The sequence below is a fragment of the Malaclemys terrapin genome, chromosome 4, assembly GCF_027887155.1.
Source record: "Malaclemys terrapin pileata isolate rMalTer1 chromosome 4, rMalTer1.hap1, whole genome shotgun sequence".
Classification (NCBI taxonomy): Eukaryota; Metazoa; Chordata; order Testudines; family Emydidae; genus Malaclemys; species Malaclemys terrapin.
The window spans coordinates 144,584,334-144,656,422 of record NC_071508.1 but is presented as its reverse complement, the minus strand read 5'-3'; the positions used below and the strand labels follow the sequence as shown (position 1 = coordinate 144,656,422).

Genomic DNA, 72,089 nt, shown 5'->3' with positions numbered 1-72,089 from the left:
TTCCATAGCATTTCTTTTCAGAAGCTCATTGGAATTACAATCTTACTGCCCAGGAATATCACCCCATCTATCATAGTAAGTTCATGTCTGCAGTTCCAATAGTCTCTTATACTTGGACAGCAACTGCTTATTCCTTCAAGCCACCCTTTAATTATCACTTCTTTAAGGATTCCCAGCAATTCATCTTTCCCTGTTTCCTCTCTTATTTGTTGCAGTTTCCTGTTAGTGATGGAAGCCACTGCAACTCCAAGACTGCAATAGTTCACTGCTACTCTGCAGTTTGGGAGGTAGGGGGAGGATTCCTGCCCCTAGGCCTCAGTGGGATATCTATGAGCAAAGCCCATGTACCCAGTGTATGCACCACGTTGAGGATTTGTCCCATAGGAAATGGGAGATAGGGGGAAAGTTTTTTCATGTTGATTCTCCTTCTGATGTCTTCAAATCCTGTCTGTGTCAATGCACAATCTTGGGAGAATGGGTTCATATGGGAGGATATATTCAAAATCTTCAAATGCCAAGAGGAGAATAAATCATCCAAACCAGAATTCCAGATACAAAGCTCTCAATTTAGGGAACTTCACATTTTTTGGCTTAGGCACTTCTATAACATAGATCTTTGTGCTGGCCTTCTGCATGGGGTGAATTTCACCCTGAATGGCCATCTAAGTACCATCCTCCACTTCAGAGGTGCCTGCCTTTCAGTGGAAATGTAAGTGCAAAGACTAGTTAAAAAGCCCTTTGTAATCTTTGAGATGAAGGATGCCATATAATTGCAAAATTATGAATTATCATTATTGTGCCAATAGTGTGATAGAGGATTCTTGAACAAACCATGAAGACAAGTTGTTGCCCCAAGCATTTTCCATTCTCAATAGATGGATGCATAGAAGAGAGAAAGGGATGGAAAGTGACAAAGGCAGATAGCTGAGCAATGATCAGTGATTTTAAGCATGCATCTTGTTAGTTCCACAATTCTATAACATGTATTTTTAAATTAACTAAACACACAAAATAAAAAAATACATACATTAACGCTCTTTGTGGGGAGGACTAGAGTTCAGAGGCCTAGAGATAAAGGCAGATGCTGTTAACCACACACATAAATCATTAAATATTATAACACAGATTAACTTTTTTTTCCCCCTTAAGTGGACTCCATGGCTCCAATTAATTTGTTTTTAGTTTATAAATCATCCCCAGTAAGTGCATGATTTCTCCCGCCTTCATTATTTTATCCAGCAGTAGGGTCCCGCGCCCATGGCCACACATGGGGCAGGGATTTACATCAGAAGGCCCCAGCACTGAGCTGTGGAAAATAATCTTTCTGCAGCAGGAACAGCATCTGGCTTCTTGGCATGCACCACACACAGTTGTGCTGACAGCTCCGGAGTTGCCTTTTACTTTGTCATATGGTCAGGCTGCCCAGATAGTCCTCCTTCGTGTCATTTTTTTTAATTGGACTCATATTTGGTTCTAATGAATCTGCATGCATTTGTCCCTTCAAACTGACGTCTGTCCCCTTTTAATACTATGCAACAATAGTGGCCTAATGTCTTTATTAGGGGCCCCCTATAAGGGATTTCCTTAATAGGGATCTGGTGCCAACTATAAGCCCAGCCCAACAAGGCAATGGGCTTTTCTCCACACCTTCATCTCACAGTGCCTTACTCTGAGCCAGCCATCACTGCCACCTCATTAACCAGAGGACAGAGGTGCCAAGAAAATAATGCAGCCCACCCCAAAACTCTGGTGTGTCACCACTTCAACATGAGTCAGCTCCACTTCAGGTTATTTCCACTGATTTCTAATGCATACGTTGGGAAATCAGGATACGGACTGGAAGTGTAATTCACAAAGCAAGCTGGGGAAGCTGCATTCATAAAGCCTCTTACTTACTAATTTAAATATTTGAGGACTATTTTCTTATTTCTTGTGATTGAAACTCACCATTATACGATAACACATGACGCTATTATTATTAATCATAGCAGTATTCTAGCACCTAGGAGTCCTGGTCATGAACCCAGACCCCAATACTATACAAACACAGAACAAGACAGTCCCTACCCCAAATAGCTTACAATCAAAGAGTAAGACAAGAAACAAAAGATGGATACAGACAAATGGAGGAACACAAGGAAACAATGAGACAATGTTGGTCAGCATGATAGGCTGTAGTCTCAGCCAGAGCCGGCTTTAGGAAGTGCGGGGCCCGATTCGAATACCCGGCGGCGGTCTGGGTCTTCGGCGGTGGGTCCTTCACTCGCTCCGGGTCTTTCGCGGCACTGAAGGACCCGCCGCTGAAATGACGCCAAACACTCGGAGCGAGTGAAGGACCTGCTGCCGAAGTGCCGCCGAAGACCTGGACCGCCGCCGGGTGAGTAAAAATTTAAAAGTTGGGCACTCTTCTTTAGGGCGCAGACCCCTCTTAGGCGCAGGCGCGGGGCCCGATTCAGGGGAATCGGCCTAAAGCCGGCCCTGGTCTCAGCACACCAGCAGCCTAACCACGGACAATAACTCCTCTGACTTCAATGGACCAATTTCAGCTCAGGCTCTGGCCATCAAGTGCATATGATTTTCTAAAAGGTTTTGTAATGCCAAGGCCTTATGCAAATTACTGCACATGCTCTGTAGGGATTTATATATAAATATCTTGTTCTCAAAAAAAAAAAAGTTACAAAAAGAGATAAGGACACGTTAACCTCCAAATTTTGGGCCATGTCCTCAACTGGTGTAAATGGGTGTAGTTCCACTGAAGTCACTGAAGGTACATTCATTTACACCAGCTGGGGATCAAGCCCATTATTTTAAAATTTGAATTATTTTCATTCCATCTGAAACAAGATCATCGTTTTCAAAAGCCGTCAAGTCAAAACAGCTCAACCGATTCAAACCAGCATCTTATGGGCTCAATGCTGAAAGGTAATGAGCCCGCTGGCTCTGATCCAGCAAAGTGCTCAAGCGTGTGCTTACCTTGAAACGTGTGCATTGTCCCACTGAAGTCAACGTTTCATCCTTAAACACCTGCTCAAGTGTTTGGCTGGATTAAGGCCAATGCCATTTTAAAAGTGTCAACTCCAAAAGCAGGACTTGTTTTGGGAACAGTAACTCAGGGCTAAATCCTCAGGTGCACCTGATCTGCACTCATTTGACAGATGGGAGAGAAGGCGTGCTGCCTTTCTGCTCCTAGCAAACCTGTGGCCAGCCAAGGTCTAGTTTAGCCCTGGGTATAAATCAGAGCAGCCTCACCAGGCTCTGGTGTTGGCTAAAATTCCAGCAACTGAGGATCAGCCAGAGAGCTGTGTACCACTGCCTCATACCCCTGTATGTCAACTCTCTTCAACCCACCCTTTCCTACCTCCAACATGCTGCAACAGGGCGGGAATCCTGAGCAGCAAAAGGGACTTTTCATAGGGCAGGACTGAGGCCCTGGTCTGTATGACAGAACTACTGACACCAACCTCCATGACAGACATTCTGGATGTGTCTCAGAGCCTGGTCCTGCGAGGTTCTGAGCACCCAATGGAAGATGCGGCGTACTCTCCACTCCCACAACTCATGGGAAAGGGGCTTTAATGGTTATTGTTTTACTCTTTGGACTTCCTGGTCAAATAAAGGGACCATTTCCAAACCAGTAACTCCCATTGAGCCTAATGAGAGTCTCGTAGATAAAACCTCACACAATGCTTTGAAAATGTAGCATAAACGTACTTTTAACCTACCCAGCTAAATAATGCTAGAGGAATTTCTAACATCTGACACAAAGTTTTAAATTAACTGTCCCAGTCAAATGCAAGAGTTTTCTGCTGCATTAGCCTGAAACTCCAATAAACTGAAACAAATCAAATAGCCAGGAAGTAGAAATAGAAACCAAAAGGAAGAAAAAGAGATCTGCAAAATTAAATCACTATTTATTTCACATGTGAAATTCAATATAAAATACTTCCCTATAAATAGTTGTCAATAAACACAACTGCTGCAAATGTATTTGGTAAATGTTGAGGTCAAAGGCCTTAACTGTTTATTGCCTTGTAAACTCAAAGGCAAGTAAATTTATTGCTTGAATGAGTTTCAGACTATTGGCCATCATAAAAGTTCTGCATCCCATGTTCAAAATGCCACATCGAGTAACACTACAATTATTCCACACGTAATTCAGAGGCCACCATATGCATCATAACTCAAACAGGTATCAGAAAGTATATTGTTTGCCATGCATATATACCTCCATTGATTAGTGCCGAACTATGTCTGTCATTACGACTAGAACTTACTCTGTGAAACCATAAATTGTTGCTGCTTTTAAAAGCAAATCAACTACTGCAATGTTGTAGCAGAATTCAACTGAGAAATACTGGGATAGTAAGGTGTTTACTTTATCAATTATTATTTGTATTATGGTAGTGTTTGCAAGCCCCCAACTGAGATTGGGGCACTACTGTGCTAGGTGCTGTGGAAACAAATAGTAAGAGACAATCTTTGCCCGAAGGCACCAGGGCCGGCTCCAGGATTTCTGCCGCCCCAAGCAGCGGGGGGGGGTCGGGGAGCCAATCTGCGGCACTTTGGCGGCAGCTCAGTCACCCCGCTCCAGTCTTCGGCGGCGGGTCCTTCACTCCCTCTCTTCCTCTTCGGCGGCACTTCTGCAGCAGCTCAAAGAGGAAGAGAGGGTCTGAGGGACCCACCGCCGAATTCCTGCCGAAGACCCGGACGGGCTGCCCCAACAGCAGACGGAGTGCCGCCCCTTTGTATTGGCCACCCCAAGCACCTGCTTCTTAGCTGGTGCCTGGAGCCGGCCCTGCAAGGCGCATACAATCTAAATAAAAAAGTCACACAAAAGAAGTATTGCCCCATTTTACAGCTGGGAAAATGAATCAAAGAGTGATTTGCCCAAAGTCACAGAGGAAGTCTTGTGACAGACCCTAGGAGCTGAACGCAGGTCTCCTGAGTCTCGCTCCATTGCTGTACCCACAAGACCATCCTTCCTTTTTCCTACAGTAGTAAAAAGTCTAAACACAACTATAGCACACTATCAAATTGCTGCACATTTTTCTTGTCCATAACGTTTTAGTCATAAGTGCCAAATGGTATTGTCAAATCTGCTATCCATTCCTTTAGAAATTTTGCTTTAGTTACAAGGCTCAGGGCTGGTCAACATTAGAAAATTAGATCGACCCAGATACCTCACTCAGAGGTGTGACAAATCCACATCCCTGAATGACATAGTTAAGCCAACCAAAGACCCAGTGTAGACAGCACTAGCACCACAGAGAACCCCTCCCCTCACTGTAGTGAGAGTCGACATGGAAGCTCTACAGTGGTGCCGCTGTGGTGTTTTAAGTGTAGACATAACCTAAAGGGCTGTGGAGAGAAGTCCTCAGAATCCACAGGAAAGTACGTAAGCACATGATTACGTGCTTTTCTGAATAGGGATATACTTAAGTGCATGCTCAGGCCATGCTATGGCTCTGTCCTCCACACAGGTAGATCTCCAGATCTTGTGTTTTCCATGTCTTTGCTAAGTGCTGTTTGAGTACAAGTGGAAATAATTAGTAAAGAACAACATTAATTTATATGCTAATTAGGGCTGTCAAGTGATAAAAAAATCACGATTAATCGCACTGTTAAACAATAATAGAATACCACTTATTTAAATATTTTTGGATGTTTTCTACATTTTCAAATATATTGATTTCAATTACGATACGGAATACAAAGTGTACAGTGATCTCTGTTTTTTTTTTATTAAAAGTATTTGCACTGTAAAAAACAAAAGAAATATTTTTCAGTTCACCTAATACAAGTACTGTAGTACAATCTCTATCATGAAAGCTGAACTTATAAATGTAGAATTATGTAAAAAAAAAACTGCATTCAAAAATAAAACAATGTAAAATTTTAGAGCCTACAAGCCCACTCAGTCCTACTTCTCGTTCAGCCAATCTCTCAGATAAACAAGTTTATTTACATTTGCAGGAGATAATGCTGCCTGCTTCTTGTTTACAATGTCACCTGAAAGTGAGAATAGACGTTCTCATGGCACTGTTGTGGCCAGCGTCACAAGATATTTACGTGCCAGATGCACTAAAGATTCCAGGGGACATGCATCCATGCTGATGACGGGTTCTGCTTGGTAACAATCCAAAGCAGTGTGGACCGATGCATTTTCATTTTCATTATCTGAGTCAGATGCCACCAGCAGAAGGTTGATTTTCTTTTTTGGTGGTTCGGGTTCTGTAGTTTCCGCATTAGAGTATTGCTCTTTTAAGACTTCTGAAAGCATGCTCTATACCTCCTCCCTCTCAGATTTTGGAAGGCACTTCAGATTCTTAAACCTTGGGTCGAGTGCTGTAGCTATCTTTAGAAATCTCACATTGGTACCTGTTTTGCATTTTGTCAGATCTGCAGTGAAAGTGTTCTTAAAATGAACATGTGCTGGGTCATCATCCGAGACTGCCATAACATGAAGTATATGGCTGAATGCAGGTAAAACAGAGCAGGGGACATACAATTCTCCCCCAAGGAGTTCAGTCACAAATTTAATTAACGCATAATTTTTTTAACAAGCATCATCAGCATGGAAGCAGGTCCTCTGGAATGGTGGCCGAAGCATGAAGGGACATACGAATGTTTAGCATGTCTGGCACGTAAATACCTTGCAATGCCGGTTACAAAAGTGCCATACAAATGCCTGTTCTTACTTTCTGGTGACATTGTAAATAAGAAGAGAGCAGCGTTAACTCCTGTAAATGTAAACAAACTTGTTCATCCTAGCGATTTGCTGAACAAGAAGTAGGATCGAGTCGACTTGTGGGCTCTGAAGTTTTACATTGTTTTGTTTTTGAGTGAAGTCATATAACAAAAAAAATTTACATTTATAAGTTGCACTTTTTTCTTTTCTTTATCATTTTTACAGTGCAAATATTTGTAATAAGAAATAATATAATTTTTTATTTAAAATTACAACACAGAATACAGATATATATGAAAATGTAGAAAAACATCCAAAATATTTAATAAATTTCAATTGGTATTCTATTGTTTAACAGTGCGATTAAAACCGCAATTAATTTTTTTAATCGCGATTAATTTGTTTGAGTTAATTGCATGAGTTACCTGCGATTAATCGACAATCCTAATGATAATGTATGAAACAAAAGGTTAAAGAGAAAATACTGCGCTTAAGTTAATGTGGCTCATAGTTCATTTCCTTGGAAACTATGGTATGCCTCTAGGTTGTTTATGTAATTTAGTTTGTAAGCTCTTTGGTGCAGGCATTGTCTCTCTTCTTCATAAGAACATAAGAGTGGCCATACTGGGTCAGACCAAAGGTCCATCTAACCCAGTATCCTGTCTTCCGACATTGGTCAATGCCAGGTGACCCAGAGGGAATGAACAGAACAGGTAATCATAAAGTGATCCATTCCCTGTCGCCCATTCCCAGCTTCTGGCAAACAGTGGCTAGGGATATCATCCCTGCCCATTCTGGCTAATAGCCATTGATGAACCTATCCTCCATGAACTTATCTAGTTCTTTTTTGAACCCTGTTATAGTCTTGGCCTTCAGAACATTCTCTGGCAAAGAGTTCCACAGATTGACTGTGTGTAGTGTGAAGAAATACTTCCTTTTGTTTGTTTTAAACCTGCTGCCTATTAATTTCATTGGGTGACCCCTAGTTCTTGTGTTAGGAGAAGAAGTAAATAACACTTCCTTATTTACTTTCTCCACACCAGTCATGATTTTATAGACCTCAATCATATCCCCCCTTAGTCATCTCTTTTCCAAGCTGAAAAGTCCCAGTCTTATTAATCTCTCCTCATTTGGAAGCCGTTCCATACCCCTAATCATTTTTGTTGCCCTTTTCTGAACCTTTTCCACTTCCAATAGATCTTTTTTGAGATGGGGCGACCACATCTGCACACAGTGCTCAAGATGTGGGCGTACCATGGATTTATATAGAGGCAATATGATATTTTCTGTCTTATTATCTATCCCTTTCCTAATGATGCCCAACATTCTGTTCACTTTTTTGACTGCTGCTGCACATTCAATGGATGTTTTCAGAGAACTATCCACAAGGACTCCAAGATCTCTTTCTTGAGTGGTAACAGCTAATTTAGACCCCATCATTGTATATGTATAGTTAGGATTATGTTTTTCAATGTGCATTACTTTGCATTTATCAACATTGAATTTCATCTGCCATTTTGTTCCCCAGTCACCTAGTTTTGAGAGATCCTTTTGTAGCTCTTTGCAGTCTGCTTGGGACATGTCAAGGCTGGATCCCCACTTTGAACTTTAGGGTACAAATGTAGGGGCCTGCATGAAAACTTCTAAGCTTAACTACCAGCTTAGCTCTGGTTCCGCTGCCACCATTTCAATGAATTCCCTTCCTGGGAAGCCTTGAAAAAACCTTCACCAATTCCCTGGTGAATACAGATCCAAACCCCTTGGATTTACAACAGGGAGAAATTAATCATCCCCCCTCCTTCCTTCCACCAACTCCTGGTGAACACAGATCCAATCCCTTTGGATCTAAAACAAGGAGAAATTAACCATTCCCCTCCTTCCTCCCACCAACTCCTGGTGAACACAGATCCAATCCCCTTGGATCTAAAACAAGGAGAAATTAACCATTCCCCTCCTTCCTCCCACCAACTCCTGGTGAACACAGATCCAATCCCCTTGGATCTAAAACAAGGAGAAATTAACCATTCCCCTCCTTCCTCCCACCAACTCCTGGTGAACACAGATCCAATCCCCTTGGATCTAAAACAAGGAGAAATTAACCATTCCCCTCTTTCCTACCACCAACTCCTGGTGAATCAAGATCCAAACCCCTTGGATCTTAAACAAGGAAAAATCAATCAGGTTCTTAAAAAGAAGGTTTTTAATTAAAGAAAAAAAGTAAAAATCATCTCTGTAAAATCAGTATGGAAATTAACCTTACAGGGTAATCAAACTTAAAGAGCTCAGAGGACTCCCCTCTAGTCTTAGGTTCAAAGTACAGCAAACAAAGATAAACACTCTAGTAAAAGGTACATTTACAAGTTGAGAAAAACAAAGGAAAACTAACACGCCTTGCCTGGCTATTTACTTACAAGTTTGAAATAGGAGAGATTTGTTTAGAAAGATGTGGAGAACCTGGATTGATGTCTGGTCCCTCTCAGTCCCGAGAACAAACACTATCTTGAGTAGTTGTGTATCATCTTCAAATTTGGCCACCTCACTGTTTACCCCTTTTTCCAGATCATTGATGAATATGTTGAATAGGACTGGGCCCAGTACAGACCCCTGGGGACACCACTATTTACCTCTCTCCATTCTGAAAACTGACCATTTATTCCTACCTTTTGTTTCCTATCTTTTAACCAGTTACCAATCCACGAGAGGACCTTCCCTCTTATCCCATGACAGCTTACTCTGCTTAAGGGCCTTTGGTGAGGGACCTTGTCAAAGGCTTTTTGAAAATCTAAGTACACTATATACACTGGATCCCCCTTGTCCACATACTTGTTGACCCATTCAAAGAATTCGAGTAGATAGGTGAGACATGATTTCCCTTCACAAAAACCATGTTGACTCTTCCCCAACGAATTATGTTCATCTGTGTGTCTGGCAATTTTGTTCTTTACTATAGTTTCAACCAGTTTGCCAGGTACTGAAGTCAGGCGTACCGACAGGTAATTGCCAGGATCACCTCTGGAGCCGTTTTTAAAAATTGGCATCACATTAGCTATCCTCCAGTCATTTGGTACAGGAGCTGATTTAAATGATAGGTTACAAATGACAGTTAGTAGTTCTGCAATTTTACATTTGAGTTCCTTCAGAACTCTTGGGTAAATACCATCTGGTCCTGATGACTTATTACTCTTTAGTTTATCAATTTTTTTCAAAACCTCCTCTAATGACACCTCAACCTGGGACAGTTCCTCAGATTTGTTACCTAAAAAGAATGGCTCAGGTTTGGGAATCTCCCTCACATCCTCAACTGTGAAGACCGACACAAAGAATTAATTTCATTTCTCCGCAATGGCCTTATCATCCTTGAGTGCTCCTTTAGCATCTTGATTGTCCAGTGGTCCCACTGGTTGGTTAGCAGGCTTCCTGCTTCTGATGTACTTAAAAAAATGTTGCTATTACTTTGGCTAGCTGTTCTTCAAACTCTTTTTTGGCTTTCCTAATTATATTTTTAGACTTCATTTGCCAGAGTTTATGCTCCTTTCTATTTTCCTCATTCGGATTTAACTTCTACTTTTTAAAGGATGCCTTTTTGCCTCTCACTGCTTCTTTTACTTTGTTGTTTAGCCATAGTGGCACTTCTTTGGTTCTCTTGCTATGTTTTTTTAATTTGGGGTTAACATTTAAGTTGAGCCTCTATTATGGTGTCTTTAAAAAGTTTCCATGCAGCTTACAGGGATTTCACTTTTTGTGCTGTATCTTTTAATTTCTGTTTAACTAACTTCCTAATTTTTGTGTAGTTCCCCTTTGTGAAATTAAATGATAGTGTTGGGCCACTGTGGTGTTTTCCCCACCACAGGGTTCTTAATTTTAATTATATTATGGTCACTATTAACAAGTGGTCCAGCTACATTCACCTCTTGGACCTGATCCTGTGCTCCACTTAGGACTAAATCAAGAATTGTCTCTCCTATTGTAGGTTCCAGGACTAGCTGCTCCAAGATGCAGTCATTTAAGGTGTCAAGAAACTTTATCTCTGCATCCCATCCTAAGGTGACATGTACCCAATCAATATGGGGATAGTTGAAATCCCCATTATTATTGAGTTTTTTATTTTAATACCGTCTCTAATCTCCCTGAGCATTTCACAATCACTATCACCATCCTAGTCAGGTGGTCAGGGGGATGGATAGCTCAGGGGTTTGAGCATTAGCCTACTAAACCCAGGGTTGTGAGTTCAATCCTTGATGGGGCCACTCAGGGATTTGGGGCAAAATCAGTATTTGGTCCTGCTAGTGAAGGCAGGGGGCTGGACTCCATGACCTTTTGGGGTCCCTTCCAGTTCTATGAGATAGGTATATCTCCATATTTTTTTTTATTATATCCCTATTGCTATATTCTTATTATTAGAGCATGGAATTACTATCCATAGAGATTCTGTGGTACAGGTTGGTTCATTTAAGATTTTTACTTCATTTGATTCTATGCTTTTTCACATATAGTACCACTCCCCCACCAGCACAACCTGTTCTGTCCTTCCGATATATTTTGTACCCTGCTATTACTGTGTCCCATTGATTATCCTCATCTCACCAAGTTTCTGTGATGCCTATTATATCAATATCCTCATGTAATACGAGGCACTCTAGTTCACCCATCTTATTATTTAGACTTCCAGCATTGGTATATAAGCACTTTAAAAACTTGTCACTTTTTAGCTGTCTGCCATTACATGATGTAATTGAATGGGAGTTGTTTTCATTTGACTGTTTCTCATCAGATCCGACCTGTATTTTATCATCTTCCATCCTCTCCTCCTTATTAGGACATAGAGATCTCCATTAATAGATCCTCCCCTAAGGGATGTCTCTGTCCGAACTATGTGCTCCTCCACACCTGTCGGCTTTCCCCCAAAGCCTTCTTTGTGCTGTCCAGCATTAAGCATCCTGACAATGCTCAACAAAAAATAATAGCTAGAATAATTTACATTTTTGATCCTTCTCAGTTGTGGAGTCAAGTCCAGCTACATGATATTTTATGGGCTGATTTTAAATGGACCTGCAGCCTGGCCTTCCTTTTTGAGCCTACTGTTGTTTGAGTAAAAATATTTCCATGTGCCTCTTTGCACACAGAGTCATTTGCAAGTGAAACTGTTCTCATTTAGAGAATGAGGTACCTGATTGCTTCTGCAAGTCAGGAACCAAAACATCTAAAGGACATCAGCAGGAACTATAATAAAGGAAGCCAAGCTTTAAAAATCTAGCCATAAAATCAGCCAGGTCAAGTAAATCAAAGATCTAAATGCAAAACCACTCAGGCACACATATGGATTTGTGCTACTTCCTGGAAGATTCTGGCCCCACAAAACATTGAACTGATTCCAGTGAGACACAAATATCACTTTTTTTTAAATTTCGGACAAATCTAATCTTTCTCCTACATTGCTCATATTATGTAAAGGAAAACTGTCTCCATTTTCTTCAAATCAGCACTCTGAATTTTCAAATAAGGAGCACCTCTCCATGAGTGAAAATTCACCCCAATGAATACTGTGTTCTGTGCACTTTAAATCAAGATCATGAACAGCTTGTCAAGTGTATAAAACAAAATTTTAAATTCATGTTAGTATACAAGGTGGTGACAAGGAGACCCTCTATATCCATTTTCTATGTACTTTTGTAGGTTTTATAAGTACATAATTAATGCAAAAAGAACAGGAGTACTTGTGGCACCTTAGAGACTAACAAATTTATTTGAGCATAAGCTTTCGTGGGCTACAGCCCACTTAATCGGATGCAAGAAGTACATAATTAATGCAAAACACAAATAGTATATTGCAATAAAACTATAATATTGCAGTGTAATTATATATAATGCAGAACAGAAAAGGCAAGGCCCTTCGCCACCCGTCTGGAAGGACCCAGACATGGAATGGTGAAGTACATTAAGCTAAGTTCTGCCCATGGTTGTTTACATGGGTTTGAAATAAAGCCTGACAAGATAATTAGTTATTCCCAATCAAGTGTGATCAAAGTCAATGGAAGCATGTGCCCATCCTTCTGCCAGAAACTGAACCTACGCAAGATGGAAGTGGTACTGGTGGAAGAGATAGGCATTTCATAGAGCTCTCTAGCTACATATCACCTAACACTAAGAGAGTCAGTCCACAGATTGCCACAAAGCTACACAGCCTTTGGGTCCTTCTGACTCCTCATCAGCACCAGAAACCCAAATAGCAATGGCCACCTGAAAGGTTATCTTCCACTTGTGACTGGCAGGAAACTGCCCCCAAGTGCACCACACACACATAGCCATGGCAATCCAGAATGTCATGCCCTCCAGGCTCAGTTAGTGTAATGTCTTATACATGGGGATGTGTATGCAAACCTTGGAAAAACTCCTGCTGATCCAGAATGTGGCTGCTCAACTGCTCAGCAACAGCAGGAGGTGAAAGCACATCACTCCAGTGCTGCAGTCCCTACTACATAATTGAATCTCCATTACTCACTTGATCTAGTTCAAGGTTATGGGCCTAATTTCCAAATCCTTCCATGAGTTGAGTGCAAAGCACCTAAAGCAGTGGTGGGCAATCTGCAGGCATGGCCGCCCAGAGCTCCCAGTGGCCGTGGTTCGCCGTTCCCAGCCAATAGGAGCTGCAGAAAGCTGCGCGGGCCGCAGGGACATGCTGACTGCCGCTTCCCACAGCTCCCATTGGCCAGGAACGGCGAACCGCGGCCACTGGGAGCCGTGAGCAGCCGTGCCTGTGGATAGTCAATGTAAACAAACTGTCTCGCAGACCACCAGCAGATTACCCTGACGGGCTGTGTGCGGCCCTCAGCCCACAGGTTGCCCACCCCTGACCTAAAGCATCAACTCTCATTGCATGACCAGGCCTCCCATGACAGCTACAGTTTTCAGGAACAATGGCGCTTTCCACAACCAGACTAAGAAACATGAGAGCAGAAGGCAAAGCTTTCTCAGTGCCAAACTGTGATGAGGTGTTCACCACACACTAGCCTGGAAAGGGTTAATGTGCCCCAGGAGGGGTTAAGTAGGTCACACTTGAGGAAGAGTTATGCTTGATGAGTAAGTACTGATTAAGGATGGAGCCCACCTGAGTGGGAGCAGACGGGCCTAGTATAAAGCTGGGAAGTTTGCAGCAGCAAGGGGCTACAGTGAGGAACTCTCTGGGCTTAGAGAGAGAAAAGCAGAAAACCCAGGGATAGAGTAGGAGCCCTGCGATCCTGGCCATGAGGGAAGGAAGTACCCAGAAAGCTAATGGAAGCCTGATAGAAGTGGAGTAGGAAAAGGCTCAAGACATGGCAGCAAGGTTTGGGATGATGTGGACCTTGACCACTGATTTGAGCGTCTCCCAGCTGGAAACCAGAGTAGTGGATGGACCCGGATTCCCCTACCAGCCAAATGAGTGGGGGAAATGGCAAAGCTTTGATGTAGAGGATTGCCACAAAATGATACCCAGACAGGCAGTCCACTCTCAGTCTGATATCCCGGAAGGGGAACACTATAGTGACCTGGATGGAGGGCCAAGCTACAGAGAAAGAGCATCCTGAGTCACAAAGAGGAAACAATGCAACTCCTGGAGCGTGGATGGGCACTCAGCACAAACAAGAAATAAAAGAGGGCATAAGACCAGGTGGAGCTATTCCCCAGACATAGCCACAATAGGTGCCTCAATGGTGAGTCGAGAACCCCATGACACAAGCCCACAACAACAGCTACTCCTTCCAGAGGAGATTGGAATGTCCTCAGATCTCACACACTCATCGATTTTAAGACCCGAAGAGACCAAACCTAATCTGACTTCCTGTCTAACAAAAGCCAGAGAATTTCACCCAGTAATTCCTGCATCAAGCCCAGCAGCCCGTGGTTGCACTAGAGCATATCTTAAGATATCCAATCTTTAGTTAAAGAATCTACCACACATCCCTTACTGTGGTTCCAGTGGTTAATTAGTTGGACTTAAAAATGTGGGCCTCATTTCCAGTTTGCATTTGTCTAGCTTTAACTTTCTACTGTTGGATCTTGTTAGGCATTTGTCCACTAGATTAAAGAGTGCAAAAGTATCATAAATCTTCATGCAATGCCATATAAAGAGGTAATATAACCGCTCTACCCCTAATTATATTCCCCCTGTTGATACATCCAAGGATTGCATTAATCCTCTTAGTCACAGCATTGCATTTGAAAATCATGTTATCTGCCTTGACTCCTAAATCCTTTTCAGTCACTGCTTTCCAGGATACAGTCCTCCAACCTACATGTGGCCTACATTCTTTATCTAGATGTGTTTTGATACAGCAAATGCAAGGTTGTCTTACATGTGGCTTGCTTATGCCCATTTTACAGTCAAGATTGCTCTTATCATTATTTACCACTGCATCAATTCCAACTCCAAACTTTATCAGTAAAGATTTTTTTTCTAGATCACTGATAACAGTATTGAATACTGTTCAGCCAAGAACTGATCCCTACAGGACCCCACTAGAAACACTCACATTCATTAATTATTACCCATTAACAATTACATTTTGAGATATTGCCTTCAATTACAGGCGCAAGACCTGTCTCTCTGCCTTAGCTTTCTCTCAACAATAGTAAGAAAACAAGACACACCAAAGGAAAACAAAATCGCCTTCTTTACTTGGGTATGGGAGAGAACCTTTTGACAATAAAGGTTATTGTCTCGAAGGGCACTTGTGGTTATTTGTGAAGGACTGATAGAGGAATAATGAGACATCCTATGAAAGTACGCACTTTAATGCACATCCTTGGTAAGTGGTGCCAACTGTAGAATTAGTGTCTGAGCATTATTCCAAATCCAGAAATGGAAATACCAGATCCTCCTCACGTTCCTCACACAAGTAGTTCCATTGAGGTTAATGGGGCTATTCACCTGCATGGGTAAAGCAAGGAAGATTTGCCCCAACAAAATTCCACTTAGTGGAACAGCAAACAATATAATGCACAAACATTAGCCCAAAAGATCTTATTCACTTATTCACTTTTTGTCCTGCAAGTTTGTTAATTAATTATTAATGAACCAACAAATAAATGACATCCCTTTACCCAGACAGCACACTTTTCCTCCAGGAACAATACAGCCACAAACTATTTTGGTATAACATGGGATACACCTGGAATACTGTTGCTTACTTATTCTACTAGATGTTTATAGGATGGAAATAAGATCTTAATACATCTACAGGGGCCACAGCAGGGACACTTTTAAGGTTGCACTCTCAAGTGTGTCACTATCGAGAGCCCAGCAACGTCTGGTTTAATTCATTTTTGGAACTTTTAACTAACTGGAGACTAGGTGTTATTTCCTCTTTGAGATGGGAAATCCCTTTATTAATGCCGGTGCACAACCCTCATGCCGAATGGGCACTCGTGAGGCAATACAGAAGCCAGCTAAGCAGTGCAGGCAGAAAGAAGGCTGAGATTTGTCTGTCTGTCTTGTCTACTTGGTTTATAAACTCTTTGGGGTAGGGACTGTTACATAGTTTGTGTTTGTACAGCACCTAGCATCATGGGACCTTGATCTCAGTCAGGGTTTCTAGTGCTACTGTAATACAAATAAATAATAATAATAATGGGTGGAATATTCAAAAGTACCTAAGTGACTGAAGCATACATCCCTTTGTTTTTCAATGGGCCATGTGCTCCTAAATCACATTGGTGCTTTTGAAATCTCACCCTTAATTTTCAGAATCTATAGAATGGAGTCTTTTGGGCAAGAGAGAAGTCTCATGATCTTGGGAACATAGTTTTCAAAATACTGTTATAAATAATATTGATATCTTTAGTGAACTGGGCCCATTAGCCACTTCTAGGGAAGCAACACCAAAGACTATCCATCCATTACTTCTGCAGAGCTTTTTGAGGAGATGGTAACATTAGGCCATTTCACAGATAACTAGACATTAATAAAATTGCTTGTGAATAATTCTGTGTAAGAAACTACTCTTTTGTTTTCATATTTGGCTTTGTGATCACACAGAACTCAGCGAAAGAATAAAGAGACAGTTTGAGGCTCTTTGAAGAAAATTAAACACTATATAGAAACCTGTATCAACAAACAGGTTTCAAGTGTAGCGGTATTTGGGAGATAAGTTTATCATTCATGCTCACAAACAATCCAAAGTCCACAGATAGGCATATGAACATGACAGAAAAGATCATTTGAAAAACATTATTTATTCATTTCTATTAGAGTAGCACCTTGAGGCTCCCAATTGTGACTATAGTTATACTGCAATCATTTCCTTTTATGTAAGAAATAATTTCTGGAAGGTTGACATAAGCAACAGACTGGCATTTTGTGTGAGTGGTGCTGCCATGTAAACCATTGGCCTTTTTTATCATTGGCAACCCAAATTTAAATATGCCTGAGATTAGTTGAAATTAGTTCCAAACTAAACTCAATCTAGTCCCTAGTGGGCATTTGTCCATATCATGAAAACCACTACTTAATTTAACACAATTACACACACATGCTTAGAAAAGGCCCAAGATTACAACAGCAGAATTGAAACAGGTTAGGATGAAGGTGTACTGGTGGAGATTTGCAGGGAACCCGCGTTTAGTATATTTAGCTCTAGCCAGGGACATCAGTTTCTCTTTCATGAGCACTGCAATCAAAGCCCTTTCCAAACAAACAAAAAACAACTAAATGACCCTTGTGTTTGAACCTACATAGTCCTGTCCCATATTGGAGTCAGACCATATAAGGGAGACGAATCTAAGCAAAATGCATCTATGGAAATTACAGATTTTGGTCATGTTTCTTCACAACGTTTTGAAAATATTTTTGCCTGATGCTTCGGATTCGGCTGGCTTAGGCACTTTGTTAGAGTTCTTCCAACCAGTGCTCCTCCACAGGTATTAACTCCCCCTGGAGAATGCAGGCACAGAGGTAATAAACATATTCGTTTCATTACAACATCTTTAAAAATGTAAAAATTCTAAAAAACCAACTGTAAGCTGACCTCCAGCCAAAGTACACATTAATTATACAGCTTAAGTCAGGCGGATGCTCAAGGAAAAGAGAGATAATGTTACACCCAGCTGGATACTTTGTAGTTAGCACAAATGTAATATAAAGCGTACCAGAGTTTGTCAAGTGTCTGTCTGGATTTTCAGTTTTCATTAGTGCTATAATTAAAACCACATTTTCAGCTATATTACCTATAACAAGAAAGGAATGAGAAATGAGGTTGTCAAGGTCAGTCGCTTTCTGCTCTTTATTCTGAGTATCTGCAGGCCACAAGTTGTTGAATTTGGTGTAAACCAGAGTAATCGGATGGAATGTCATATTACAACCAAACCTTTGTGGTTGAAAAGACAAACTTATGAGGTCACTTCCTTTTAATCACCAAAGGAGCATATTTATCTACAGTATATATATGCAAGTTGGGAAGACAGGCAGGCAGATGACAGACAGACTGACAGACATATAGAATACAGGCACCCTAAACACAGATATACCAGTGCTGATATGTAGTACAGTTCCCTTTTATAAAGCAATGTTTGATGTTAAGCCATAATAATTTTATCCCTCTTTATAATAGCCATTATTGCAAATGCCTTTTTTTATGCCTTGCAGCTTGTCATTCAGGCCACAAACATTAACCTTCCTAAAGCAAAGATAACCTAGTTGGTGCGTAAACTAGGGAAAGGCACTCACTACAAAATTCAGAGCCAGATCTAGATTTTGAACACGCTCAAGTTTGGGGAAGTTGAGGGTTTTGGTTAGGATTCAATTAGACAGAGTCACAAACCCTAGGACACAAACAGTAGGAGTCACTAACAGCAGGACATACTGAGCCCATTACAGCTGTAGGTGCCTTAATTTGGAATCGTGAGCCCACATCACCAGCTGGTAATCAGTATAGCTCCACTGAGGATACAATAGCTAAGGATCTGTCCTATAAATTATGCGTGTGGATGCCAAGGTTGTTGCTTAGTCAGATAAAGGCCCATTTTTTACACCTAGGTGCAAATAAGCAGTGCCCTAGCAAGGCATCCACATTTGCGAACTGGGATCTCTGTGTGAATCAAGGGTCTTGAAGGCAAAAATGGTTTCAGCTTTTATAAGACTTCACCACACTAATGAAAAGCAAAGCAGCCAATCAGCCATGTAAAATATAAATGGCTGGGGTATTTGTGATGATAAAAAAGGGATTTCAGTTTCATTTAAAAAAGAAAAAGAGAGAGAATCCTCTTAGGAAACAGAAGACTGAACTATTATGAAACCAAAAGACCCAAAGATGATACCTCAGAAGATAAGATTCTGAGAATAAAGTGAAAAAGCTGAAATAAAATACAAAAGGTGTGTTGTGAGGAAGGATCAGAAGGGCAGACTTTGAGCTTCATCTAGTCATAAATCAAAAGCTTGTTCCCCATCATTCTTGCCTATGAGGTCAGCTTTGATTCCCAAGCCACAATTCCCAAAGGATGGAGATATTTCTATTGACAAGTATGTGACTTTCTTCCCCCAGGCTGGCTCTGCCAGTCCTGCTGTCACCATGAACTGTCATTATCTCAATCTCTTTACTGCCATGGATTGCTCCATCCTGGAGCCATACGTAACTATCACAAGACTGTGAGAGGAAAACACAGTTGGAAGACTAAGGGCGTTTGCAAGCAGATTCATTCACAAAGATGTTTATCAAGATGGGCCATCTACAATAGCTCAGTCATTCCCCCATCACAGGACCAAATGTTTTAGCACTTGTCACCAACTGACATGTTAGGAACATGAAATGTAATGCAACGTAAAAGTCATTTGTTTGAAATATTTTTTGTTTTTAAAAGAATTCACTAATGCCATTAGGGAAAATACTTCAAAATATAACTATATGATAAATTATCTGCTCTTTATTTTTGTATTTTGGTAATTTAGGGCCCAATCTTGTAATCCTAACTCATGTGAACAGTCCTTGTTCACAAGAGCAGTCCCACTGTCGTCAATAAACTACTCACCTGAGTAGTTGCTGGCTCAGTGCCTTAATTTGCAATCAATTGTGTCCATTCACAAGCATCAAAAACAGATAAGCATTTTGTATCAAATTTTTCACAAAATACATTTAGGATAAAGTCACTCTTTTAAGCCTTAGCTGGCAAATAATAAGAAGAATATTAACATATTTTCATGTTCAACTTTTTCTCAAAGTCTTGAAAAGTTTATTACATATTGCCTCCTGAATATGACCCCACTGCAGTGAATCTACATAGTATTCCCAAAGCAGTTGATTTTATTATTTGCTTCATCACTCAGTAATACTTTCTTACCTCTTACTAAATATATAGAAATGTTGCAGTGTGGTTTAAAACCTGAGAGTTATTGCAAGTATCTTTAACAAAGATAACATTTACAGACAATAATACAGACACTTGATCCTATATATTTCCAGAGATAAAACCCTCAAATCTATCTGATAAAGGGGGAAAAGAAAAGCACTGATACTTTTTAAAGAATTTTGTACCAATGTTTTTAAGACAAGGATGCCCTCTACTGTTATGAGACTGTATAGATGCATATGTTTCAATTTCTCCTCAATTAAAAAGAAGGACCATCCATAGACTTAAGAAGCTGTCCTCATATCCCAGCTGTTGTTAAATCTTGTTGCCTTTTCTTCTACATCTTCAAATTCCATCCCTTCTTCTCTAACCCCAGAGCTAAAACACTTTCCCCTTAGTAATGTCCTGCACAGACTATTGTAACCTCCTTCTATCCTGTCACCTACCAGACACCCTCACTTAAATTGACAAGAATGTGGCTCATTTTCACTAAAACCACACAAAATGCACAAAGGAAAAGATTGAAGAAGAAGGAAGAGGAAGCAAGTAAATCCACTCAACTCCATGCTCTGATAGGACACCCACTGGCTAATACATTCAACAAAAAGTGAATGTTTCACCAGAACCTTCAGAAATTTTCTTGGATTGTCAAACTTTAAACATAATTTAAATGCAAGTCCACCTTTTAAATATTTGGATTGGATCCTTCACCTCCATTACAGTTTGTGAAGCTATTTCACGGAGATTCACTCGTAACTTCACCTCCTGCTGCTTTCACAAAGAACGAAGTAATAACTCTGCTGTCAGTTTGGGATTTCATATCATTCCCTCTGCAGAAGACCATGTGGTCATAGACCAAGTATTCAAGTATCATTGAACAGACAGTGCATGGAAGAACAAGCCAGCAATACACAAGAGTTCTAGTTTCAAGCATGTTTCTTGGCTTGGTTACTAACAATTTGGGAAGTGCATTGAGAGAACAGTTGAAAAGCAAATTCATTTATACATTGGGTAACGTTTTCTCCTGGACATTCTTGAGTATAAAGAATTTTTTGTATTTAAATTGTGCTATTCTCTATCAGCTGATGGTTATAACCACGTTTATTATGCCTGAAATAGGGAAAACATAACACTAGTGGGATTCCCCCAAAAGAAAACGCTCAGTATGAACTCTCTTGGTTAGACACTGAAAACCTCAAGCAAGCCCCAAACAAAATTTTGCTGGGCCCAGGACAAACTCATAACATGGGCCCCCATCCCACACATAGATACACAGGTACAAATCTACACACTGAGATTATATAAATAATATTTAGTCAAAGTCTGATTTTTCTTCTCTCATTGATGGGCTTGTAGACTTCTTTCTCCTTCAAAGGCACAGCTACATAAACAAAACTAAACAGAATATAAATCATTTTGTTTGCATGTAGAACTTTTCATATGGATAGTAGTCCTGAGGCTTTACAATAATGAGTTGTAATAAAGCATGTTTTAATATGTTAACAAAGCACGAATAGTCCCTTCTGATAAAAAAGCAAAATAAAATCTCTTTTCATATAGAACAAGGAGCAAACAATAAAAATTTACTAGTAATTTAGAATATGCTGTTGACGGCCAAATTTCTAAAGCTGGTTTTACTGCAATGGGTGCATTTTTGCAGCCTCACCCATTGTATCTTTGACCTGAAACATTAGTTACTTATTATTATTTATATTACAGTAGTACCCAAAAGTAGGGTTGCCAGTTTTGGTTGGATGTATTCCTGGAGATCTCATCACATGACATAATCTTTAAAGTTTAATCTTTAATTCCTGGAGACTCCAGGTCAATCCAAGCCCAAATCAGAATATGGGCCCCATTGTGCAAGAAATAGGAAAAAAAAGTTTGCCCCTTATGAATCCTCTTCCCAGATAATTTAACTGTGAAATGATGGGTCCACACACTAAGGAAGATCTTGCTTTTAAATGGTCATTTATGGGACTATGGGAGAAACAGTAACAGGAAACTTGGAAATGGCAGAGATGCTCAATGACTTCTTTGTTTCGGTCTTCACCGAGAAGTCTGAAGGAATGCCTAACATAGTGAATGCTAATGGGAAGGGGGTAGGTTTGGAAGATAAAATAAAAAAAGAACAAGTTAAAAATCACTTAGAAAAATTAGATGCCTGCAAGTCACCAGGGCCTAATGAAATGCATCCTAGAATACTCAAGGAGCTAATAGAGGAGGTATCTGACCCTCTAGCTATTATCTTTGGAAAATCATGGGAGACAGGAGAGATTCCAGAAGACTGGAAAAGGGCAAACATAGTGCCCATCTATAAAAAGGGAAATAAAAACAACCCAGGAAACTACAGACCAGTTAGTTTAACTTCTGTGCCAGGGAAGATAATGGAGCAAGTAATTAAGGAAATCATCTGCAAACACTTGGAAGGTGGTAAGGTGATAGGGAATAGCCAGCATGGATTTGTAAAGAACAAATCATGTCAAACCAATCTGATAGCTTTCTTTGATAGGATAACGAGTCTTATGGATAAGGGAGAAGCAGTGGATGTGGTATACCTAGACTTTAGTAAGGCATTTGATACGGTCTCACATGATATTTGATATTCTTATCAATAAACTAGGCAAATACAACTTAGATGGGGTTACTATAAGGTGGGTGCATAACTGGCTGAATAACCATACTCAGAGAGTAGTTATTAATGGTTCCCAAACCTGCTGGAAAGGTATAACAAGTGGGGTTCCTCAGGGGGTCTGTCTTGGGACCAGCTCTGGTCAATATCTTCATCAACAACTTAGATATTGACATAGAAAGTACGTTTATTAAGTTTGCAGATGATTCCAAACTGGGAGGCAACTGCTTTGGAGGATAGGGTCATAATTCAAAATGATCTGGACAAATTGGAGAAATGATCTGAGGAAAACAGGATGAAGTTTAATAAAGACAAATGCAAAGTGCTCCACTTAGGAAGGAACAATCAGTTTCACACATACAGCATAAGAAGAGACTGTCTAGGAAGGAATACGTCAGAAAGGGATCTAGGGGTTATAGTGGACCACAAGCTAAATATGAGTCAACAGATGCTGTTGCAAAAAAAGCAAACATGATTCTGGGATGCATTAACAGGTGTGTTGTGAGCAAGACATGAGAAGTCATTCTTCCGCTCTACTCTGCGCTGGTTAGGCCTCAACTGGAATATTTGTGTCCAGTTCTGGGCACCGCATTTCAAGAAAGATGTGGAGAAATTGGAGAGGGTCCAGAGAAGAGCAACAAGAATGATTAAAGGTCCTGAGAACGTGACCTATGAAGGAATGCTGAAAGAATTGGGTTTGTTTAGTTTGGAAAAGAGAAGACTGAGAGGGGACATGATAGCAGTTTTCAGGGATCTAAAAGGGTGTCATAAAGAGAAGGGAGAAAACTTGTTCACCTTAGCCTCTAAGGATAGAACAAGAAGCAATGGGCTTAAACTGCAGCAAGGGAGGTTTAGGTTGGATATTAGGAAAAAGTTCCTAACTGTCAGGGTGGTTAAACACTGGAATAAACTGCCTAGGGAGGTTGCAGAATCTCCATCTCTGGAGATATTTAAGAGTAGGTTAGATAAATGTCTATCAGGGAGGGTCTAGACAGTATTTGGTCCTGCCATGAGGGCAGGGGACTGGACTCGATGACCTCTCAAGGTCCCTTCCAGACCTACAATCTATGAATCTATCCAAGCAATTTTATGGAAAAGTCACAAGGAAGCCACTGTGAAAGGAACAAAAGTCATGCAAACACTAAAAGCTAGAAGTTACAGAAAATGCTTTTGGGAAACCAGACAATTTCAGTGTTTAGTATAAATAGAAAAAACAGCACATATACTGTGATAATAGGATGAAATTCACTCCTGTGCACAGGGCCAGCACAAGACACATGCATCATTTCAGTCCTGCTGTGCTGTTAGATTCCATTGATGGAATTACAGCCAGAAGCAAAATTCCCCTCTCCAAACCTCACTAAATCTCTATTGAAATTCTGCACTCATTCCACACAGAAATGATAAGTCCAGAATATGCAATGGAGCTCTGCAGTGAAGATGTCAAATAGAATAATTACTTTTCTTTGGACCCATTCCCAATGGGATTTATGGCATGGGTTTCAACAGGAGCAAGAGTGGACCCTTTTTGTAGAAACAAGAGTACGTTATTCTTTGAATGAATAATGAATATTAATTATGTTAAAATGGCATAGGCTACTAATTTACCACGGTTCTCAGCAGTTAATCTACAAATTTGTTGCTGATCACCAGATATGGGGCCAAATTTCTGGCCTGATTTTGATTCAATGAGATTACAGGAGGTGCAGATCCAGCTTGACTGTGTCCCGTTCTGTTTTACCCTGAATTTTTAAGACTAAAATACTAATACAAAATAATCCATGGCTTTCTTGAGTCCACTACTGTGTCAGCAGCATCCTGCAACATAGTATGCATAAGGAAGTCACTTAGCTAGCAATGATTCTCAAGGGGTTGTATGTTTTCATTCTGCACTGCAGAGAAATCATGTTCATTTGAAACTGTATTGATGGAAAAGACAGGCAATCAATGAGTTTTATAATTCCAGCCAAATGTCTACCACAACTGCACTTGGGTGGTGGCTGAAAGCAATGTAAAACCACATGCATGTTTAAAAAAAAAAACAATGAAGCTTCCTCATATTTTGCCGTTTCAGTTGCTTGCCCTTTTTTGAAATGACATCTTGCAAAGTCTGCCTGCAGCAAACATTTAGGCTTTCAGTGTATATTCACTATTCAAATGTATTTTTAACAATCAGAGTGTTGTTGGCAGAACTTTGTAACAAAACCCTACCAAAACATAATCAATTGTTAAACTATGCTTAGGTAATAGCATGGAAAACATATAGACTCTCCTATAAATTCCACCAGCAACTTCTGAGTTTTTGTGTACCAAGAAAGTAACATTCTCCAAACATGGCACAAACAATTTTTATCACATACAATATAGGGTTACCATATTTCAGCGAGCAAAAAAGAGGACGGGAGGAGCCCCGCCCTAGCCCCGCCCCTGCCCCTCCCACTTCCCGCCCCCCCTGACCTCCCAACCCTCCCCCCGTTCCTTGTCCCCTGACTACCCCCTCCTGGGACCCCTGCCCCTAACTGCCCCCCAGGACTATCTAAGCCTCCCTGCCTCTTGTCCCCTGACTGCCCCAACCTTTATCCACACCCCCACCCCCAGACAGACCCCTGGGACTCCCACGCCCCATCCAACCACTCCCCACCCCCTGACAGCCCCCCCCCAGAACTCCCAACCCATCTAAACCCCTCTGCTCCCTGTCCCCTGACTGCTCCGATCCCTCTCCGCACTCCTGCCCCCTGACAGCCCCCCCCCAGAACTCCCAACCCATCTAAACCCCTCTGCTCCCTGTCCCCTGACTGCTCCGATCCCTCTCCGCACTCCTGCCCCCTGACAGCCCCCCCCCAGAACTCCCAACCCATCTAAACCCCTCTGCTCCCTGTCCCCTGACTGCTCCGATCCCTCTCCCCACTCCTGCCCCCTGACAGCTCCCCCCCAGAACTCCCAGCCCCCTACCCCCCCCCGCTCCTTGTCCCCTGACTGCCCCCTCCTGGGACCCCTGCTCCTAACTGCCCTCCAGAACCCCACCCCCTACCTAAGACTCCCTGTTCCTTGTCCCCTAACTGCCCCCTCCTAAGACCCCCCCCCAACTGCCCACCAGGACCCTACCCCCTACCTGTACCCTGACTGCCCAAAACTTTCTCCACTCCCCCTCAAAAGCCCCCCCCCGTTTCTTGACTGCCCCCTCCAGAACCTCCCTGCCCCTTCTCCTGCCCCCCTTACCCTGCTGCTCAGAACAGGGTGTTGGGCTCTATGCGAGCCGGACACGTGGCTGAGCTCCCCAGCACAACAAAACCCGGTCCCTGGCCCTGCACAACAAAACCCGGTCCGAGGTCCGGACCGGGTTGCAGGGGAGAGCTGCCCTTGTATCAGCACAAAGTGCTCTCGCTCCCGTTTTGCTACCCTGCATGGCAGAAACCGCTCCCAGTTGCAAAAGGGGAGGGCTGCACTTTGTGCTGAGACACTTGCTCAGAATGCAGGGCGGAGCTCCTCTCCAGCTGCTCCGGAGTCCAGCCCGGGACTTTCCTGCAGCCCTCCCAGCCGCTCACTCTGCTGTGCCGGGGGAGGGGGAAATCCCGGACATTGTGAGTGCTTTACAAATTCCCCCCGGACGCTATTTTTAGCACAAAAAGGAGGACATGTCCGGGTAAATCCGGACGAATGGTAACCCTAATACAATATGAATCTTCCATTATTTTCTTCATTATAAAGCATAATATGAGTCCTAGAGCATAGCGGTACTCATGCTCTGCAAACAAGTCTGTTTGACTAGCTTTTGCACCTTAAAAACGTACCTTCTTGGGAACTGTAATTGTGCAACAATACATGAGAAACGGGGTTACACATAATATCACTCTAATGCTGTGGTCCCAAAAGTTTTCAGGGTCACTTCACCCCTTACCCTGTCCACACCCAGGAGTGGGTATCTGTCTCTGGGGGAAGGGGACGAGAAGGGGGAACAACCCCAGTGGTAAGGGAGCCGAGGCTGGGGCTGCAGCTGGGGTTGGGTCTGGGGCCAGGGCCGGAAACGGAGCCACGGCCAGGGGCCAAGGCTGGGTGTGGGACAAGGGCTGGGTGCGGGACCGTGGCCAGGCCATGGTCAGGAGCAAAGGCTGGATCGGAGCCGCAGCTGGGGGCAGGCCGGAGCAGAACTGGGAGCAGAGCAGGGCTGGGTGGTACTCCCTCCCTGCCCCCCATGGGGGCTGGCTTGGGCCCCACCACATCCTACCAAACGTTCCTCTCCACCCCACAGTTTGGGGACCTCTCCTGTAACGGCATAAGAAAGAGGGGGTGGTTAAGAAGAAGGAAAAGGAGATAAGGGAAGATAAATAGAACGGGAGAGGGAAGAGAGAGATTTTGAAACTCTCAGTTCCACCTATAATTTTTTCAAAACAATATGAAAAACTGACATGCCGCCACCTTGGGATTTCTGACGATATCACCATTGGAGCTCTCTAACCCCATTACTATGGATCTCTTGGAAAACGAAACAACCTTTTTCCAAAAAGACCTTCAAGAAATTGAGCGATGCAGTGGTAGGTGACTAACAAGCATGATGGTAGCTTGGAAGGATCCTCTTACCCATGATTTTCCCAATCAAAGGAAACATACAACAATGATGCTTTTTACTCTCCAGATCTCCTTTCAACTCCTTGCACAAGCTGAGTATAGTTTGTCTATCAAACCTCTATCTTGGAGTGGGATGCTTCTTTGTTTGACAGTCATAAATTTAACCCTTTACCTGTACATACCCTATATTCAGGGTGCAAATGCCTCCACTAGGGCCCTGATTCAGCAAAGCACTTAGGCCTCAATAAAACAAGCATGGGCCTCGGTCTCTGAGCCAGCCATCAGGAGCCTGCTTGCTATCAAATGAGAAACAGAAAGGGTCCAAAACTCAAAAGGTTTCAAACAGGATCGCTTTCATAGCAGTCATGACTGTGTCTGCATGGAAATTCTCCACTAACTCAGCATAACCCTTTGGATTCTCACACACAGTTTCTGTATGTTACAAAATTCACATAGATGCTTTGGTGCCAGACCACAAACCCCTCCTACCTTTGTGTTTAGAGCTTTGGATACAGGACTCCTTGGAAAAATCTTGCTGTTTGATCCTTCATGTTGTAAATTATTCTTAGATGCGTATGGGAGAATTTTTTAATTTATTTATTGCTTGGGAGCCATAAGCACTTGGTGACAGATTGTACATGATACAAGCATTATTCCCTGAAAAAGCTAAATGATATCTATTCCTGAGCAGCCACAACGTAAACAGAAACTTTAACATAAGCCAAGCTGTTTTTTTAATTTTTTATTGCTGTCGAGTATTTTGAAAATAGAATGGTTATCAGGAACAGGAGATGTAAACATCAATTCCAGCATTAGGAAACTTTTAAGATGGAATCTTGAGAGCATATAAATAAAAGGAGGGGTGAAAAACTTTGTCTTTTTTCCAAAACTTTCAGTGTGAATCTTATTTATGGATACAGTGCAGATACTTCGGCGCTTGGTGCACAGATAAATTAGACAGTAGATGGAACCCTTAAAGTCAACAGTCACCACACAGTGGTATCTGAGATAGCAGGGTTTTTTCCCATGCTTATATAGGAAATATTGCACTATTCTTTATTTAGATTATGATAGCACCCACCATGTGTTAGGCATTTGCCTAGTGCAGAGGGAAGACACAGGCCCTGCACCAGTATAGGGGTTCATCTGTGCATAGCAAAATGCAGGAGCGAAGACTAAAAGACGCACGAAGGAAGGGGATACAACACACAAAGCAAAGCAATCAAGGTGAAGATATGCACCTCTTATTAGTCCCACAGTGATTTATTTAATATAAAATTATCCCCAATTCCTCCTCTACCAACCATTATTTGTTCCCGACCAATCTTTGTCTAGAGAGCCAAATTACTTTAATATTTTTTCAAACATGTTACAATTTTCTACCTAAACTATTCCCTTACTCAGGACCTGCTCCTCACAACTTCCCTCGAAAGTGAACCAAATCTCTCACTCTGTCCCCCTACAGCATCTTTCCAAGACTCTTCCCCACCCTCTCTTTTGTTGACGACTATATGCTGGCTAGCATATAAATATATCATATTAATAATATGCATTATCAGCACCATACATAGATTAATATGCATTAAGCACAAATACTTGTAACAGTGATATAGCCTAAACTAGCCTATACCATAATCCTATTCATTTATGCTAATTATCCCATAACTCCTTGCATTAGCTGAAATAAGCATTTGGCATAAGCAGATAGGAAACTTGTCAAAATCAAGATACACTTGTTCCGTGTCTTAATACAAGCTAGGAAAGTACCTTCTCGGACCAATACCTGGAATGCTAGTATCCAAAATAAAGATAAGGAAAGAACGGAACAAGTTAGGGAACTGGGACGAACTGATGAGTTGGGTTTTAGTGTCACGCAAAGAGATATAACTTGTAAAATCATCATATAAATAATGCCAGCTGAAATGTATAACTTGGGGAGCACACCTTCTGCATAAGGCAAATGTAACATCGCTGCATGGGGCTGTTCTTTAGAGACTGGTATCATATAGAACCCTTTCCTGTGCCATATTAATAAACCTGACTGACATTGCTTATTTGGTCTTTTGAGTATATTTCATAAGGAACCAAAGTATGGTCAAGCAATTGACTATACAATTTATTAACACTTTGTACAAGACTCCATTCCTTAGACACATTAGAAATTCGGAAAGGTAAGGGCTTCATGCTGGTGAGTTTGAACTGATATATCAAGAGAACTGCACAAATAAGCCACTCATGAACTGAGGACCATTACCTGTTATTAACACATTTAACGTTCCCTGGGGAGCAAACTGCAATTTAAATGTTGTGGTATTGCAACATGATGCATGGGGCAAGTTTAATTTTTAAAAAACACCACAAACCTGAGTAGTAGTCTACCAATAAGAGATAATATTTCCCATTTAATTTGAATAGATCTACACCAATCATGGGCCAATGGTGATCAGGAATCTCATGTGGTTTCCAGTGGTTCTTTTTTATCCTGTTTTCTGCATTCACTGCAGATTTCACATTTAGATAGATATCTTGCCTCTGACAATAGATCTCAGGCTCTATTCTTACATTTCTCAATACCCAGACGGCACTGTGGATTGTTCTTACCATTTTTGACCTCATGATGGGCAGTTCTGACATGATGTCTTTACAGAATCCCATCTCTACACAAGTCCTGATCAACAATGCATTTGGCATCCTTGTCACTTGGTCTTTAAAAAAGGACCATTGGGAACACTACTGTTATCAGCAAGTCCATTGCTGTCGTGTGCCTAAATGCGATCCACAAGTATAAAGACTATGTTATCTTCCCCAAGAAAGGGCAGAAAAAACTGCAAGAATACTATACCATGGTGAATTTCCCATCTGTACTGAACATTGTCAGTGTTGCACATATAACTCTGAAGGGAGCAGGGTTAGATAAGGCAGCTTATAGAAACAGAAAACATACCTGTTCCGTGTCAGCCACAGAAGATGCAAATTTCTCCTGCTACAAATTTAATATCTTGCCATTTCTTCTGACAGTGTTTGTCTCATTTACAGCCTCTGCTCTGTGCTGGCAAAAAGGGTTCTCATGTACTCACCCATCAGCTCTTCCTCAACAAGGTCATTTCTGTAACTATTGTGTCAATTTTTGGGTCTTCTGGATGCTCCCATCACCTATACCTACCCTAAATCCTGTGATTTTCAGCCATTCTCCACAGGTGTCTGAAAATATCCTGCTTTTATAATGCTCCTCATTCAGATTTTATTAGCATACACATGTGTATAATTTATGTATGCTAATATGAACTTAATATAGCTTTCAGGTTGGCCCTGCATACCAAGAAAGTTTGCACAGGCCCTTTTGAAAATCCCACTAATCTCAGTACATCCCAGCAACTTTGTTACAGCCAAACATCTGCTTTGAAAATTCCTGGGATCCCATTTCAACCCCTAGATCCGGGCCCCAATGGCTATTTGTGCCTACCCAAGGTTTTGAAAATTTTTATTAGATTATATAGAAACTACCAATTAGCCACTTCACAATCTAGTTCTACAGTGTTCAAGTACAGAATGTAAAATGCTGTTCTAATATCATTTTTTCAAACAAACTATTAATTCCTCACTATTCCCAAGGCTTTTCATTCATGTTCCCATGTCATTGTACTGTCCCAATAAGCCATAGATGCCCCCATAAGAAGTTGGTTGAAACACTTTGAATGAGGGGGAGGCTGTGACTTTTTAAAATGGGGCCAGATGAGATTCATTGCTGGCCTGTGGTCTCCCCTTTCTGCCAGCTAGGCTGGGGCAAACAGGCCATAGGACAGGTGCAATTTCTGTAGTCCTAGAGCCTCTATACCATGTGTAGAGCAAGTTTGACATCTGTGCGCCACCTCACAAGAGCCCTGGCTGCAGAGGGCATGCTAGACCACAGATGTGGATGGGGCAGACCAGCATCTTGCTGTTTCTACGCCCCAGCAATTTCTAACAGGGGCCATCACAACAAAGACAAGTTATGGCGATCTTCAGGACTACCCTATCCTATGAAAGGGGTAAATTAGTCCTGAACAGAGACAGTGCAAGCTGCCTTCTCTCTTTCCCCGCTGCTGCAATGGTGAGTTTGCCCCTAGGAGAACAGCAGTGCCTGGAGAGCATAGCATCATATAGCGTGAGTTTCTGACATCCCAGTGACTGGGTGTCCAGCTGAGGACTGGGCATCCAATACTAAGTGCATAATTTGAAATAACAAACACTGCCTGCATTCTTTGAAAATTCCCTATTTTCTGTGCACCCAAAATTGGCTAGCCAAATACCCCGCAGAACAGTCAAAGGCCCTTTGAACGTTTCCAGGTGTGTGACATGCCCAAGGTCACACCGCAAGTCTGCAGTAGAACCAGACGGATTACCTGAGTCCCGATCCAGTACTCTAACTACAAGAACATCCTTCCTCTCCCATATACTCTTTGTATAAACTCAGGCTCATCTTTTCAAACTCAGTCTCTGATCTTGTGCATGAAGAATCTACCACCATAGCACATTTTGTAAGTGGTAGGGAGTTCACCCTTGCACTTAACCAACACTTCCCTCCCTCTTCCTTTGTGCTCAGCAGAGCATCAGCCCATTGCTATGCCAAAGACAACCACAGGGGCAAGACTGGTGCAGCAAGAGTGTGTGAAGAACTTTGATCCCTACAGGTTGGTTATGGCCACTCTGTGCCGCCCTCTCCAGAAGAGCCTGTTAGACACATATGACAGGGCTAGCTAAGGATCAATACACCCTGTGGAGGGAGACTGTATTTTTTCCCCTTTTGCCAACAGTGTTGACCAAACTATTCAAATTCCACCCATTCAGCTGTCAAAGGAGCTGTAGGATGCTCATGCCCTGGGTCTGGCAGGGGCTGCCTTGGCTAGCAAGGACCCTACGGTCTCTTTCACCCCTTGGCAGCTGTCCTCTACCCCTGCCCGTGAGTACCCTGCTGCTCCCCCACCCCTTAGCAGCCATCTTCAGCCCCTGCCTTCCTTGGCCAAAGGGAACCCTACCAACACCACCAGGGGCTACTCCTTAGCAACCATCTCCCCCCCCGCACTCTGGCAACTGCATCCGCCCACAGCCGCCCGTTTAACCACTCAGCATTGACCAGCCATAACCCCGCCCCTTCCTCCCAGCTAACCAATCCCGTTAAAGCTTGGGCGCGTTTTCCAAAGGCCGCCTACTTCAGCTTGGGAGGAGAAGGGGCTCGTGCGTTGCCAGGGGGCGGGGTTTATTTGTATCCGGCGCGAGCTGCCTGCCTGCCTGCAGGGGATTGGGTGAGAGCGGGAAGGGACTGACCAATGAGCGCCCTGGGCCGGGCCGAACCCAAAGGGGCGGGACAGAGGCCTGTTCAAAGCGGTGGCGGCGGCCGGGGCTGAGCGCTGGGGAGCGCGCCGGGATGGTGAACCTGGTGAGGGGCGCCCGGCATGTCGGGCCCTGAGGGGTCGGTGTGGCGGGGAGCGCCGCTCGGCCTCCTCCCACCGCCACCTCAGCCGGGCCGGGATGTGTGGGGGGAGGTTACCCCGCCCCTGAGCCGGGGGGACGGGACCGGGTTACCCCACCACCCGCTCCTGAGCCCCCGGGGGGAGGGGACAGGGTAATCCCTCCCCCCCTTCCTGTCTGAGCCCTGGGAGGGGACAGGGTTATCCCTCCTCCTCCTCCCCCCCCCCGTCCTGAGCCCCGGGGGACAGGGTTATCCCTCCTCCTCCTCCCCCCCCCCCCCCGTCCTGAGCCCCGGGGGACAGGGTCATCCCTCCTCCTCCTCCCCCCGTCCTGAGCCCCGGGGGACAGGGTCATCCCTCCTCCTCCTCCCCCCGTCCTGAGCCCCGGGGGACAGGGTTATCCCTCCTCCTCCCCCCCCCGTCCTGAGCCCCGGGGGACAGGGTCATCCCTCCTCCTCCCCCCCCGTCCTGAGCCCCGGGGGACAGGGTCATCCCTCCTCCTCCTCCCCCCCCCCCCCCCCGTCCTGAGCCCCGGGGGACAGGGTCATCCCTCCTCCTCCTCCCCCCCCCCCCCCCGTCCTGAGCCCCGGGGGACAGGGTCATCCCTCCTCCTCCTCCCCCCCCCCCCCCCGTCCTGAGCCCCGGGGGACAGGGTCATCCCTCCTCCTCCTCCCCCCCCCCGTCCTGAGCCCCGGGGGACAGGGTCATCCCTCCTCCTCCTCCCCCCCCCCCCCGTCCTGAGCCCCGGGGGACAGGGTCATCCCTCCTCCTCTCCCCCCCCCGCCCTGCCTTCCTGTCTGAGCCCTGGGAGGGGACAGGGTTATCCCTCCCCCCCCTCCGCCTTCCTGTCTGAGCCCTGGGAGGGGACAGGGTTATCCCTCCCCCCCCCCCTCCGCCTTCCTGTCTGAGCCCTGGGAGGGGACAGGGTTATCCCTCCCCCCCCCCCTCCGCCTTCCTGTCTGAGCCCTGGGAGGGGACAGGGTTATCCCTCCCCCCCCCCCTCCGCCTTCCTGTCTGAGCCCTGGGAGGGGACAGGGTTATCCCTCCCCCCCCCCCTCCGCCTTCCTGTCTGAGCCCTGGGAGGGGACAGGGTTATCCCTCCCCCCCCCTCCGCCTTCCTGTCTGAGCCCTGGGAGGGGACAGGGTTATCCCCCCTCCCTCTCCCGTCCTGAGCCCCGAGGGGGAGGAAGGGGGACAGGGTTATCCCTCCTCCATACACACCCCGTCCTGATCCCTGGGGGAGGGGACAGGGTTATCTTTCCTCCCTCCCCCGCATTCCTGAGCGGTGGGGGGAGGACAGGGTTCCCCTCCACCCCAGTAAGACGTTCCTCTGTTCTGCGATAACTGAATATTTAGGTACTTCCTGAATCTGCGGGTCAGTGACTTGGGAACCCAGGAAATGTGACACTCGCCCCCCCCATCCCCTCCCACCCTAGGGAAATAGTCTGGCTGCTAACAAGCTGTAAGGCCTCCGCTTTACGGACTGTATTTCTGCCCTGCTGTCTGCTACCCCTGCCCCCACAATTATTGTACATGAATGTATCCGTATGATGTATCCTTTCTGAGATTGTAATATTGCTGGTGAAGAGTGTTGCAGCACCACTTACCTCCCTTGCTAGGGAATAGTTCTTGTAATGCCAGGGCTCTTTGCCTCTCGCTACAGTTCTGAGACTTTCATGGGGCTGCCACAAGCCTGACCCTGTGCCAGGTTGGTGCTGCTTTCACTTAGCCCTCAGTTGTGAAGTTTCCACCTCCACTCTAAGCATACCACAGGCATTGAACGTTTCTTATTAGCTACGTAGCCTAAAGCCCACCACACTGTTGCCTATCTCCATATTCTTGTTTCTGACATGGGCGAGCTGGCAATTGCCTGGCAATAGTAACTGAGTGGCTCAGACAAGTAATGAGTATGGAGCCTTTGACCGCTAGGGTAACCATTTGAATTCTTCCCTGGTTGGTAGTGGCTGGAAATTGTTACTATCTAGTGCCTGTTTGTGGTCTATCGTTTGAAATGAGTATAGTGGTGTCAGTCCAGTTCACGTGACAAACCATCATCATCCCAGTTAGCAATAACTGTTCACTCAATATTGAGTAGGCCTGGGAACTAAATTCCCCTCTCATCCCTAAAGATAATCTCTCTCTGATAAGGTTGAGACAAAGGCATGAAAAAGTAGGAGAGGATGCACAGCAGGTGCCAGTGTTGTACCTGTTTTGTGGATAGAGGATTTCAGTCTTCAGGGCTTTCATGTCACAGATTTTCAGAAGCGCTTCTTTCATGCATGCAACTCAAACAAAAATAGGCAACACTGCTATTGAAGGTGCCCTGAATTTATGTATCTTCCATCCAGATGACTTGTTTCGCAAATATGTTTGAGGAACCTTGTAGAAATGAATTATTACACTTGTTCTATCTAAGGCACAATTACACATCTCTGTGTTCTTGGAGTAAACTCCAATCATTTAAAGACATGGGGAATTCTTCAGAGCAGCCCCTGATTGTGTTCCTGGATAAATATTAATACGTGCTATGTGACTGATGTTTTGACACTTGCTCCCATCGTCAACATACCTTTAGTGCAATTGTGCATGTATCGTTTGAATGCTATGTTTTATTTAACTGATTTTACTTTTCTGGTTTTTATATATATATATATATATATATATATATATATATATATATATATATTTAAAAAAAAATCATATAACTGGAAGGGACCCTGAAAGGTGATAGAGTCCAGCCCCCTGCCTTCATTAGCAGGACCAAGTACTGATTTTTGCCCCAGATCCCTAAGTGGCCCCCTCAAGGATTGAATTCACCATCCTGGGTTTAGCAGGTCAATGTTCAAACCACTGAGCTATCCCTCCCCTCCTAAATTATTATTTCTTCAAGGTTGCTCATGGAAACTTTTGTTTGACAATAGTACAGAATTGTGACTTTTTTCCAATCATACAAAATACCCCACTTTTTCCTGGGAGGGAGGGCAAAAACCTACAGAGGTTAATTTAGAAATGAAATGCATACTATGATTCATTTAGGCCATGTCTACACTAGCACTTAGGTCAGCAAAACTTTTGTTGCTCAGGGGTATGAAAAAACACCCCTCGAGTGACATGAGTTTTGCTGGTATAAGCGCTCGTGTGCACAGCACTATGCCAATGGGAGACGCTCTCCCACCGACATAGCTACCGCCGCTTGTTGAACTGGTTTTATTATGTCGACGGGAGAGCTCTCTCCCGTCTGCATAACACAGCCACACAAGCGATCTTACAGCGATACAGCTCTGTTGCTGTAAGGTTGTAAGTGTAGACATGGCCTTAGTAAACTTATTTATTCCTCAACTATTTAAAAACAAAACAAAACAACATACACCTTGTCTCTAATGGAGATCTTGCACTTATCTAAGTAAAGTGCAAGAAATGTCTCCAGTCTAATTAGTTAGGGCTATCACTCTTGTACCTGCCTACAGAAGCTGATAATGTAACCAATGTACCACCTTTTTCATCACCTACTATGGGCTTGTCTACCTTACCCACTGGATCCACAGTTAGCGATCGATCTAGCAGGGGTCAATTTATCGCATCTAGTCTTTCCCCCACCCCCAGTGTAGACCAGGCCAATGGTGTTACAAGGGTTTGACCAAACCAGTCTGAATGTGCTCAACACGTATTTGGTTGATGCAGACTTGACAAGACAGAAGCACAAGTCATAAAAACTGACAACATTCTGAATTCAGCTGTCCTGTCTTCCCTTATTTTACTTGTTCATTTTTGTTGCAACCTCCTTCACAAACAGATCTAGGTCTTCAGTTTTAAGTTTTAGAATAGCAGGAAGGATATTGGGGTTGCCTGGTAGCAACCATGTTTTAGACTTTTTGACGGTGGCAGGGGAATCTAAACCTGTGACATCCATGTTCGGGATCTGTCACATTGGTTAAGTATTGGAAAAGTTCTACAGCATTTCTGAATTGTTTTTTGACTTTGATTTTTGTGACTGCAGTTCTTTTAATTAGTTCAAGACAGATTTATATTACTGTTGCAGTCTGGGTGATAGCCTGTAATCTGTGAAATCCCTTTAATTGCTTTTGTAAACTTAGTTTCTTTGTCAGTTCCTTTGTTATGTAAAACATGCTATATTTTGATGAAAGTTCTCCTTGCGCTTAATGCAAATTTCAATATATTTATGCATCTAATTGCCATAACCTTCCTGTGTTCCACCAAGTGTAGTTGGGAAGTGGGAGTGATCTGTCCTCCTTTTTCAACCAACAAACCCAAGAAGCTGCTAGCAGTTGCAGGAAAACTTCTAAACTTCCACAGTATGTTTTAGGACTGTCACTACTTTCTCAACAAGGTTTAACTAGTTTGCTAAACATCTATATGTCAGATGTTTAAGATGAAAACAGTTGAAGTTCTCGCCTATTTTCAGTTTATCGAAACAAGACAACTTCATCATTTTTTTCCTTTTTGGGTGACATTTGCAGCTACTTGCACAGTTTTCTTTTCAGATGTAGAATCCTTAGCATTAAGTAGAGATGCCTTTTTTTCCCCCTGCATATATGCTTTTAGCTGTTATTAGGTCATTGCTAGTATTCAGTCTTGTGCAGTAGAACCTCAGAGTTACAAACACTTGAGAATGGAGATTGCTCATAACTCTGAACAAAGTGTTATGGTGGTTCTTTCAAAAGTTTATAACTGAACATTGACTTAATATAGCTTTGAAACTTTACTATATACAAGAAAAATGCTGCTTTTTACCATCTTAATTTAAATGAAACAAGCACAAAAACAGTTTCCTTACTTTGTCAAATCTTTTTTTAAACGTTGTTTCCCTTTTTTAGCAGTTTACATTTAACACAGTACTGTATTGTTTGTTTTTTTTCTTTTCTTTTATTGCCTTCTGCTGCCTGTTTGTGTACTTTCAGTTCCAAATGAGATGTGTGGCTGACCAGTGAGGTCGGAACTCTGGTGTTCATAACGCTGAGGTTCTGCTATACTAATGTTACATACTGATTCTAGCAGCATGTATTAGTGGACTTGTAAGTTAAAAATCTGTATGGAGATATATCCAGGGTGAAGTGCTTCAGTCTCTTTTCGTTTCTCATCTTGTGCTACACTGAGGGGAATAAGGTTAGTGTTAAAGAACACTTTAGGCTCAAGTCTTTGCCTTTCAGTTGTTAGTGTCACAATTGCTAATCTCTGGATGACAAAGATGAACAGACACAATTGAAGTCTCTGTTAGCAATCATTCTGACTGGAGTGATGACGACAATAGCATTGAAAACATCTTATTTGCAGGATCATCAAACTAATCAATGTTTTTGTTGTCTTCAATAGACAGTTTCATTTGATGGATCATCTGATATTAAAGAATCCAAGAAACTACTTTCTGCACTTTGAGCTGAGCTCATATCCTATCTTATGTACATATTGCTTTAGATGACTTTTTCATTATTTTAGTCCATTCAGTGGCTTGTTTCCTACCACTTCCTTCAAAATTAGGCATGCTAAGTCAGATAATATCTAACAAATTGCTTGTTTGCAGCTCTTCCATTCGCTAGCTAGAATGCAGAACAACCATCTAATGAGATCAATATGGTGAAGATCATAAAATAAAATGAGCTAGCCAGTTTTATTCAGAGCTGTGTATTAGGTGCCATACCAACCTTCGAGCTAAGATTGCTATAGGCCTCCTAATGTTCACTGCTCCACCCACTTCCCTCTTGTTAACAGTTGATCACCTATTAGCAATGCACTGCTCTGAATCACCATTGATTCCCCTCTCGCTTCATAGACAGTTCTAAAACTTTCAAAATAGGAATATTAAGAACCTTGATGTGCTCATAACCTTGAGGAAAAAAAGTTCTTATTCACACATTAAAATTAGAGCCCGTCTCTAACATCCATATCTTCTGTTCAAGTATGTTATGTTCATGTGAATGCTTCAGTGACAGGTGTTTAAAAAAAAAAAGAACCTGATGTAATTTTTTTGCTATTTGAAACCTGTTTTTTTTCACAAGCCTGATGAACTATTTACATAGCAGAGAGCTACAGACAAGTATTCAAAATCTTATATAAGATTGAACCTGAGTGTAGATAGTGGCTAACGTTCAGTAATGTTGCAGTCTATCATCGTAAACTAAACCTTTGAGCTACATCAAAGTGGTCTTATAAGTAATGCATCCTCCATGAACAATGGTAACCTTTTACTAAAGAAAAAAAACTCATCTGCTGTAGTGTGCTTGCAACACCTCAGATGTTGACAAACAATTCCTTATAGCAATTACTCTTCTATTGAAGCCTGGCGCAATGCAAGCAAACGAGTTTGACTCATCTGATGAAGAGCCTATTCAAGATGATCAGACACCATTTCAGATATCATGGTAAGACAAATATTTTTTGGAGCAAAAAATCGTTTGTAATCAGATACCCTCGTAGATGTTTCACTCAGCAATTTCTGGCCTTTCAGAAATATCCCAAGTAACATATATAGGATTTGAAGAACACTTGTATGCTGCTTGCAATTAAATATCTGCACTAAATGTGGGCCTAAATATTCATAAAACCACACAGCTGGACAATAGATAGTACCTGTCCTAAAGAAACCTGCAGCAGGCCTCTGTTTTCAGTGATATTTCAGAGAAGTCATAGAAATACAGTGGAAGCCCACTATAACGCGATCATTGGGGTCCAAAAAATTCAATCGCGGTAAATGCGGGGTCGTGTTATAGCGGGGTTCCACTGTACTTGTGTTCAGTTTGCAGCAGAGTGTGTGCCCTGGCTAACGGGAGGGAGCGGGGGAGAGAGAGAAGGGGGGCGGCCAGCAAAGCCGGCTTTAGGCCGACTTGCCCCGGCAGTGGTCGTCTTTGGGGGCCCCGCTCCCCTGGCCAGAGCGCCAGCCGGAGCACGGCAGCCCCGCGAGGCCGGCCGGAGCGCAGCAGCCACGCTCTCCCAGCCGGACCGCTGCAGCCCCATGACACCAGCCGGACGCTGGCCGGAGCGCGGCAGCCCCGCTCTCCCGGCTGGCCTGCCTGCTGCAGCCGCCGAGGCGGGCTGGAGCCGGCCCTGCCAGGGACAGAGGTGAGAACCCCAGGGGCCCCCTGGGGCTGCATGGAGAGTTGCTCCTGCTGCAGCTGCCGGGGCATGGATCCCAAATGCCCCGTGCCTGCTGCAGCCACCGGGGCCAAACTCACCCCGCGTTATAACCGAATTCACGGTATCGCAGAGCGCGTTATAGCGGGGTTCCCCTGTAGTAATGAAATCAAACACTGGACATATGACAACTAAACTTGCTAATATAACTGCCATGTCTCTCTGCAACCTGAAGATATTAGTCCAGACTCTGATTAAAACATAACTTGTGAGTGACTAAAATCCATTTACTCTAATCTCCAAGTTTCAGAGTAGCAGCCGTGTTAGTCTGTATCCGCAAAAAGAACAGGAGTACTTGTGGCACCTTAGAGACTAACACATTTATTAGAGTATAAGCTTTCATGGGCTACAGCATCCGAAGAAGTGGGCTATAGCCCACGAAAGCTTGTACTCTAATAAATTTGTTAATCTCTAAGGTGCCACAAGTACTCCTGTTCTAATTCACAAGTAACTTAATTCTTAATCACTTCTGATACACTGTGAAGATGTTGTAGGTTAAGAAGATTTGATCCATAGCTCTTACAGTGGAGGCAATGTGAAATTTAATCAAATGGTAAAATGGTTTTGGAATGAAGTTTTGCTACTTTTAATATACACCTCAGAAGTGTGAAAACTTCTTCACTGTGTGTGTACACTTCATGTACCTCTTCTCACTTAAGCGTATGATACATGTGATCAGAAATAAAATGTTGTAGTGTGGACATGTGATTCTCTTTTATTAGTAAACACTACAAAGTTTTCTGGCTGTAATTCTTGTTATTCAAACTGGACTACTGCTGAATAACTTTTCCACAACCCCACTGAGAAAGCAGCTGTCTAGTATTGAAAACTTGAGCTGGAATTCAAGTTTATATTCTGCATTTTCTTTTGGTAGGTTAGCCCTGTCGGCTGTCTATTGTTCTCAGTTTCTGGGAGTATGTTCTCTGCCAGGTACGTAGCGCTGGTTTTAGAAGTATGGTAGAAAGCATGTTTTAAAGCTAGGAGGAAATTGTGCTGTCTCCAAAGATCTCTCTAAACCTTACTTGCTTAGTGGAGTGATATACATGTCTTCTGCGCACACAATATTGGAAAGAGTGGTGGTATCAGATCTCCTGGATTAGGCAAAACAGTCTCAGGCATCAAACCAAGAGAAGTGATGAAAGATAACTGCTGATAAACTAGTGTGCTTTCCAAACTGGAGTACCTTTTATGATAGTAAATGGCAATGCAAGCCCATGAAATGGGACAACTCTGACAAAGCCAAATTTTTCCACTATAAGGAATGTCAAACTAAAGATCAGATCTGAAAAATCCTACACTGTTACACTATAAAAATGTAATATTAGTAAAGTATTTCACGTGTTTTAACCACTTGTGTTTTTGACTGCTTGTATTTCTCCCAGCTTGGAATCAATTATCACTGTCTCGTTCTCATGCACTAGCATTCTGTTGTAATGTTTGGGTTGCAAATGCCAAAATGGGGATTGTTTAATTCCAAACAGATTTTCATTGACACTTTAAACACATGCATTTAACACTTTTTATATAAACATTTAGGCTTTGGAAATCTGTTCAATAGAAAACATGGTTTGACATGTTGGTCTTTAAACTACCTGTGTCCCTTCTTAACTCATGTCTGTTCTTTAAACACTGCCTGCCTGCTCCTGCCTCACAAAATTCCACCTGTTGGAGGCGGGCAGCTATAGCTTCCTACTTGCAGGATCCCAACACCTCATCTTCAGAAGGGAACAAATGTCTTCCAGAGAGCAGCTAATTCTAAAGGTGGTAAGGACAGTTTTAAAGTGAGCAGACCTAGAGGAGAAGAATAGTTTAAGCAGTAATTGGAGCATGCAATCTAGCCACACACATCTGCCTTCTACACTATACCGCAACCCATGCAATTGCCCCTGGGTTTCAGGAATTGCTGTGCCCATTTTCTGTCCTGATAACTCTCATAGTCAGGTAAATGCATGGTGTTAAAAGCACTTTTGTAGCTCTTCTTTGTGGAATGAAGTGGGAGAAAATAAGGTAATGATAATGACACGCTGCAAACCCAAGTAGGGAGGAGAGTTTAATATCCGTTGTATGCCAGAACTTGTGGGAAGGGAGGGAATCTTCCTACTAATAACCCTACAACTATCTCACTTCTTGCCGATCTCTTTAAGTGTAGCCCAGTTAATCATGTCAGAAGCTCTCTTTTGGGAAGGCTTAAAAACTAAATTTTAGTTACAGGCTCAGAAAAGCTGCCCTGTTACTTTATTAAACATGATGATTCTGTCTGCACTCCCCTACACAACTACTCTATTTGTGAAAGTGAACTGTTTTTTCAAATGTTTCTATTCCATACAACTCACTTCATATTTCATTTTAGGTTGTAGGTTCAAGGATGTTAGAAGAAATCTTCAGAAAGATATAGGTAGGTTTATATAAAATATATATATACATACACACACACCTGCTAATACCCATGAACACATGCTCTTGCTCTCTTTCGATTTATATACTGTGTATATATATATATATATATATATGGACCACTACACTAATTTAGATCTTTCTTTTTCATATTGTAAGCAAGCACTTTCAAATGCACATGGTGAATTAAAAGTGCATAAATTTACTCTTTTAGTCACTAGAAGCTTGCCTGCTCTCTTAGACTGGAGATTGTATCACATAATCTCTCTAACCAGCAAATCTGTGTTTCCAGATACCATGTGTATCTTCTCAGAAATGAAACAATCATGACAATTAAGCTGTGCCATCTGCATTAGTGTTCAGTTTCCCTTTTACAAATACATGTAGTGTTTCCTTTTACTGGGTGAAAAGTTCCTGAGGGAGTATTGATTTGACAATTGTGTTAATCTGGGCTTCTGTAGTGCTCAATGTGCTTGGGGGAATGCGAAGCTGTGGGCACTGTTTAACGTACTGAGATGTTTTTGGAAGAGAAAAACATCACCTCTTACATGGGTTCGCTACCAATTGAGAGTACTCACTGCTGAGTACGTACAGCCCATAGCCAGAGGCAGTTGTCTTTTATTTTTTTCCTCTGCCGTAACAGGAAGCTCTGATAATCCCAATGTAGGATAGCAAGCTTCCCAAGAAGAGCTAGTTCAAAGCCTAAGCACAAATACTTCTAATCTTTATTTCAGTAACTTGCCAACTTCAGGGTCCTACCAATGAGTATAAACACAGTGTGCATGGTTAACCCTACAGTTCTTCTAGTGTCTGTGTCGGCTGGTCATGGGTAAACCGTACTAGAACCAAAATGTTAGCTGACCAGCAGTTGTGCTAACCACAACATCTCCACTGGTTGCTGTTTAATGCTGTGGTAGTTAACGTGATTCCTCAATCTTTTGTTCTAACACACCTATGCTTTGTAGCAAAGACTTGTGTTGTATCAGCAAAAGTCCCTTCATGACTGCTCAAAGGTGATCAGAAAAGAGGGGACTTGGCTAATGCTGAGAAGAATTTTTAGTTCTTACTGATTCTCACATTAATCCCTGAAATTGAATTGATTAGCATTTTTGTCTATGTAGATCTTAAACTTGATAGGCTTTTTTTATTTGCAAGTGTCTTGGTTTGTTGGCAGAAGAATTAAAGGGGTATGGGACACAGGATATATTTGTGCTCTGTACCAGAGGAGAACTCTCAAAGTATCGGGTGCCAAACCTACTGAACTCCTACCAGCAGCATGGGATTATTGTGCATCACCATCCTATTCTTGATGGAGACACTCCTGACATCGCCAACTGCTGTACCATTCTGGAAGAACTAAGGGGCTGTCTGGAAAACAACCGGAAAACGTTAATACAGTAAGTTCCTATTTCCTTCCTATCTCCACAAGGAATCTATCAATTTCCCTCCAGATGGATGAACAATCAAAACTTTAATGTATAATAAACAATGTCAAATGACAGTTGGCTGGCTTCCTTTAGGGTTAATTCAAACTGTCTGACATTCCCTCTCTTTACCGGGTCTTCTTCTGGCACACACTTGCCCCGTTCAATGAGAAATAATGCTAGGCCTTGTAGTACTGGACACTTGGAGCCTCCCCCCCCTTTTTCCTAGCTGGTCTAGTGGGGTGACCCTGGACGTACTACCTGAAAGAAACTAAAATTCACAGCAGCTGCCAGGGTGACATACCTTGAGCCTTTAGGAAACACTAATGGCTACTAAAAAATATGTCTACATTGCTTCCGGCCATCCACCTTACATAAGGATATCATGGTGCATTCTACTAATCCACTAAGAAATGGACTTTGGGTGGGGAGGAGGAATTTTGATCTAGAGCTAGGATGAGGTATTTCCATTGGATGCAGTGTTTCTTCTTTCCCATTAGGCACCAGAGAAGCTATGGGCATAAAATCTACCAAAATGATCTGATCTTGCTTTCTGTGAATCTAGAACACAACTCTTTGGCGGGGCAGATTCCCACGGGTTTTACCAAAGGACTGGATTTTCACACAACTCTAATGTCCCAAGCCTGTACTGTGAGGCTTGTTTCCTTAGATTATAGAAGACCGTGGAATTGTAGTTGAGGTATTTTTCCACTGGGCTCACAAAAGAGGGAAGTAGCTTCCAGCCATCTTGATCCCTCAAGGATTACCAAGCACAACGAGGCCCCAGTTCTACTGCACTATTAAAACAAGTCCTTCTTTTCTTTCAGCTGTTACGGAGGACTTGGACGCTCATGTCTCAGTAAGCATCTTTTCCCTCCTCCCCCCCATGTCATTGCTTAATAGTGATGCAATTTAGCCACATTCTCCTCTGGTAATAGAACTAAAATATATATTAGTCTGGTGCCTAAAGGAACAAAATGCATTATGAACCAGAGGTTTCTGAGTTGGAAATGGAACTTGGTGCCCTTGCACACTGGAGGCCTTGTGGAGTGGGAAATGGGAGAAGTTTGATAACCAATCTTCTTATAGGAGGCTATAGTTTGACAGGCCTTGGTTACTACAGTTGTTGACAAATATGGGGGAGAACACATCTGGCCTGACCAGGCATCCACTGTAATAAATGGAGCAGGCTCAAGCCAATTTATTTAGGAGTTCATGGTACTGATCAAGCAAGAAACTTCTCTAGTCAGACTTGTTAAAGAATAAAAAAAAGCCCATGAACAATGCACCATAACTCTGTGCACTCAAATATAGAAGTGTGGAGAGACCTTTTGTCTGATTTGTAAAGGAAACAAACTAGACCTTGCCTCTGTCTCCTTTTCCACACCTTCGCTGTGACTTGCCTCCATTCCTGCCAGGGTGGGGACTGCACTCTGCCTGCAGAGCTCCCTGCATGACCCTCAATGAGGGGGAAGCAGGAGAGAGACAGCTCTCGTTTTGTCTGTTTTTTCTCAGCTTAGTTCTCTTCCCCAAAGCCTGAGGGGTGCCAAAAGCTGCAAACACCACAGAAGGGGAACGGAGCTGAAACAACAATCTCCCAAAATGCAAACGCAGCCCTCGAGATGTTACGGGGCCAACTTGTTAAAGTTTTGAATTAAAGTTTGGACTTTCCCTCCAAAAAGCTCTGCAGACAGGAACACTGGGGGAGCCGCTGGGGATGCAGGGAAAACTTGAGCAAACTTCCCTGCTGCTAATGACTGGCAGGCCTGGTTCTGCCCCCAACTGCATCCAGGCTGAAGTATCCATTGTAACAGATCTGTGGACCTTCGTATGATGAAGAAATTCCAGTTCTGAAGTGGCCGTGAGACTCCGGTGGTTGTCTAAGCACAAACATCAGTGAGCAGAAGTTTTATTACATACAGAGATGACTGTTAGCATGCATACTTATGCATCTCTTTTCCTTACAGTAGCTGCATGTCTTTTGCTTCAATTATCTGATGCAATGGAACCCCAAGAGGCAATAGAGAGCCTCCGAGACTTAAGAGGATCTGGGGCAATACAGACAATAAAGGTAAGGAGGCTGTAGGGGGAAGGGAATACTAAAATGGAGAAGACCTCTGGTGTGACTGTGCTTCTGTACTAGGATCTCTCTTCATGAAGAGATGCCTTTGTCTTTCAGAGAGTTAAAGCAGGTCTCTAGTAATTCATGCCCTTACTACCTCTGAACGTTGGGATTGAGCTGCTTTTAGTCACATGCTATCACACCAACTCAACCTCAGTCTGTCTACACCAGAACTTCACATCTTTCCTCCTTTATCGCCAATAGCCATTCTATCCCCTCTGCCTCCCCAACCGGTTGCTCTGTTCTTTACCTCTCTCCCCTGTTGCCCTCCACTCCACTCCCACCTATGGCTCCTAGTAGACGTTGTTGCTTCTTCCTTTATATTACCAAAATCCCTCATTGCGCCTTGATTCTTAAACTCTTCTCTTCCCCAACTCACACTTACATATTGTTCCTATTCTAGCTGTCATTTTCCATTTATCATCTGTTGTCATCCTCTGCCCAGGTTCCATTGCTAGTATTAAACCTACTCAGAATACATAGGTCATAAAACGGGCAAGACTATCGTTCATAAAGCCAGAGAATGTACACCAGTCAAGATCTCACCACAACTTCTAGATCTAATGTTATTTTAAATGCCTTCTAAAGAAGGTGGAGTGGCAGAGAATGCTGCCTACTGCTAGTTGAAGTAGCCGAATAGAATTTGGGAAGCAGGCACACTTCAGCTAAGTCAGAGTGGAGAGCAGAGTAAGCACTGTTTACTGAAGCTAGGGAGAGGATGGGGAGTCCCACCCTGCTTTTATTAGATATGGGAGATTTGTTTTAATTCCCCTGATTGCCTATAATATTTTTGAACACTTGTTATGCAGTTTAAACCATTTGGAATCTTTACTCAAGACTGAATGGGCCTACCAGCACTCTATGTAGATTGTTGTGCCCTATATTCAGCTAGCTGGAAGCAGTATTCTACTTCTTGGACTATATGCAGAGGGAGTGGAGCTACTTATTCACAAATGAAGCAGTTTCCCATTTAATGCCAACCACAACCAGAATTATAATATCTCCAACTTCACTATAATAGGAACACAGGAGTTGCCAGACTTGATCAAACTTAAGGTCCATCTAGTCCAATATCCTGTCTCTGTCCTAACAGTGGCCAGCACCAAATGCTTCAGAGTAAGGTGTAGTAATTGTGCAGTAGGCAGATGTTGGGTAATCTGCCTCAATTGGGTCTTATCCTACCCTAATAGCTAGAGACCTGCCTAAACCACAAAGTATTTAATATCTCTTTTAAAACTTTATTAACATGTCTGTCACATTCAGCACTTCTGCTAAATATGATTGTACGTTTTTCAGCAATACAACTATCTCCATGACTTTCGAGAGAACCTGGCTGCACATCTGTCAACAAAAGATGCAATATTAAGATCAGTATCACGATAAACTAATATTGGCATTATGGTATATCTGTCGTGTACATATGGTATTTTGGCTGAGTACAAGTTCTACGTAGAAAGACATCTCTCGCCTACATGACCTTTAATACCACTTTATTAGTCACTGCTTCTGGCAAAGTATTATCCTAACACCCCATCTCTCTACTGTAAATAGATACAAGACTGGTACTGGAAAGAGTCTTGTAAGCTATAGTAATATCCTGCATTTCAAACTTCCAAGGACTAATTTCTAAGTTCATTCTCTACAAGTATTTCCACACGTGAAGGGAGAAATGTTATGCTGGTGTCCCCTCCATTTCTAATGGGCTTGTTTTAGTACAGTAACTTCAGCAGTTCACTGCTGATGCATTAATTCCCTTCATCAAGTATGTCCTTACCAGTATACAAGTTTCAACACTCTGAACTAGTATTTTGGTTTTTAAATTTTGGCCTTTTCTGTATGTTGCATTTTATGTATTTACTGAATGGAGGTATTACAGGGGATGTCAAATAAGAAATAAAACAAATGCATTATCTAGTTGTATTTTTTTTTCTTGTAAGTAATCAGTGGGAATAATTGGGGGTGGAAAGATTGAAATGGGAATAAAAAGATCTGTGAACTTAAGAGTAGCCAGCTGAGCTCTAAGAGCCATGGCTATTGAGAGCCCAAAAGGGCCTCCTTTTACTCTTCTGTTATGAATGATTTTGAGTGTTCCAGAGCTGTAGTCTAGTTCTTTCCATAAGTCCTTGCCTAATGTAATTTGATGGCATATGCTTGTGTGGGGTGGTCTGGTTCTGTCCTCAACAACTAGGTCAGTATTCTAGCTGAAATCAGTGAAAAGTGATCTAATAGACCTGGAGTAAAGAAATACTATTCAAACCTTTGCCATCATGCTGAGGGTTCCCAAATGAATGTATTTGCTCTTTATGCTCCACATCTTGTAATTCAAAATGGGAGAAGTTCTTAATGACATTCAAGGCTACTCCCCACCACAGTGATCTTGCATTTGAATAAAATTAACTTCCTCAAATCCAAAGTCACTCTGGTGCTTCTGCCATACACAGCACCATAGTGTTTCCAGCTAGGGTAAAACACTAATCCTCTCCCTCCACTTGAGCCATAGTGCTATTGTCTTTTTTTCCAGCAGTAGCAGTCTTTTGCTTTCAGTATCATGGAGCTAAGATAAGGATGGAGCTTTATAGACGACAAGATCTCTCCACTATTTGCCCATTATAACCACCTCATGCTTTTGTCTTTATACCTAATCTGATACCTAAGTCATATGGAAGAATCTCCCTCTCCTCCAAACTATTTAGTTCTCTGAAACTTAACAACATGATAGGTTAACTATTGTAAGAGCCTTAATGCTAGAACTGGATCACCTTAGGGTTTGCAGAAGAGCGTGCACAGTTTTTGAAGGAATTCTCTCAGCGAAGCTCAGACAGGTTTCACTTGGTATGTTACAATAACCAGAACTCATTTTAGTTTGACAACTTTCCATTTTATCTGCTGACTCAATCACTGATCTTTTAAACAAGAAATAAGCACATATCTAACTCCTAAATATTTGCAGTTTGTGGAGAAAAGTGACTAAAGGTTAAAATTTGTTAGGTTTATTAGGACTTAAAATTTTGAGTAATATGGTCCTCAATGAACATATGCCTTGAATGTGGCAGGCTACATGCACTTGACACTGAGTTGTGCAAATATACATGTACAATTTAATTGAGACCTAAATTTTGGAAGGTGTAAATAACATTTTTTGAACTACACTACCCTTTTTGGGACATGGAAAGATTACAGTAGACAGCCTTTTGTCTGTTATTCATTTCAATATAAGTTTCAGTCTCATGTTCTAAATTTACCACCAGTTCATTTTGTACCCAGTCACTGAATGCATGTGTAAAGGCAAATTCCTTCCCAACAAATTGTAACATAGTTAGTCTTTAGACTGCACCATGTATTCTTTTCTCCACTTGTGAAGTGGTTAGTACAAGCTTTTTTAGATCACAGTGGAGATAGTTAATAACTGTAGCTTGCTGCACCTGGGCCTTTATAGGTAGCATAAAATATAGAAATCAGAATTAAAGAAAAGTAGACCATTTATAGATCTCCCCACTTCACTAATGTTTACAAGTAAAGGTGCATAGATGGTCTTATCCTGAAAAGATTAGTTGATTAGAGTTCCCCATTTCTCAGTGACTTCCATACCAAACATGGATTTGTACCAGCACTACAAACTAAAGCTGAGATCTGAGTGTCAAGCTGGGTTCTTCTGTCTTGCCTATCATTAGCACTACAATTCTGCAAGCCAAATTATGGCCCTAAGTGTACCTATGCAACCCCATTGACCACTAATGGAAGTAACTAGTGTTGATGAGGACATAATTTATCCTGCAGAAGCTTTAACTGGCAGGCAGGAGGGGTGACAGAAAAGACACTACTGGCAAATTCCGTAATTCTAATACAGCAGTCAGTGAAATAATGGAGACAAACCCCTCCCCCCATGTTTTTACAAAGTCACTTTTAAAGATAAAACTGCACTTAAGTTTAACAGTTGCTTAAAATGGAATTCAACTTAATACTCTAGACCCCAATTCTGCACATTTTTCCATGTGCATCATTTGATTCCAAGGAGAATACTCATGCATAAAGGCAAGGCACAGGTAGGAGAGGCTGTAAAATTAGGGCCCTAAATACCTGTCAGTTATGAATACAGGAACAGTAATTTTGTTCAGAGGAAAAACTCAAGTTCTGCTCCTTTTTTGTATGTGCAAAGGTTTGTCTGACCATACTTGCTTTCATGAGAAACTAGTAGTTTATGGTTAGATGTAACTTTCTTTTTAACAAGAAAAAGAAATGCTATTTTCTGTTAGTTTTTACTAGCCAAATCCAATCCACAACTTCTCATGCCACAGAAGTCTGACCCTATTTCTTTTATGAAGACTTCTAAAGTTTCAGAGAACATTCTCCAAGTTAGATTAACCTAGACACTTCCATTTCATTTATTTGTCCATGCTGAGAAGCATATTGAATGATGGGTTCAAACCAAAATTTTGACTGTAAGTTCACTCTTGGAAACTTCAGAGTTGGATACGATTGCACGCCCTCCTAGTCAGGAATATTCTGATTCAAGATGATTTGAGCCCCCACCTCTAATTTAGATCTTTAAAGACTTAGATGGTTTAGGCTGTAGCTACTTGAGAGAGAGAGCTGAGCACACTGCACCAGCCAAGAGCAGATAAATACAGTGCTCCAACTTTTGGATGACTGGGGGCTGGTGGCAGAACTCTTAGTGAAGGCATCTCAATACTAGATTTCATGGTCTGATAGTTTGTTAATCTACAGGGTACAGTGCAAAAAAGTGGCACAACAATTTAATTAGATACTTTAGGAAACAGTTTGAAAACAGAAGCTGTCAAGCCACAGCGGGAAGAACTTTTGAAAGCCATGACAGCATGAACGCCATAAAAGCAAAAATATTAACTTTCATCTATTGCTGTGGGATGCAACACTTTCCTTGCAGCTCAGCAGCTTGTCAAATTCATTTGTTAAAGCAGGCAAAGGGTGGAGAGAGAAATAGGGAAATCAGCTTTAATCCTTTTTGAAGAGTGCTAACTATGATCCTGACAGTGTAGATAATTTAAAGCTCCAATTTCAAACCGTGGTTCTGCGGAAAAGACTATACAAATTAATCATATTTCATCATTAGAATGGCTCAATGGAATTCTCAATTATGTACAGTTTGGGGTACATTATTCCTTATGAAAATAGAATTTTTTTTTAACTCTACAGCTATTTCTATCCCATGGAGGAAAACACATATTTGCAACAAAAGCATGAAATATGATAAAGACACTTCAAACTAAGAAGCTATTGGATTTTAATTTCATGGAGTTTGTATCTATTCTGTCAGTTGTCTCCTTTGATTTGGCTAAGGCAAAAATCATTATCCACATAGAAAATTTTCTAAGAGTGCTCAGATTCCTTTATTCCAGAACTGAAGGCCAATCTGCATTGAATCCAAAAATCTGGTCCATATCAGAAGGGTCAAATATCAATCTATGTAAACACATTTTACTAAAGCCAGAGATACTATCTGTACCACCACACACCTTCCTCAAGGCAAACATTTCACCATTCTTAAACTAGTTTAAGTGGGAAAGATTTCTAAACTTCTGAAGCTAAACTAACCAGTAGCTCATAGCAAGAGGAATTACAATGCAGTTCTATCAATGCACATCTATTTCCACTCCCCTCCCCCCACTAAAAACTATTAACATAGGGACCAACTGAAAGTACAGGAAACAAGATCAGAAACCTTGTTAGTGTCTAACAGTTCTGTGTAAGTATCTCTTTCCCAGATATAGCCCATCTCAATATGAATTTTAATAGTCATGCTACTGTCATTTATGAATTAAGTAGTTAAGTACAGCAAATAAACTTACTTTTTTAAAAAACAAGGCACTGGAAAAAATTGAACATTTCTGAATTTGAGATTTTTATTTATTCCACTAAGGAACAGCAGGACAGTTTCTCAGTCTCACTGTGTCTTGGAAATGTCTTTAGTGTGACTTGTAAACCCATAGGAGCAGTATTTTTACCACTGGATTTGATCAATCTTGCATTATTAGCCAATTGGTTAATAAGACTGTTGCACAAACATTTAAAAATAAAAATCTTTTAAATTAATTCCTTCACAGACAACTCAATGTTTCCTATCACAATAACTTATGCTTGAAAATTAAAGCAAGGATATTTAGTGTTTGGTGGAAATATGGGAAGTTTCAGAACCATGCATACACAGGGAAAGATACCCAAATATAAAAAACAGAACTACTCTTTCTACACGTGTATCCGTGAAGATATCTGCAGAGAAAATACATGAAGCTTTCAGTCCTTCAGAAGCACTTTATAGCTACAGCTGATTTATAGTTAAATGGAGTTTCAAAAGTCCAAAGTGAGCCACTATAAGGTCCTGTAAACAAAAAATTCTAGGATACTAAGGACAGGCAGTAATTAATAACTACTTGAAGAGTTATGGCTGTTCCTTATGGAGCGCAAAGTCAAAACTGTTCAAAACCAGAGAATCATTTAATATCGATTTACACTTAATTCTTTTTAATTTCAACGTCCCAGTAAAATATACGAAAACAGTCTTTCCACAAGTATAAAGTGTGGAAACATTTTAAAAATAGGGGAGTCTTTTTTTTTTCCTAATGCAACTGTGATCATCAGATTCCATAATTTAATCTTGGTAACAAATTCTTGTTGGAAAGAATCCTTTTGTTTTGTGGCTTTTGCATGCACTTAACTGGAACCAATTTTGCAGAGTGTCTTCTTAAGAGCTCACCAAAACATAAATCATGCTAGAAAAGAAAAGAAAAATTTAAAATGTACTAAATTTAGAGGCAATAGTTTGATTAGATAAGTTAACAGTGTTATGCATTTCATTATATTATGCACAGATTCATTCCCCACTGAAAAAGAGCAGAGACACAGCTTGTGTCATTACAATAAAATACTGATAGTTCACCATGATTTTTTAAAAGCCAGGTTAAGGCATTAAAAATGAACCCGTGAACAGAAGTGTCATGTATATAACACTCTGGACACTGGGATCAAGTGGCAGTAACAGGCAGTCTTGCATAGGCTCAAACATACTATATGTATATATATCGGATGAAGTTTTTTTAATCATGTTTTTCCTAATCTTTTTGTATGATCACATGAAGAAACGGTGACCCATCAGTTGTAATCTGACTGTCAAAGTCAGTCTATGCAATGTATTGGTAATAGTACTACATCAGTACATTATCACCAGCTGTTGCTTCCCACATCCCCCCTTTTTAGAGAGTTTGACTTTGTGTTTACAGCTTCTGTATCTTCTCACCCATAACCACCATTCTACCAGCAAACTTCAATGAAACCCAAATTTTACGACAAAAGCCACTTTTTAAAATATTAAAATTTCACCCATATTAAAATCCCAATATTTTATAATAAAAATTAAAAAGTTGGGATTTTTTGGTTCTTTGGTTCAGCTGTATTGCTAAATTATGATCCAAACTTGTGGGGAGGGGGGGCCCCCCGCGGGTTGTTGTTTTTAAAAAAATAGAGAGAGAGACATTACATCCCAGGCTAAGTGTCTGAAATATTTTTACACATTAAGATAAAAATGTCGGGGCATTGTCCTTAAGAAAAGTTTCATATACATATAAATTTTCCCTCAGGGTTGAGCTCAAACAAAAAGTTTCAGACTAAGAAACTTACCCATATAGGTAGTAAAAAAATGATAGGAGGTAAAATGCTAGTTTGCACCATCCTTCCTTCTGACAATACGCTAAAATATCTGCATTCATGATGGTTGTAGGATCATAAAGACCTGGTCCACTCATCACAGGTCTGCTCATATACCTGGAAAAGACAAATTAGGTTAGCAGTTAAGTTTGGAAAAGAAAGCTATGGGAAAAAGTAGGTTCCCCCACCCCCAAAAAACAAAACAGAAATTTGCATAAAGAACCATGCATCTTTAACTGCACTAAACATTTACTCCATCCACCAATTAAACCATGAGAGTAAAGTCTGAGACCCCAACCTAAGGCCTTGCCTGTATGAGGATGCATCTCTTGATGATTGCCTGTTCTGTTCATTCCTTCTGAAGCACCTGGCATTGGGCATTGTTGGAAAACAGGATACTGGGCTAGATGGACCATTGGTCTGACCCAATATGGCTGTTCTTATGCGCTTATGGTGGTTTTTTGCACTGTAGCTGCACTGCACCAGCATAGTTTATCTCAACTTCAAATCATATTACATTATAGATGGTGCTATACCAAGGGTGGGCACGACAACCCTTTAAAATAGGATGTAGGATCTAAGGCACCATATTACAGGCTTAAAGAACTGGAAAAGGTGCAGAAGAGAGCAACATGGGAGAGAACCAAACATAATTTGTATGGTAAAATACTTAGGATGGTTTTGGTAACTTCAGCACCATTTAAAACATACTGGAGTACTCCCATTCTTGCTTATCAAGTTGGAAGAAACATTCCTTTTCAAAAATAAAAGGAAAATAGTCTTTTTTACTTTTTTATAACTATTGCGTAAGATTTTCACCATCTTATCACAATGGGCCTTTATGCTTTATTGCTGAAGAAATGGGACAGTTAAACATCACAAAAGGACAGTAAGTTATAATTAAGGCTACGGTTTTGTCACGGAGGTCGTGGAAGTCATGGAATCCGATGGAGGTTGCAGAAGACACGGAATCCATGACTTCCAAAGACCTCTGACTTCAGCCCTGGTGGCTGGGAGCTGCAGGGTCCCGCCGCCTCCCGCAGCGGCAGGGAGCTGTTAGGTACCCCCGCTGCCTGCCCCCATGCTCCCGGCCACCACTGCAGGGCGGAGGGACCACCCCGCAGCTCCCCACTGCTGGGGAAGGGGTATGGAGACCCTGGAGATCTGAGCTCCCACACGTTGTGGGGGCCCCAGAGCTCCCAGCCACCCCGCAGCTGCCACTCCCTTCCCATTTTATCATGGATATTTTTAGTAAGTCAGGGACAGGTCATGGGCTTCTGTGAATTTTTCTTTATTGCCCGTGATCTGTCCATGACTTTTACTAAAAATATCCATGACAAAATCTTAGCCTTAGTTATAATTAACATGAGTAGAGAAATCAAACTTATCAATATTACCTCCAAATATGGTAAGCCAACAAAGGCATATTGAGACCCAGTGTAAGCCACTCTGCTGCACAGAGAAACATAACACAGAAGAATGCATGGATGAGGTACTCTGGAAGTACAAGCTGAAAAAGAAAAATATGCATCAGAACATGTAATTAAACAACATACAGCTTGGTTTGAATTTCTATTTATAAGGTAAATTATTGGTAAAAATTCCCAACTACTATATAGAGAAAAACACTCAAATGGGCAAGTAAACTGCAGAAAGTGAAAACAGCAACTGGCAGAATACACCCTGAAATTTACAGAAAAGTTTATGTATATTAATGAATACCCAAGAAAATTTACAAGCTGGAATGCTCAGATTATGGAAGCTTTTATTACTTATTAATTAGCTACATGCACTGTGAACAGCTTCCACATTTTTTACAACATACCTGTGACATAAGAGTAGAGCATCGAGATATTTCTGCATATGCCCCACATAGACATATCCATGGGAAAAGGAATCCCCAACAGTTTTTATGCAAGAGTTTGTTTTGGATTTTACTATTTTTCACGCTTTGAACTTGATACACTATATATGTACAGTATTTATTAAAACAGACTATTACCAAAACCTTATTTCTGGTGCAAAGTTTTATTAGACAAAAGGAGCATGAACATTGTTAAGCACACCAATATGCACAAATACAAGCAATATGCTTTCTGCAATGTAGGAGGGAACAACAGTAAAATACACATACAATTTGTGGCATATTAGCCAGTTCCATTTTCCTTTGTACAAGACCTTTCAAATACTTAACACCTGCCTTCTTTTTACCATTGTGCTTTCCAGCAGAAGTGTACACACGTAATGCTGATTACTCTCAGATTACTGAGAGCATAAAATACCAGGTAACCCTGCTAGTGCTATTAAGAGATAAGCAGTATAGAAACATATGTAGATTAAATGTAGGTGAAATACCATAAAATCAAGAAAACCCCATGCTCATCACAAAAGTAAAATCCTTCAAAGGCATATATACCAGAAAGAATCTTATCACCTACTCTTTTGAATTATACAATTCTCCCCAAAAGTTCATCCATACATTTGAAATGCTCACAGGATAAATATCTACAAGCGGTTTCATGTAAAATTATTCAATTGCTACTACATATTTCAATCAAGGGTTTATCATAAACTAAAGATTTACCGGTAAGTTAAATTACTAAGGAGTCTACTCTCCAAGTAAAGCACACACAAGACAACTCTTATTCTTTGACTTTGACCAATTTGTGTATCTAGGATGACTGCCTCAGAATGTATTTTGCAGTTTTCTTTCAGTTAGTACTGTCTAAAAGCAAATATTTGTTTTAAACACCTAAAAAGGTCTAACTAGAAATCTATAAACTAGAAGCAAACCGAGTTTTGTTCCTTATGCACATTCTAATACATTGTTTCTTTAAATGACTATTGTCAAACAAAACCAACTTACATCAACACAAACTCAAGTCATCAACTTTCTTTACATTTGTAAAATAATTACTCTTCTTGTCCAGATCATTCTTGTATACTCACCATATGTAACTTTTAGATGTTATTCCAATTATGTAAGCTAAAAAAAGTCTGACCACCAAGCAAGACCTGTTTGCTAGACCTGAAATCTACAAAAATTAAGACTAACCATACGTCTCAAAGCATTCATTTCCCTTACATCTAGGTTTTTGTGATCTGCCCCCACAGCAGAGTATCAGACTGCCTTTTAAGTATTTTAAAACTATGTTATCTTTCTTCATTTCCAGCCTACACGAGAACTAGTTTGATTAGTTTACAGGTCACCATGCATTTTTCCCTAAAGGCTAGGAAGGAAGAAATATTATTTCTAAATACTCAAGAGAAGCTTGGATACTGTTGTGATGGGGGCCGCATACAGAGAGGGAGATGCCAAGCATTATATGAACCAAAACTGGTACTCTAGCGAAGTCTTTATCTTTCATGACTAAAAATGTTCTCCCCTAGAATTTAAACTTCAAGACAATGGATCATGTCCCTTCATGTATTTGTAAAGCATCATGTGCATTTACCATACTCTTCAACGAGTAACGATCGCAAATTCACCTTTTCATAGTAATCTAACTCCACTAGCATAGTAAATACCACGATCAAGATTTTCAATGTACACAAAGCTATCATATAACACCTCATTCATGTATATTGATATTAGGTTAATAAAATATTTGTTTTGAACATGCACATTATAACAGCCTTTTATTAAATTTGTGATAAGATCATAATGCATAAATGTAATGAGTATTTGCCTTCCCCCATACTGTTGCAGAAATGACTGTAAAACAGACTGAGTTGGGGAAACTGTTAGATGCGCAGCTGTTCAGGCACCACTTTCCAAGATGCAGTCTCTCCACTCACCCACCCTCATGCTGCAAAGCTCTCTGGCTGTCTAAGACACATTCTTTTTCAGCTTTGAATTCAGTCTCCATTGGTGTGATTCTACTTAATTCTGCAGAACACCATGATTTACAGTGCAGACTTCCAGAGGCACACTTCACTGCTCTGCTGCCCTATGTTTTTATCTCAATCTGGCCACTCCAAGTCAAAATGAAAGGGATGGTGAATGGGCAAAGACATATTGCGTTACTGAAAATACCTACTTTCTAACATCCATAATATTATTTGTCTGTCAAAGATGCAAGCAAGCTAAAAGTGCTTGAGGCACCAGCATTAACAAATAGGAATATAATTAAGAGTTGTGTCCAAGAATACACAGTATTCTGAAAGAATACTGGGGATATCCTTGGGAAGCCAACCTCCACCCCGGAAATTGTAAGGCCAGATCAGAATTAATTCACCCCCCCCCTTTTTTTTAAACAAACTAGTCTCCTAGATTCTGAACATCAGAAAGTTCAGTGAACCTGGCTTGAGAGATGATACCATTTATTGTATTTCTTCAGTTGCTGTGACTGTGCAATAGATTTTAGGCATATAACAGTTTTCCCCCACTTCAGTGGGTAAGCAAGCAAACTTATTTTGCACAAAATATGAAAGTTCATGAAGTTATTATAAACCTGAACAAACAAAACAGGCAGATGAGCAAGCACACTGAACAAAACATCTTAATAGTAATACAAATGTTCCTAACAAAATGAAAGTAAAAGTGGGATTAAAACATTAAACTAAAAAGCAGTACACACCTTTAATGCAATTTTGACTCTTTTAATCTTTTTGACCTTTTCAACTGTCTTTGTGCCGAAAATGTAAAAAGCAGATTGAAAGAATGTTAGTAGGACAGCTGACAAGATCATCAGCAGATTAATAATAGTCAGAATATTCAAGATTGAAAGTAAAGAAGAATCAGATAAAGAATTCTGTCTAGAAGTTCTATCAAATATACTAGACATTACCAGCAGAACAGAATTTTTAATGGCCTTTTTGATTAAATCAAGATAATAGCAACAAAAATTATTTATAAATTTATGCAAAGAGGAATTCTTTATCATGTAACTTACAGGATTGAGTGTATTACATTGGTCTATGGGATTCTTGTAATCAGTCTTCAGCTCATCAAATGCTATAATCTAGAATAAAATTGGAACAGTTAGGACTCTTCAGTTAAAAAGCAATAAAAAACATCTCACCACAAAATATCATTTATTGGTACAGAGCCATAAGTGCTACGAACACAATCTTAGTAAGGTCGTTTTACTCATGTAAAAGAAATAATTCCATAAACTAAATCACCTAGAGCAACAAAGTATTTGAAACAGGTCTGCTTTGGTTTAAAAAACATTCAAGCACATTTAAATTAGCTTCAGATTATTCTAGACATTTTATATACTCACAATGCTCTGGCATTACATCTTTGCATTTCATTCCCTCATTCCCTTTTCCCCCCCACCATGCAGAGGAGTTATATAGTGTCATTGCAAATAGAATTCAGTCCCACAGAATATATCCATGGTGCATAAAAAAAACCCAGGAGGTTGCACACGTGACACACTTTCTCTGTGCTGAGTGCTTGTCACTTATGCCAGCCAGTTAATTAAAAGGAAATGATCGGAGTCTTTGAAGAGGCTGAATGGATGTTATCTTCACGGTCAGAGTGTGAGATGGCAGGCAAGGGAGATATAGTCAGGAAAAAGTCAAGAACATCTTTTAATGACAGAACTTTTACCATACACTGATGCTTAGGAAAAGGTGAACCTGCCAGGGTGAAATAGAGTCAAACCCATTTTTTGTAAAATGGATACCATGGCACCAAACAAGACCAAACAGGTAATTTATACACAAAAAAGCAAGAACCATAGAAAAATAAGTATGAGAACCAAAACATCAAGTAATCAGTACTATCAGTATCCTTTATATTCAGTGTAAACTAGAACATGTCTACATAGCATCCTTTAAGTTACAATAAAAAGCTTATTAAATAACTACAAAGCAAAAATTGAAACTGAACAAATCTGAATATATGCACACACACTATTCATGCTGGGGAGAAGCACTTAACACACATTTTAATTTATTTCCTCCCTCAGATCCAATGGTACTTCCTGGTTTGCTTAAAGCTGCCCGAGGATGTATCTTTGTGGCATCACTTGGATTATATGAGACTTCTGGTAACAGGGATGTCCCACAATGATGCATCCTGGGACAGATTCAGCAATGGATTAATGGAGAAGAAAATTATAAAATATTTGTTAAAATACTCAGGAAAAAAAATCATCAGTTTATCTGGTACACATCTAAATAGGTATCTTAGCAACTGCAGGGACCAAAACTTTTTTCTTTAATTAATACATAAATAAATAAATAACCCTTAAAATTCTGCTGATATTAATGGCTTAGTCCTCCAAGCTCATCAAGGAAAATATCATCTTTTAATTTATCTTCAAAAAATCCACTCATTTACTTATGAAGTTCATTCCTAAAGATGATCTATCAGTGCTTCTCTCCAAGAGCAGGCATCTCATAGCCACCTGAAACTAGGTTTCCTAAGGTTCCACCATTAGTCTTTTCCCCTCTCTGGCAGTAGAAAATCCAAGACCTTAAATAATAAGTAATATTTACTCAGGATTTACATTTTAAAAGGTAGCAAACCACAGAGGAAAAGAAGCTCACTTTTTCCATTCATTACAAAACGTATTTGACTTGAGACTGAAACATTTTAAACACGTATTCCTTCACATAAAACACCAATATTTAAAAATATAAGACACCCACATTTTCAACAAAAATGTTTAATAAAACAAACCCAGTTTGCATTAGCCTTTGAAAATTCTACTCATCCACAGGTGAATACTGTCAGTTTTGCATCATTAAGGTAATGATAAGCAAGCAGGTCATGTATCTGGACTGGTGAGTTTTCAGGACAATTTTGCAAAGCTGGTTTACACCAACAGGAAGTTACTAAGCATATCTGATCAATTATTTTACAGGTGCCATTTCAAATATACACAAAATAGGGCACTATTCCTCAAACCAATAATCCCTAAGCACATCCAGCCATGGCCAAAGGTCACATGCAACTGGGTCAATTCTGCATGGTGCAGAGTTGGGCTGGGGTGGGGACCACGGTTAGCAATGGCAGAGCGGTCAAATCTTTGCCCCCACCCTGTGTGCACACAGGTGGGATGGAGCTGGCTCTCTGAGAGTAGCAATGGGGCAGGAGGAAGGTGGTTAGCTCTCTGCCCCCACCCCTGTGAATACACGGAGATGTAGAGATAGCTGGGGAGGGGAGTTGGATTCCCCCCCATGTAGAGATGGCTCTGGGAGGTCAGAAATAGGGACAGATCAATCTCTGTCCCCACCCCTAGCAGTGAAGAGGGTGGAGATGGTGCGGGGGAGCCTCAATGAAAGGAGGGGTTACATCTTTACCCCCACCCCTGAGTGCGGGGGGGGGAGGGGGAGATGAAATGGCTCAGGGATGGGTGGGCAGCAATGTGGGGGTGGGTTGATCTCTGCCCCCATTCCTGTGAATGTGGGGGGTGGGGGAGATGGCTCAGGGGAATAAGAATGTGGGGGCCATTACATCTCTGCCCCCACCCTATGAATGTGAGAGGGGAGACGGCTGGGGGGGGGGGAGACAACAACAGTGGGGCGGTTAGATCTCTGACCCCCCACCCCTATGAGCGCGGGGGATGGCTCGGGGGGGGCAGAAATAGGGGTCAGTTACATCTCTGCCCCCCCACCCCTGTGAGCGCGGGGGATGGCTCGGGGGGTGCAGCAATAGGGGGCGGTTAGATCTGCCCCCCCCACCCCTGTGAGCGCGGGGGAGGGCTCGGGGGGTGCAGCAATAGGGGGCGGTTAGATCTGCCCCCCCCCGCCGCCCATGTGAGCGTGGATGGCTCGGGGGGGGCAGCAATAGGGGGCGGTTAGATCTGCCCCCGTGAGCGCGGGGGAGGGCTCGGGGGGGGGCACTCTGCAGCTCTCTCTCACACACACCCGGAAGCGGCCCGGCCACAACGGGAGGCCACAAACGGTGCCCGGGCTCTCCGCCGCCCCCCCCCCCCCCCCCCCCGCGGGCAGGGGATGAGCCGAGCCCCGCCCCGCCCCGCCCCGCTCCCGCTCCGGGCGCCCCGGCCCGGCACTCACATGCCAGATGGCGAAGAAGATGAGGGCGGCGGTGAGCAGCAGCGCCAGCATGTAGCAGAAGGCGGCGAAGGTGAAGGCCATGGCGGCGAGAGCGGGCCGCGCGGCCAGCGGGGCAGCAGGAGCGCGGGGGATGCCGGGCCGGATCGCGGCCGAGGCCGGGCCCGGGATGCAGCAGCGCAGGCGCACTGAGGAACCGCCGCCACCGCCCCGGCCCCTTAGTCCCGCCGTCTGAGCAAAGAGCGCGCCACAGCGACCCCTGGCGGAGCCCGCCTGCGCTGCGCCTGCGCGGGGCATCCCTATCAGTCCCCTGCAGGGATGTGGGGAGCACCGTCTCCCCGCTCTACCCAGGGACATCAGCACCCAGCCCTCTGCAGGAGTATGGGGGGAGCATGGAGTCTCCTTAATGGGACACCAACACCTGTCTGGCCACTCTAGATCTAAACCTGGCTTGTCAGTTGTTCCTTTGTTGTTGAAAAGCTAGCTGTGTGCGTTTCCCATTTACCACATAGTTCAGTAACAAATATCTAGCAATGCTTCATAACCTCACATAGGATAGCAGAGACAATTCAACAGGATATTAGTGTTCAACAGATCAAGACTTTTTAAATGGTACCTCACAAGGCATGCATTGTACAAAGCATATCATAATCATATTACAGTAGTGAATATGGGGGTTCCCGGGTGCTATTTTGAGGTACAGAGTGTCTCAACTGCCCATCTGCCCTCTATAGTAGGTGATGGTCCCCCCCCTCATCTTTTACTTTTCTAGAAGGAGGAGATTGGTCTGTGGTCCAGATATCAGCAGATGAGAGTTTTATTCTCGAGCTGGCAATGATTTAACTACATTGCCATAGAATTAATCCATCTGTGCCTCAGTTTCTCCATCTGTCAAATGGGGGTCCAAACAGGAATATTGTGAGATGTAATTAGCAAATTTTTGTAAAATGTTGTGTAATCCCCAGGTGAAAGATGCTATCAGAGTGCAAAATGTCATTATATTGCCCACAATTTGGTTGTAATGGCTCAGAGAAAAAATGCAATACATATGTTGAGGCTGATACAGATTTTAAGTTAGGACCCTCACCACCATCACCTGCATCATCAGCAGGGTTTCAGCCTTGGGACCTTTAAGCACAAGCATCTACCCCTTTTTTAGATGGTAGCAATAGTAAGCTATTATCTTCTAGGGGACCAGCCACTTGAGGGGGACAAGATGCTTTTAACATAATCAAAACCCAATCCTGTTTTTAATTTTATTTAGTGTCAAGGTGGCATTTACAAAAGTGCTGGCTTTCTAACCCTGGAGGCTACAGCCCAAAGCTAGCTACAGAATGCATCAAGGGAAGCAACAGTTTTAAGCTTATCCACACAGCAAGCAATGCCTGCAGACAGTGATTGGCCTTGCTGCTGAGACTAGCATGTAGTCAGTCCCTTGTCTAGAACTAACATCCCATACTAAATCCAAGTAGGATGCACTTTGAGCTTAATCCTGTACCAGTGAAGTCAAAAGGAGTTTTGCCATTGACTTCATTGGGAGCAGGAGCAGATCCTTTGACCTATATATTTTAAAAAAAATCCTCCTACAAAGGAGCATATGGTGTGTATGATTTAGAGCTATGCATAATTTTGTATGACAGACAAAACATTCTGCTCTGCTTGCTCTTAAAATGGAGCTTTGGCCTGCATTTTTCACACACACGACCTTTATTTCCTTAATTTTTGAAATGAAGATTATATTCATCAACTCCTGTATTTAATTTTTCTAAAATAATTTACATAAAACCATTTTGTAAGCACAGGGAGACTCCAAGACAGGAATGGGCCACCTCGGGTACCGAAATTGTCTGGAGGGCTGGGTAGGGAAGGCTGGGGGAGGCTATGCCTCCCCAAACAGTGAGGTGTGGCCTGGCCCCTGCCCCCTATCCAGCCACCCCAAACCTCCACCCCCCCGACTCCTGCATCCTATCCAAATACCCCTGCTCTCTGACCCTGACCATCCCCGTGGGTGGGACACTCATCCCCTATCCAGTCCCCCCTGCTCTTCACCCCCTGCCCACCCCCGGGACCCCCGGCCCCTATCCAACCCTCCCTGCTCTCCCCGCCCCACATTACCTGTGGGGTGTGGGAAAGGGGGGCTCAGTCCTTTCCCTGTGCATTTCCTCTGCTCATTTGGCTGCTCTCCCTGGCAGTCGGGCAGGGCTCGCTCCCTGTCTGGGCTTGGCTGCTGGGGACAGGGGCCAAGCATGCTGGGGATGGAGGGGGGCCCCTGGTTTGCTCTCCCCCTGTCCCCGGCAGCAGAGTCCAGACTCCTTGACCGCCCCCCTGCAGCCTCCCTGGAACTCCCCCTGCTCCCCACCCCATGACCGCGCCACGCTGCCCAGGCACTGGGGGAACTGTGACTGTGAGGTAGGCAGGGAGGGAGGGGAGCAGAAAGAGACTGGCCAAGGGCTAGCCTGTGCCTCGCTCACCGCGCTGCCGGGGAGTTGGGCTGGCTCTTCCGCAAGCCTGTCCTGACACCGCTCCCTGTCAGGAGCTCGGGGGGCCAAAGGGAAGGGTCCTGTGGCCAGGACCGCCAAGAGCGGGTTCAGGCCCCAGTGAAAAAAAATTTTGGGGCCCCCCAGCAAGGGCAGACCAGCTAAACAGAGCCGGGGAAGCCGGGCCCAGGCAATTTGTACCGGCTTCCCCCCCGCCCCCCGTCGGCCCTGCCTGTGGGCCAGATGTGGCCCGCTGGCCGTAGTTTGCCCCCCTCTACTCCAAGAGGACATGTAACACAATTGGATACAAAACTGAGCAAAGTGAAACTGACAAGTGAGAAAAACATCACCAAAAGTGTTACATTTTGAACACAGAATTTAGCCTAAAGTTCTGAAGTTAGATAACAAAAACCCAGTTCTTGTTGAATAAACACAAGACTGAGACATGGAAGACAGACATACAATGAAAATAAATACAGTGACACAGCAGATAAGATGTTATAAGATTAGCATACTGTGGCTGGAAAAGGGTAAGATGGAGAAGAGGCCAGTTAAGAACTATGAAAGACTCTGAGGAAAAGTTTTGTACAATCCAAAATCAATATAATTTGGGATTTACTCAAAGGAAACAGCAACTACAAGAGGATGAGAAAACAAATAATTTGAGGGGAACTTCAGATGTTTTCCTGCTATATCAATCATATGCAAGTAATTTCAATTAAAAAAAATAGTATTTAATAAAACAGAAACCTGGCTAGCAGCTTCACAATAATTCTTCCAGACAAATATAGCCAGTATCAACACTTTCCATCAAATCAAGAACAAGGTCTGAATAATAAATATAATAATAATTTACATTTGCATTTGCATTTACATAGCACCTTCTGTCTGAGACTCCCCAGATAATTTTGCCAAAATGACTTAACCTTCACAATACCACTATATGTACCCCAGTAGGCGTCAGCATAACACATTATAAAAGCTTTATCGTGCCTGCATCCCTTGGTAGGAGAGATACTAGGATGAGGTCACTAGCGATGAGGAGGAAGGTGATGGTGATGATGAAGGCTAGCACTAACACTTCAGGTTTTTCCACAAGGCCCAGGGTAAGTAATGCAAATACTATGAGTTCCTTATTAGTCTCACTGTTCTTGTGTGAGTATTGTTAGTTCGGGTAATAAAGATAAATTATTCTAGAATGAGCTCTGGGTAGTAGGTATCTGGTTAAAGTAACCCATAACTATAGATCAGGAGTGGGACTCAGGTGATGTGGAAACCGGATGGAAAAAAAATCAGTAAAAACTGAGAGAGAGAGAGAGAGAGAGAGAGAGACCATTCTGGTGGTGCAAGGATTGATGAAGGGCGTGGTGGGAGGAGGTAAGAAAGGGATAGGAAGCAAGAGATGTATCAATATTCTGAGCTGTGAGAGAGGCATATGTAATTGATGGCTTTTATGGTGGCAGGAGGAGTGTTTTTTGCTTAGGGAAGATCACTTGTATTAATGGCTGACACAGCACATTTGTGTGGGAGCCCCTTCTTGAAATATTGGCAATCCATCACTACCATTCTCTGTAGCAGTGTGTCTGGTTGCCTGTATGTGCTTGCGAAGAATGTGCTGCTGAACTTTCATTCCCATCCAGTAACTCATTGCACATGTGGCTTATTTCATGCTGCCATGTTCCTTGGTTAGGCATTAATCTCTTTGTCAGCATACCAGACTCATGCCCCTTACTTCCATTGGGAGTGTAATCACTGTGGCCTACCATGAGCTGTCAGGCTGGTACAAACATACCAGCAAAGCCATTTGATTGACCACCTCCCTATTCCAAACTGCTCTCCCCAGGCAGCTGGAGGGTTCATTCCCATCAGAAGAGGCAACAGGAGGTGAAGCAACAGTGGATGCATGCAGAGCTATTGTATGTGGTGATGTAGGGGAATAAGAAGTTTTAGGCCTGGTCTACAATACAGAGTTAGGTCAACATAAGCTGCCTTGCATTGACCTAATTGGCAGTGTCTACACTTAAATTTAACTTCCACTGACAAATGCCCCACTACGCTTACTTAAAAACTTCACCTCCACAAGCGGCATAGAATCAAGGTCGATATCCTGTCAGTGTAGACGCTGTGTTGCTTATGTTGACTGCTACAGGCTTTCAGTAGCTGTCCTTCAATACCCCACACTGACAGTACAATCAACACAAGCACATCTGGTGAGGACGCACACCAACAACTCAAGGAGCAAAGTGTAGACATGCACAAGTGATGTAATTACATGCTGACGTAAGTTAGGTCAACTTAATTTTGTAGTGTAGATAGGGTGACCAGACAGCAAATGTGAAAAATCAGGACAGGGTGGGGGGGGGGGTAATAGGAGCCTATATAAGAAAAAGACCCCAAAATCAGGACATCTGGTCACCCTAAGTGTAGACAGGGCTTAAACTGGAGATGAAGAGAAGCAGCAGCATAACCCCTCCAGGGCAAAGATATACAGGAAATGTGGTGTATTTACCTTGTTTAGAGCAAAGGACCCAGGGACATAAAGACCATCATTAGCTGCAGCTTTATTGAGTATGTCCATTGTTTCCTGCGTGAAACAAATCCTGCAATCTTAGAGATTGCTTTGGGCAGTAACCCTACAATATTATTCAGACAGGAAACCTCCCAAGTCCTGTTAAGAGACATGCTGTTATCACCTTCAAGCTCTCAGTCAGTACAAGGCCTATCACTCCCCGTGGCCGGTGATATACAAGAGATCAGAGTAGATGATAGAGTGGTCCCTTCTTGTCTTAAGTTCTATGATTTTAGAATAGCAGATGTTGGTATTTTTGGACTATGTGTATCCCCCTCTTAGCCTAAACATGAAGGGGAAAAGAAGAGGAGGAAGTATTTATTTTTACACACAAATAAGCAATAGTGTTGCTAATGTTATTGCTGGCATTTACCATAAAATGCATGTGCAATACAGATATGCAATACATACAGTAGGGACTGTTAACAATATACTGAATTTATATTTATTAGTAGTATTGTTCCTGCTTCAAAAGAATGTGTTTCATCAGCTTTAATACTTACACACATTTGTGGAAGTCACTGAAATTTAATTATTTTGTAGGGAAAACTGGAAGTAAACCAACTGCAATGTTATACCACTAGGATCTGTTCAATGAAGGATTACTTACAGTCAAGATTATCTTTCTAGGACAATAGGGAAAACATTTCCAAAAATAGTTCTATGGACAATGGTCAAATCAATGCTCATTTCATTTATATATTTCACTTCTCAGATCACCCAACAATTGACACTAATTTCTCAGAAATTTCCATGTATATACTTCGTATAAACCACAAAAAATATAATATATACTAAACAAATGTTTAAGGATCACAGCATGGAGGCTGGGAGGAGGCCTATAAGCTTTAATGCATTATCCTTTTACTTATAGATGCATGGATTTTAATCCTGGTTTGAATCCCAAGTGAAAATGTCAATGTTAGTTGATTTCATTGTAAATCCCTAGAAAGCATTTGTCCACATCATAAAATAATAATATAATCAGGCATAAGTCAGTATGTTTCATAGTCTGATCTTAAGGGAGGTTTACCCCAGCACTGGTATGGCAAGCCTGTTGCAGTATATTGGCAGAGTGCGGGGGGGGGGGGGGGGGGGGGGGGGGGAAGAGATCACACAGCACTTCCTCTGAATTATAACTAAGCAAAACTCACTTTCATAAGCACCAAATCTATCCAATAACATAGATAACATTTTCCAATTCTATACTTTGAAGACAATAAATGGCATCCGAGTTTTCAAATATTACTGCCAAGTATTTTCTCTCAAGCATTAGTTTGTTGTATGTGACGCTTCACCCATTTGCTGCTGTACTATGGATCTGTCACACACAGCATGTTTTTAATTCCTATTAATAGGAGACAAACCTCGTTTCTTTATTTAATTGGTTTTAAAAGCACAAGAGAATATTTTAATAGCATGCTATAATCAAAAAGAAAGAGAGAAGTCCAATAGTAAAACAGATATACAGAAAAAAGGAGATGTTCTACACATGTTCATCATGTCAAAAATTGACAAAAGTGTCCCATTTACCAAGTACCTTGAAGTTATTCCACCTAACAGTCACTTCAATCAATCCCATGTTCCAGTTTCTGGTGAAACGAGTAATTGAAGAACAGTTCCGTTTGATGTAACTGGTTCCTAGCTTGTAGAAATGCACAAATTAACCATTTTTCTTGAGCATCAATCTAATATCCCCAAAATAATGAAGAGCCCAGGTAAAGATATTTGTGATTAAGAACATAAGAATGGCCGTACTAGGTCAGACCAAAGGTCCATGTAGCCCAGTATCCTCTCTATTGACAGTGGCCAATGCCAGGTGCCCCAGAGGGAGTGAACCTAACAGGCAATGATCAAGTGATCTCACTCCTGCCATCCATCTCCACCCTCTGACAGACAGAGCCTAGGGACACCATTTCTTACCCATCCTGGCTAATAGCCATCAATGGACTTAACCACCATGAATTTATCCAGTTCTCTTTTAAACTCTGTTATAGTCCTAGCCTTCACGACCTCCTCAGGTAAGGAGTTCCACAAGTTGACTGTGCGCTGCATGAAGAAGAACTTCTTTTTATTTGTTTTAAACCTGCTGCCTATTAATTTCATTTGATGACCTCTAGTTCTTGTATTATGGGAATAAGTAAATAACTTTTCCTTATCCACTTTCTCCGCATCACTCATGATTTTATATACCTCTATCATATCCCCCCTTAGTCTCCTCTTTTCCAAGCTGAAGAGTCCTAGCCTCTTTAATCTCTCCTCATATGAGACCCGTTCCAAACCCTTAATCATTTTAGTTGCCTTTTCTGAACCTTTTCTAGTGCCAGTATATCTTTTTTGAGATGAGGAGACCACATCTGTACGCAGTATTCGAGATGAGGGCGTACCATCGATTTATATAAGGGCAATAATATATTCTCAGTCTTATTCTCTATCCCCTTTTTAATGATTCCTAACATCCTGTTTGCTTTTTGACCGCCTCTGCACACTGCATGGACATTTTCAGAGAACTATTCACAATGACTCCAAGATCTTTTTCCTGACTTCTTGTAGCTAAATTAGCCCCCATCATATTGTATGTATAGTTGGGGTTATTTTTTCCAATGTGCATTGCATTACATTTATCCACATTAAATTTCATTTGCCATTTTGTTGCCCAATCACTTAGTTTTGTAAGATCTTTTTGAAGTTCTTCACAGTCTGCTTTGGTCTTAACTATCTTGAGCAGTTTAGTATCATCTGCAAACTTTGCCACCTCACTGTTTACCCCTTTCTCCAAATCATTTATGAATAAATTGAATAGGATCGGTCCAAGGACTGACCCTTGGGGAACACCATTAGTTACCCCTCTCCATTCTGAGAATTTACCATGAATTCCTACCCTTTGTTCCCTGTCTTTTAACCAGTTCTCAGTCCATGAAAGGACCTTCCCTTTTATCACATGGCAGCTTAATTTACATAAGAGCCTTTGGTGAGGGACCTTGTCAAAGGCTTTCTGGAAATCTAAGTACACTATGTCCACTGGATCCCCCTTGTCCACATGTTTGTTGACCCCTTCAAAGAACTCTAATAGATTAGTAAGACACGATTTCCCTTTACAGAAACCATGTTGACTATTGCTCAACAGTTTATGTTTTTCTATGTGTCGGACAATTTTATTCTTAACTATTGTTTCGACTAATTTGCCCGGTACAGACGTTAGACTTACTGGTCTGTAATTGCCAGGATCACCTCTAGAGCCCTTTTTAAATATTGGCGTTACATTAGCTAACTTCCAGTCATTGGGTACAGAAGCCGATTTAAAGGACAGGTTACAAACCTTAGTTAACAGTTCCGCAACTTCACATTTGAGTTCTTTCAGAACTCTTGGGTGAATGCCATCTGGTCCCAGTGACTTGTTAATGTTAAGTTTATCAATTAATTCCAAAACCTCCTCTTGTGACACCTTAATCTGTGACAGTTCCTCAGATTTGTCACCTACAAAAGCCAGCTCAGGTTTGGGAATCTCCCTAACATCCTCAGCCGTGAAGACTGAAGCAAAAAAATCCATTTAGTTTCTCCGCAATGACTTTATCGTCTGTAAGCGCTCCTTTTGTATCGCGATCATCAAGGGGCCCCACTGGTTGTTTAGCAGGCTTCCTGCTTCTGATGTACTTAAAAAAAACATTTTACCACCATCTTTGGAGTTTTTGGCTAGCCGTTCTTCAAACTCCTCTTTGGCTTTTCTTATTACATTCTTGCACTTAATTTGGCAGTGTTTATGCTCCTTTCTATTTGCCTCACTAGGATTTGACTTCCACTTTTTAAAGGAAGTCTTTTTATCTCTCGCTGCTTCTTTTACATGGTTGTTAAGCCACGGTGGCTCTTTTTTAGTTCTTTTACTGTGTTTCCTAATTTGGGGTATACATTGAAGTTGGGCCTCTACTATGGTGTCTTTAAAAAGCGCCCATGCAGCTTGCAGGGATTTCACTTTAGTCACTGTACCTTTTAACTTCTGTTTAACTAACCCCCGCATTTTTGCATAGTTCCCCCTTTTGAAATTAAATGCTACAGTGTTGGTCTGTTGAGATGTTCTTCCCACCACAGGGATGTTGAATGCTAATATATTATGGTCACTATTTCCAAGCGGTCCTGCTATAGTTACCTCTTGGACCAGCTCCTGCGCTCCACTCAGGACTAAATCTAGAGTTGCCTCTCCCCTTGTGGGTTCCCGTACCAGCTGCTCCATGAAGCAGTCATTTAAAGTATCGAGAAAATTTATCTCTGCATTTTGTCCTGAAGTGAAATGTTCCCAGTCAATATGTGGATAATTGAAATCCCCCACTATTATTGAGTTCTTAATTTTGATAGCCTCTCTAATTCCCTTAGCATTTCATCATCACTATCACCGTCCTGGTCAGGTGGTCGATAATAGATCGCTAATGTTATATTCTTATTAGAGCATGACATTTCTATCCATAGAGATTCTATGGAACATGCAGATTTGCTTAAGATTTTTACTTCATTTGATTGTACATTTTCTTTCACCTATGGTGTCACTCCACCCCACCCCCACATGACCCGTTCTGTCCTTCCGATATATTTTGTACCCCGTAATGATTGTGTCCCATTGATTGCTCTCAGTCCACCAGGTTTCTGTGATGCCTATTATATCAATATCCTCCTTTATCACAAGGCACTCTAGTTCACCCATCTTATTTAGATTTCTAGCATTTGTGTACAAGCACTTTAAAAACTTGTCACTGTTTATTTGTCTGCCCTTTTCTGATGTGTCAGATTCTTTTTTATGTGAATGTTTATCATCTGATCTGGCCCCTACTTTATCCTCTTCCATCCTCTGCTCCTGACTGTAACCTAGAGATTCTCTATCATTAGACTCTCCCCTAAGAGAAGTCTCTGTCCGATCCACATGCTCCTCTGCAGCAGTCGGCTTTCCCCCATCTCCTAGTTTAAAAACTGCTCTACAACCTTTTTAATGTTTAGTGCCAGCAGTCTGGTTCCCCTTTGGTTTAGGTGGAGCCCATCCTTCCTGTATAGGCTCCCCCCATTCCAGAAGTTTCCCCAGTTCCTAATGAATGTAAACCCCTCCTCTCTACACCATCGTCTCATCCACGCATTGAGACTCTGAAGCTCTGCCTGCCTACCTGGCCCTGCGCGTGGAACTGGGAGCATTTCTGAGAATGCCATCATAGAGGTCCTGGATTTCAGTCTCTTCCCTAGCAGCCTAAATTTGGCTTCCAGGACATCTCTCCTACCCTTCCCTCAAGAGATCCGCAACCTTCGCACCAGATAGGCAAGTCACCCTACGGTTCTCCCGGTCATCACAAACCCAGCTATCTACGTTTCTAATGATCGAATCTCCCACTACTAATACCTGCCTTTTCCTTGCAACTGGAGTTTCCTCCCCCGGAGAGGTAACCTCAGTGCAAGAGTCAACCCCAGCACCGTCTGGAAGAACCAGCTATGGGAAGGTTTCCCTCTGCTCCCGTTGACTGCTCTGCTTCCCTGGGCCTTTCATCCTCCTCAACGGCACAGGGGCTGTCTGACTGGAGGTGCGACAATTCTACAGTGTCCCGGAAAGTCTTATCAACATACCTCTCTGCCTCCCTTAGCTCCTCCAGTTCCGCCACCCTTGCCTCCAAAGTCCGTACGTGGTCTC

General features: G+C 42.2%; 2 protein-coding genes across 3 annotated transcripts; one reads left to right on the top strand and one right to left on the bottom strand.

Annotated features, from left to right (window-relative positions):
• The first annotated feature begins 32,506 nt into the window (after window positions 1–32,506).
• Window positions 32,507–47,643, top strand: CDKN3 (cyclin dependent kinase inhibitor 3). Its single transcript, XM_054024865.1, is given in 10 exon segments — window positions 32,507–32,530; window positions 32,532–32,591; window positions 32,593–32,616; window positions 38,942–39,024; window positions 40,668–40,723; window positions 42,144–42,188; window positions 43,362–43,584; window positions 44,439–44,470; window positions 45,579–45,682; window positions 47,030–47,643. Coding segments are annotated over 10 exon segments (738 nt in total). The 3' UTR covers window positions 47,117–47,643.
• A 3,944-nt stretch (window positions 47,644–51,587) lies between these two features.
• Window positions 51,588–61,571, bottom strand: CNIH1 (cornichon family AMPA receptor auxiliary protein 1). 2 transcript variants are annotated; one of them, XM_054026967.1, is made up of 6 exons: window positions 61,388–61,571; window positions 58,306–58,374; window positions 57,991–58,038; window positions 54,808–54,920; window positions 53,384–53,527; window positions 51,588–52,479 (listed from the first exon to the last, which is right to left on the bottom strand). In XM_054026967.1, exons 1-6 carry the CDS (start codon window positions 61,466–61,468, stop codon window positions 52,452–52,454), a joined length of 483 nt encoding a protein of 160 aa, XP_053882942.1. In that variant the 5' UTR covers window positions 61,469–61,571; the 3' UTR covers window positions 51,588–52,451. The 2 variants fall into 2 exon arrangements, with proteins under 2 accessions (XP_053882942.1, XP_053882943.1); XM_054026968.1 differs by lacking the exon at window positions 57,991–58,038 and having other exon boundaries at window positions 61,388–61,566.
• Between the last annotated feature and the right edge of the window lie 10,518 nt (window positions 61,572–72,089).

Bases quoted from the DNA above. Each gene is read 5' to 3' on its own strand.
- CNIH1 (XM_054026967.1), bottom strand. From the start codon at position 61,468: ATGGCCTTCACCTTCGCCGCCTTCTGCTACATGCTGGCGCTGCTGCTC. The intron at 58,039-58,305 runs GTAAGTTACATG...TTCGGCACAAAG, and splicing joins AATGTAATACACTCAATCCT to ACAGTTGAAAAGGTCAAAAA. The intron at 54,921-57,990 runs GTGTGTACTGCT...TTTCTTTTTCAG, and splicing joins GAGTCAAAATTGCATTAAAG to CTTGTACTTCCAGAGTACCT.